Source organism: Lactuca saligna, chromosome 6 (genome assembly GCF_052625555.1).
Source record: "Lactuca saligna cultivar CGN05327 chromosome 6, ASM5262555v1, whole genome shotgun sequence".
Lineage (NCBI taxonomy): Eukaryota > Viridiplantae > Streptophyta > Magnoliopsida > Asterales > Asteraceae > Lactuca > Lactuca saligna.
In genome coordinates, this window is record NC_136422.1 from 175,220,467 (window position 1) to 175,292,555 (window position 72,089).

Below are 72,089 nucleotides of genomic sequence, written 5' to 3' on the forward strand. Positions count from 1 at the left end.
GAAAGTCGGGGGATTCGTATTGTCGAAGTCCCGATACTAAAAAACCCAACCCGGTCCAACACCTACAGTTGCAATGGTTGCGGAGGCTGCAACAGCAACAATTGCATATCTAACATCGAAGAAATCCATCATCGCGATCTTAATAGACCCAAATAACTTTGGTATCTGATCCCTAACAATATCCACAACCTCCTCACGTAGGATCTCCCTAATCCTGTCATCCAATGCGGCTAACCATCCTGGCAGCCTGCGCCCGATCCCGATGCAGATCCAATCTCAACTCGAAGCGCAGTCACCATACTAAAAATAAACCAAGAGGATGTCAGATAACACACATATAATAACGAGGATCCAACTCCCAACAAGCCCTAGGGGTTGTGATTTCTCTGTTATGCGTACAGGTCCTGTGCTTTCAGTATTTCGGGCCCATACTACCTTCCACACCTACCCGTAGTCATCTTAGAGGATCATCACAACAACCCTAAAAAGATACTTCCCTCTAGCATACTCATGCACTCTATTCTCACTTCCTAGAGGAAGGCTACACATATCGACTGGCCGATTGATCCCACATAACTAATCCTACCACTAACTGCCACACGACCCTCCATTTGTGCCAGATAACTATCATATGAACACTATCACATATTGCATAACTTAAACAATGTTAAGTTAAAAGATTCAATCCCACAACGGTTGGACTCATACAAGAGATATGTAGCAGGACCATGCATTCATTCAATAATTATTTCACAAACTAAAGAGTCATACAATAATCAATAGGGTACTCCACAAGAGATAAGGCATCAAATATAAAACAATTATATCATACGATTCCTGAGGATCCCTATCATATCACTAGCATGCCTTTCTAATCATAACATAACATAATCTCAACTAATTGGTGTGGTAATTTGGGGTTGCTTATTGGTTCCGTCCGATCATACACCTTGCATCACATGAGTGTCCCTCCAATTCACGCAAACCAAGGCTCTGATACCAACTTGTAACATTCATATATTTTCATAAAAATTTAAACTTTTTCAACCCAACCAAAATCATAATTGTTTACATTATAGTTTTCAAAACACATTTAACATCATACTTTTTCCCAAAATCACAAAACATAATATGAGGAGGTGCACGATCAAGCTTTTGCCTTCCCACGATCAATTGAGGTACCTGAAACACAACCCAAAACCATAAGTCTAACGCTTAGTGAGTTTCCCTAAAATATCACCATAACACATAATCATAGATACTTCAGCAACAACATGCATATAGAACCTTCAGCATGTCTGGACCGCCGCACCAGGCCGTCAGTCTATCTGGACCATTCTCTGGGCCTTCGGCCTAACCGGTCCGCCTCACAGGCCTTCAGTCTATCCGGGTTGCCATGGGTATGTTGGCCTTCTACACACAGCAGGACTGCCTCAACCCAACCAACCATCACATATCCACATATAACATAATCAAACATAGCTAGCATATACATGTAGTCACACAAGTCCAGCATATCACTATAGCATAGCAAGCATACCCGAGAGTACAGTGAGGACAACTCACCTCGCACTGATGAATCGCACTAAAAACATCCAGCTGATGGCTCACTAAAATCCTGAACTATCACAACAAATAAACATCAAATTAATAATCGGATAACCATCTTTGTATAAGAACCCATACCTAGGGTAAATGGACACTTTACCCTTTCCCTAATTAAACCAAGCCCCAGACCCAATTCTTGATACAAAAGCCCAAGGTTATTCAAGACCCATAATTAGCCTAATTTTCTAAATTGGTCCCAACTCCTTTTTGGGCCTTATCCTAAGGTACAATCCTTAACTTGGCCCAAAACAATCATACTCAAATATACCAACAAGGGCCCAAGCATTTAAGCCCAAAAGGTGGCCCAAAACTTGAAGCCCAAACTCCAAAATCCAACAAAAGGCGTATGCAGGGTGTACTCTTGCGGTACGCAGGGCGTACACCGAGCCTCGCATTGACCCACATCGGGGTAGCTGACCGAGTATGCGGGGCGTACTACCCCTTACACGAGGCGTACCCTGGTAGATCCAAAAGTCTCATTTTGTGCTTAATAGCTTAAGAACATAAGCCCAAACTACATATCCATGGTCCAAATGCACCCTAGAGTCACAAAGTCTCCAACTTTATGACTTTCCGCATCCAAAAGTTCTTAATACAACGTCTTAATCCATTAAAACCCTTCTACTGAATGCATGGGACACTTCTAGCCATTAGGACCTCATTTTTGTGACTAAGGAACCCTTCAAGGGTCTGAAAGGATGACTCAAAACATCTAGGGCATGCCATGCTCAAGATGGAGCATTTGGGACCAAAAAGAAACATAAAAAGACCCAAACATGAGATCTATCAAACAAGTCATAAAGTGTGACAACTGCCAATTTTGGGTCAAACAAAATCAACTCGACTAGTATTAGGATTTTAGGAAAGCGTTATGTTTCCTAATGTACAATATACAATCATAATACAAAGTATCTCTCTGAAATTGTCATTTATGAAATATAAACCCTAATTAGGGTTATAAACGTGAAATTCGATAATTAAGTATATATTATTTTGGTATAAATAATATTCATTACATAATGTGCTAATGCCTTTGACGATATTGATACTTTTATAAAAATTTAAATTGTTATGATTTAAATTAAGAAATTACATATTATTTACCATATTTTTTTTTATAAAATACCACTCTTTTATAAAAATGCCAACATTTTTATAGAAATAAAAAGAGTTGACTTTGCTTTTAATAAAATGCCATGGGAGAAAAGTTATCTTACCTTTTCCCCACAAAATCTATCACCTGACATCTAACCTAGCACACCCCATCCCTACCCTCCTACCCCCCCCCCCCCACCCACCCACCCTTATTTCCCTCTCTCTTTTTACTCCCGTCTGAAAGGCCTTTTCCCTTCACCATTTTTCTCCATTTTGTTCTTCTTCTCCAAGAAAAGCTCTCAACTTTCAGTCCTAATTTCTTCCAAGTTAGTTCTTCAACTTTTGGTAAGTACTTCCTTCATCTTCTAGTGATTCTACAAACATTCATACTAGTTTCAATCCATTTACACGCATTATCATGTGTTACTATTCATAGGATCTTAAAATCTTTAAAGTATTCTTCAAGTGTTCTTGACTTGAAACTTTCCATCTACAACCATTCATTCATCAAGAAAACACATATAAGATGAGTTTATACCCTTTCATTTTCGAGATTTCTAAGTTTTTGGTGGAGAATACAAGTAAGCTTGTATAAATATACAAGTTGTTATGCATGCTTGCTTACATGTAGTGTAAAAGTGCTAAATACATGAAATAATGTTATTACCAAGCTTTATGAACATTTATATGTGAAAGTACGTTTAAAATACAAAACTATGAAAAACAAGTATAAACATGCTATATGTTCTTATGAAAAAGTTATAAACACAAAAATAAAAAATAAAAACTATGGTTTTTATGAGCATAATATGATTATTCTAGCAAAAATGGTTATAACCAAGTTATTACACCATTTTTGTAGAACATAAACCAAAATGTGTTATTTTGGACATATATCTTGAAACTAATCAAAAATACAAAAGATTTAGTTTTACAAAAAGAATACTTCAAATATATCATTTTATATATGCAAAAAAAGGTTTTCTAACAAAAATTGTCATAACTAGGTTATGACATCATTTTTCTGGGTTTGACCAAAAATATGTTGTTTAAAATATATAAAGTTAACTTGACCAAAAAATCACAAAAATGTAAAAAAAAAACAATATATATATATATATATATATATATATATATATATATATATATATATATATATATATATATATATATATTTACATAACTATATTTCATTGTTTTTCGTTTGTGACGTTAAAAGTCAAAAACTAGAAAAATGAACATTTTCATACTAAGGGCTCATTTATTTGTGCTAGATGTAAAAATTTGTTATTTATAAATATCTAAGCATGCTAGCATCTATATATATATATATATATATATATATATATATATATATATATATATATATATATATATATGTGTGTGTGTGTGTGTGTGTGTGTGTATATATATATATATATATATACAAAAATTAAATATTATAATAAACTATATAAGTATAGTTATGGATCATTAACACTATTGTAACATGTGGAACATAGTGGATAATTATATATATATATATATATATATATATATATATATATATATATATATATAATTATTTTATACTATTTTATTATCATGAAAAAGTGATAATTACACATACAAAGGTTTTCATTACAACAAAACGTAAGCTCATTGAATAAAATTTTGTGAGTCAAAATCTTCATCGTACCTATCAATGTACCTACAAAAGTCATGTATTATAACCAGAATCTCTCGTAAGAGAGTGTGATACTTGTGTATAGATCTATACGTGACTGGTAATCCCGCACCTAAGCTGCTTGCAACAACTATACCGACAGGTCTAGGGTGACAAATGTCGAACATTCTGACGCTTAAAGAACGTCGTAACAAGTCATCTATCTCTTTAGTACGGTTATAATAACTTACATGGGGAAACAACGATACATTTAGTTTATGGGGAAACATACATTCTAACGGTTTTATATAAATTAAAATTGTATATTAATATTTTAAGTATGAAAATACTTGTACATTTCGGTCTTAGGGTTTCTAAGACTACAATTCATTTTAAGGAAAATATTGGATTTTCTGGAAACGAACACTATCATTTTACAAGGAAATGATTATAATTCTTCATACAAACTCTTATAAACTCACCAACTTAATTGTTGACACTTTTAAAAATTACTTGTATTCTCAGGAAATCACTAAACATGTAACTACATGCTTTTGAGGATGGGACGCTAAGGCGTTAGACAAATCCTTTTATCATCATATTGTAATTGATTTTGAAACATGTAACTCTTACAACAATGTAACTTTTTAATTATATTTATGATGGTTGTGTTTGCTTTGATCACTTTTATACATTATGTTATGATACAATACAGGTAAGTCATTCACCCCCGGACATTTCCGTCATCTTGGTTTACGGTGTGACATTAAGGTATGAACTTTATAGCTTTAGCTGGTGGAAAGGAGAGCCAAACTTCCATATACAATCCTTTCTACAAGCTTCCAAGCTTCTTGATGCACTTCTCCTTCCTCTAAAACACCAAGAACACACTTTAGGGCTATTAATCTCACTCTAGGAAGCTAGGGTTTTGCAAAAACGACTCTAAGGCTTTGGAGGCTGAAAAGGTGGGGATAAATGAGTCATAAGGATGCTTAAATACCCCACAAACCCTAATATTTAGGGTTTCCTTCGGACACGAGTACGCTTACCCACGTGTACGCTTTGTGTACTCCTCTTGCTCCCAAAATTACAAATTTGCCACTAGGGCTTCCCATGATAGGGCCAAGATAACATACATTAAAAACCAAGGGATGAATTTAGAAATACCTGGATTCCCGAGATGTTACACAAAACCTCTTTAAGAACATCTCATGAAGTCTAGAGTAGACCATACTCAAGAACACCAAGCAAAAGGGACCAAAATACATGAAACTTAACCATAACAAGAACTAAGAGCAATATTCATCAAGGTCAGAGCTTTTTACCTAAATATGATCTCAAATGGTGGTGAGATTTTGGATCTAAGGTGCCCCACTCTTCAAAGGTGGTTTTCTCTTCTTCTTATTCCTTCTAAATCACCAAAAGTACCCACATAATCTCAAAAACACTCTCAAGGAGGATTAGGGTCCTAGATGGACGAAATAGCAAGTGGAGGCTAAATAGTGAATGAGAATGAGGAGTTAATGATGTTTATATATGGACAAAACCCTAAAAATTAGGGTTTGAGAATCCTTCGCGTACGCCCAACGTACTAAGCAAGGTTGTAGAACTCGCTACTCGGTACCTGCTCGGCCGATTGGGGAGTAGCGAGTACTCGGGGAGTACTCGGATTTGGTGATCATGTAGAAATATTTTTTGGAAAATTATATATGTCAAAATCATAAGTTAAAATCATAATTTGAGTGAAATATATAATCAAAATTAGATACATGTGAATACATAAAAACTGAAATATACATAATTGTCTGACTACGTGGATAATTACTGAAAATTTAAGATATATATGTAGTAATAATCACATGTTTGTGTTAAATAATAAATCATTAAGTGCATTATACTTATTAATCTTGAAATTCTTGATTTTTTTTCTCTTTTTATGACAATTTTGACCCTTTGACCGATTTTGATCGAGTTGGCCGAGTAGGCCCGAGTAAGACCAAGTAGGCCCGAGGTTGACCGAGTTTGTCCGAGTTTGATCGATTTTTGGCCGATTTTAACTAAATCCGAGTTTTTTGGCCGAGTTGACATTACTCGCCTCAGTGGAGGGCCGATTCCGAGTAATCGGCCGAATAGGCCGAGTTTTGCAACACTGGTACTAAGATCTGTCCTAGTACGCCCAGCATACTAAGTCCGACCAAAATTACAAAAATGTCACTATGGGCCAAAATGCAATCAATTGTCATACTAGAAGAGGGGGGGGGGGGGGGGGGGGGGGTTAATAGGTAAATAATTGAAAATTAAGATGTTACAAAAATTTATGTCAGTTGGGAGGGATATCATAGATGCGTTTTCATGTGTTGTAGAATGTGAGAGGTGGAAATGAGACAGAAAGATACAAACTAATATGAAAGTAAAATGACAAATAAGTTATGGACTTATGGTTTAGGTGGGAACAAATGTTGTTTACATGTATAAGATAAGATTGTATAATATATGATTACTAAGTATTTTCTTCAAATTATGAATTATTATGTAACAAGTAATATAAAAATCCAAGAGTACACTTATTTAAAATTTCAAAATATTTCCCTTAAATTTGGAAGGAATCAAAATCCCATATCTTTACGTATTACTCAAACATTGTTATAATTCCAAGACGAATGGATAATTATCACACTATAATATTCTGAAAGATATCCTTAATCATAATTTTTTACAAGTAGGTTATCACTTATAAGTTATTTCAATCAAACAAAAACATAAGGACTTTTTATTGTCACATAATTTACGGGAGGAAAACGGCACAACTGCACACATGGCATGATATAGCATGCATATGTAAGTCCTAAAAAAGATGGCAGGTTTTAAGGTTTTAAAGAAGAAAATGTGATTAAAAAAAAGTTCTTATTTTCCAGTAATATGTTTTCAATTCTTTAATTTAGATAACGGTTATTTAGTTAAGGAATAAAATAAATAAAAACCCTTACAATTTTAGGTTTTAAATATCCTTAAAAAGTAAAAATTAATATAAAATAACTTATCAGTTCAGATCAATGTTTTCTCATAGATAACAATTTATGTTTTAGAAGGTTATATAATATATATATAAATTTTACGGTGCTCTAAAATATAAATTGTTGTGTATTGTAAAAATTATTGTGTATAGATCACCTCGTGAACTAAATGTAAAACTCAATTATTATTTAGTTTTATTATCTCTAAATTACTAGTTTAGTTTTATAATTACTGTGTAATGATTTAAAAAATAAATACTATGATATTAAAATCAAATAAATTTTTTATAATTAATTTATACGAATGTGGGTGACAGAATGACCACAATATCTTTTTTAAAAGAATGTGTGGTATAATAAATAAATTAACGAATTAATAAATAAAGGAAGGCTAAATTTGGAGGATGAATGACGAGAGTGCTGAGTTCATGAAAAAAAATAACAAATCAAAATATAATTAAAATCTTTGATATCTTAGTTGTTTATAATCCCACGAACGTGATGTGTGTATCAAAAATATTAATAAATGTAAAAGTAGAACTATGAATAAGATAAGTTTGCCTTCGTGACTTCGTGTTATACACGAAATATTGTTTTTAAATTTTCAGATATATATATATATATATATATATATATATATATATATATATATATATATATATATATATATATATATATATATATATATATATATATATATATATATATATATATATATATATATATATATATATATATATATAGGGTTAGGTTCATTTGAGACTACCTATATTTTGTGAGACCGTGAGACGCATTTTCTTATTTTTTTTTATTTTTTTTTAAATTTTTTTTAGTTAATTCAAGTTCCGAAAATAATATTTAAAAAAAGAATTTTTTGATTTTTCCATTTATTTTGCATTTTAAAATTATTTTTAGAATATGTACAGTGTAATATTCTATTTAGAATATTTCACGTATTTTTCAAAAAAAAAATAGAATTTTTTTTTATTTTTTTTAGTTAATTCAAGTTCCGAAAATAATATTTAAAAAAAGAATTTTTAGATTTTTCCATTTATTTTGCATTTTAAAATTATTTTTTAGAATATGTCAGTGTAATATTCTATTTAGAATATTTCACGTATTTTTCAAAAAAAAAACGGAATTTTTTATATTTTTTTATATTATTTTTAGTTAATTCAAGTTCCGAAAATAATATTTAAAATTTTTTTTTTTGGATTTTTCCATTTATTTTGCATTTTAAAATTATTTTTAGATTTGGTCTCACGGTCTCACAAAATTAGAATGGTCTCAAATGAACCTGAACCTATATATATATATATATATATATATATATATATATATATATATATATATATATATATATATATATATATATATATATATATATATATATATATATATATATATATATATATTGATAATTATTATTATCATTTATTTATTTATTTAACCAATTAAGTTTATAAACAGTGGCAATATTAGGAAGAAGCTAATATCGCATACTTTCTCGTTTTTTAGTCCACAAAACCTGTTAACCTATAAACTTTTTGGTGTAATACAATAAACAAAATAATTTTCATATAAAAAAATTGTAATAATTTTGTAAAACTTAAATATTTTTCATATATGTTTGCTTTTAAGATTAGATATAATATTATCACATGTTATGTTGTGGGTCATTAATTAAGCAAACTAAAGATGATGGCTACATGTTTGTACATTTCCTAGTGGTGGATAGGATTGTTTTATCGTTATCACATGCTATTACTTATATTAGTCGGTCAAAAGATGGCCAATGAATACGTCAAACGCATAAGATCTAGTGTTTAATTAAAGGTATTATTGATACCACGTTATTTTTTAAGAAAAAATTTTGTTCAAAAGATCGGTATATAAATCCGGTTTGAGACTATTGTGTAAATTTAAAAACTGAATCGTGTAAGTTTGTCATTCAGAAAAAGTTTTTAAACAATATTATTATAAAAAAAAAGCTTCTAAATTATATATTTATACTTGATGAAATGAAAAATATTAATAATGATTTTCATTTACTTTCAATCAAATGCTCAATCTTATGGGAACTATTATGTCACTTCGCGCCGAACATGAAAAACCTTGTGGCTGACCCTGCATATGTTTACAACAGTTGACATATGTATAAGTAAACATTTTATAGTCAATATGTTTTTCTTTTCATTAAATTTGTAAGATCATCATTATTAGTGTCCCTTCTTAAGGGGTTGAGGATTAAGTCTTGTGGATGATCTTATAATATTTTTGAAGAACGAGAATGATGATCATAATGAGGAAGGTGCTCTAACATGGTGGAGTGTGTATGCAACATTGGCAAAGATGGCCATGGATGTACTTTCCATTCAAGGAACATGCAGGCCGGCTTGAGGCTTCTTTAGAAGCAAATAAGAAACAGTGGGTAAAGAAATTCAAAAACTCACATTTTTTTATGTTAATAGTATTTGTGAATTATGGAATATCAAAATAGATAAGTATTTCCTGTTGGATAAAAAATTTGGATATTTGACATTTCTTCTTTGGATAAATATGTACATGGATAATACTATGATGGACATTACTAGAAAAAAGGCTTTTTTGACAGACGAATTACGACATACAGCAGTTCTATGACAGGCACAAAAGTCTGTCAGAAAACTTATGTCATATAATGTAAAATTTCAATGATTCACGACAGACAGAAATGTCTGTCATTATTTTATGTCGTATTTTAAAGAGTAAATTAAATTGCATTTTATCCTTTAATATTACAAGAAAAAGTTAAAATTAAAAGGATACATAATGTAACTTAATAGAAAAAAAATTTTGAAAATTAAAATTCAATCCAAAAAAATCTAGGAATAATTAAAATTTTTAAGATAATATAGAATAATTTATTATATAGATATTATCTTAGATGTTATATAATTTTAATATAGGATATTTTTGATAAAGTTTGATAGAAGCTATATAGTCATTATTTTTTAAAAGATGCAAGGAAGAAAAAAAAAAGTTGTACTGTTAGGTGCTATTTGCGCACCTTTTTGCGCACCTTTTAGTCCCATTTTATGCATATATTTAGCACAATTGTTCTTCCTTTTCCTTGCATTTTATCATATTCATTTTAGTCTCTAGAACAACCTTATTTGCACACTTTTATATCTTTTTCAGGTAAACCGGAGGTTGGAACACGCTTTGGGAAGTGTCGGGAAGCATTGGTGAAGATTTTGGGACGATCGGGTGAAGAACAAAAAAGTTGGAAAAATCAAGTTTGGAATTGGAGTCAGAGAGGTACACGGGGCGTGTTGAATTTACACTGAAAAGTGAGCACGGGGCGTGTTTGACCAAAATATGAGCTGCTGACCATGCTGAACACGACCCGTGTCAGTTTAATGCAAATCAACACAGGGCGTGTTGCTGAACACGACCCGTGTCATTCTAGCCTATTCGAACACGGGCCGTGTTCGACCCAGAAACCAACTTTTGGCAGTTTTTCCTATCTTTCATATGACGAGTTAAGGGTCATTTTTAGAAGAGGGGGAACATATCAGAGCACCATTGGAGAGAAGAATTCGAAGCTTTTTGCAAGGGTTTGTCCGTTAATCATTTGGAAACATTAATTCTTGTTTTTGTAAGTTGTAATTACACTTAATTTCATCTTTTAGATGTGTGATCTTGTTCTAGCCATGTGTGGCTAGAACCCTAATTTCTCCAATTTCATGTTTTGACTTCTTGGTAGTGACTTCATTAATATGACATGATATTTGTTCTTAATTTCTATCTAATGAATTTGATTTTGCTTCAATCGAATGTTTGATTCTAATTATGATTCTTATTGGCCATTTGAATTAGGGTTAGGTCATTCAAGTTATCTCTTTTACAAAATTCGTAATTGTTTTGTGAAATTGAACAAGTAACAAGCATTAAATTGATCTCTATTGAATGAATTTAGTGTAAATCTTATTCATACACTTTTACATCCCGAGCTTATGAGGAGTATTGGGTGTTGTTGGGAACATTCACATCAAGCTTCATGCAATCTTATAATCTAATCCTAAGAGCTTGTTTAGATTAGGTTAATAAGGTTAGGATTAATCAAAGAGCTTGTTTTGGTTGATTAATATGGTGAATGGGAAGTGTTAGAGCTTATTAGCACTTTCAAGTACCAACTTAGATAGAAACGAATATTGTGTCATTTTTGAGTCACATTGCTAAATTATCATACATGGGGTTGGAGTCCTTACAAATTCTGAATTTAATTCACGCATTTAGTTGATTGCTTATGTTTTTAATTGTTTGTTTAATCATTACATTCTAAACCCCCTCTCTTTACTATTGGTGACCATAGTACCTTGTGCAAATAGGTATAGACCAATTGTCCTGTGTCTCTGTGGATCGACCCTGCTTGCCTTGTACTACCTTTTAGTGCAATATAGTGGGATTATTTTGGAGTATATCGTACCCCTTTATTTGTTGGGTTTGACATGTACATTTTAATTATAGTTGTCGGTGACTATCTTGACTATGTAAGGAGAATGCTACGAGTGGCATCCTATAGATAAAATGACTATCTATTTAAAATATGTAAAACGAAAAAAGGTACTATGAAAATGGAGGATGGTCCATAAGTTGTCTAAATTATATTGAAATCCTTTAATATATATCCAAAACAGTCAACTAAATAAAAAGTAACATTTTTTTACATGGAACCTATATTGATCCATTACTTAACTCTTTTAACAATGCACAAAGAAATGTTCCAAAAAAAGATATGACTTATAAAATAAAGGAGTAAACTTGGGTCACATGAAATTCACTATTGCAACTCATATTTCCATAGACTATATATCTTCCTTTGAAGAATATATCATATCTCAAGGGACTGAAAAGGGAATAAAAGAGAAATAAAAGGGTAGTATCGTACATTGTAAGATTGGTGGGGCTTCTTATTGTAACAATTCACTGGAAGGCTCAGACACGGTGATACCCTCAAATCTCGTATTACCATTCAAAATCACCTCACCATTCCTTCCACCGATTCGTGAATCACAAAGGCTTTTGCTTTACAGTTTGAGTAAGAATCGTAAGAAATGGAGGTCGGCGTACCTATTGTTGATGACGGGAAGGCTCGCAGTGATATCTTGCTTTTTAACCGCCGGACCTACGATGACGTTCAGGTTATCTTCTTAACCGATTAATTCAAATTCACCGTTATCAGTAGATGTTTGTTTGTGTAAAGTGTTTCAGTATCCGTGCTTCCAGTTAATTTCTTCAATGGTTGTGTGGAATTAAGCTCAATGTATTGTGATTCTAGCTCATGAACATCAATCTTGATCTGGTTGATTTAGAATAATATGTGAATTCTGTAAACAGGTTACTGATCTTTCTGTACTGCTACTACATCAAAGCACCCAATCTACATGCCTCACACAACTGGAAGGTCACACAACTGGAAGGTACCAAGCAAGGAGGTTCAGGAAGGCTCAATGCCCAATTGTGGAGCGATTAACCAACTCTCTCATGATTCATGGGAGAAACAATGATAAAAATCTCGTGGTTGTTCGCATATTCAAACATGCAATGGAAATCATCCATCTGTTAACCAATGCTAATCCCATTTAAATCATCGTAGATGCTATCATCAACAGGTACATAATCAATCACCGTCTATAGTTTCACTCTACTTCTTTTCAACCATCCTTACATTTCCAGTAGTATCTCGGCATGTGATAAAGCAATGGATAAATTTTCATCTCCTTAATTTTGTTAATATGGATATTAGTTACTACTAACACATACTTCATTTTGGTATATGCAATTAGTGTTTTTACTTATTAGCTTTCCTGATTTAATGCAACCTGACATTTGACATTTCTTACAGATTATGGATTTGGAGTAGTCAATTCAAAGGTGAAGATAATCCATGTGATTGGAGTAATGGATCCTTAGTTCCTTACAAATGGTCTAAATCAAAATGGAGATGCATCATGGTACTTCACATGTCAACCACATAACTAGTTTTATTATTTTATACTTTCATTCTTTAAATTTCAAACCCATTTCAACAGGTGATGTGGGATGAAGATGTTGGTAACAACAATAATGAATGAATCTCTCAATGAGAGATTGATCTTTTGGGTGTATCTCTCCTACTTTTAAGCATTCATCCTTCTCTAAGATTCAAAAAAACTCCGGTCCTCTGCAACTGACATAGGTCCTCTGCAACATTAAAACCAATATTAAAATTAGTGTAAACTGTTTTAATCATATTTATTATACTATTTGAAGAAGTAGGTTTTTGCAACTGACACAGGTTCTCTACAACATTCAAGTCTTTACAAAAGTGATGCCTTCTCTTTTTGCTCCAAATTTTGAAGACCTCTTTACAAACACTTCATATGCATATCAAGTCAAATCTCTAAAACTTGAGATCCTTTCTTCCATTGCTACATATGAATCAATCTCAATTATCTTCAAGAATTGCAGGTAGTTTCATTAATATATTTTTAAAAAAATATTGGATTGAATATAATTTGGGATCCGAAACCATTGAGTTGTGTTTGAATATTCTATAGTGCATGTGCATTGGAAACCTCAATTCTCACACTCTATTTTTGCCTTAATAGTTTCATATCCGACTCCATAATCCCTTATTCCTTCTTCTCCCTCTTAATTCTCAGTGCAGAAAAGAAAATAGTACTTGTTTGGTGGCACTGGGAATAGATGATGGTGAAGTCTTCACCATTAATGCCACTCCTACAGAGTTAAAATGGAAATCTTCTGGACATTATCATAGGTATGCTAGGAAAAATAATAAGATGATATGATCATAAATTTTCTGATTATTGATGGTTAAAATAACCAAATTTGGAGTAATACATGAAGCTCAGAACTTTTCCATGTGCAGTAGAATTGCTGCTCTTTCTTTTGCAAACAAAGGGCATAAAGTTTATGCTATTCGTACATATGGAACAACATGCAAAATGAACTTTGAAGCTGGTGAACTGTTAAAAGAAATGAAAATCTCAAATAAACTTATCTCTTCATCTGTATATATTTTTCTGGAGAGTCTTCCCAACACATGGTCCTTAAATTGTCTTAAACTTTTTCTTCTAACGTTTGTTTTCTTGTAATGATAGATGATAAAATATTAGCTGCATCAAATACCAAGATCAGAGTTCTCACCTTAGATGATGGAAAAGAACTACTTAAGTTTTCCACAGATGTTGTATGTTCCTACCTTTTGTATGCACATTTTTAAAGTGATTATTGCAGTTCTGATGATTTTTTTTTTTTGACTTTTCTTTAGGGTCCTGTGAATCATATGTTATATGTTGGATGATACAAACACCATAATTACATATGTATTTGGTGACAAGAATCTGCATGTGTGGAAAAATGGATAAAGTTAACAACCATTAGCTGCAGGAGACTATGCATCGAGTACAATTATTCCAGCTTGTAAAGTTGTGATTGACATATCAAATGTTGCAAAAGATTTGATTGATTTATCGAAATCCCGATAATACCCTTTACATGCTTCCATCAACCCCACAAGCAATGTTGGAGGCAATGGGTGGCTCTATTGGACCTAATGTTGTCATTGCTACAAAAAGAATGTTGCCCTTTTGACTGCACGAGACCCCTCTGCTATTCCTTCTATTTGTCATTTTTCTACTTCCCTTCAATATCTTGTAGGTGTGTGTGTGTGTTAGAGTGATGTGAAATTACTAAAATACCCTTGGTTAATTTTAGGGCTGGAAGGTTCGGATGTCGGCTTAGCATCGGTGTTGGAATCGATGGAATTCTATTTGAAGTTGCGGGGTTAAGAAGCTTGTGTTTTGGAGGACTTAGCCAAAGCTATCAATCTGGTGCATATCAGGAGGGATCTTGTGGAAAGTGGTCACGCGTTGCTAAAACATGCTTATCACAATCTACAAGAATACGAAAGGTATGAAGGTGGAACTAGAATCTGTGATTCTGATGGAATTAGAATATGTGATTCCATTCCAATGCCAAATAAACGGAGTTTAATTCTATCTGAAGGTGGAGCCAGAATCAGTGATTCTGATAGAATCGGAATCTGTGACTATGTTGGAATCAGAATCTATGATTCCATTCCACTGCCAAATCAACGGAATTTAATTATATCTGAAGGTGGAACTAGAATCAGCGATTACGACAGAATTGGAATCGGTGATTCTAACGAAACCAAAACCTTACAAAATTCAAATGAAAACCAAAATTGCAAGAGAACCTTTTGACATTATGGTTAGTGTAATGGAATGTATTTTTGTATATGTATGATATCTTGTTTTGCATTATTAGACATTAAATGTGTAATTTAGTTTGTTTAATATCTAGTACAAATTAAGAATATATATATATATATATATATATATATATATATATATATATATATAGCGCCATGACATACAAAATGTCGTAAAACTATGTCAAAAATCATGTCGTATAGAATGTCATAAATGTTTGTCATAATATAGCGCCATGACATACAAAATGTCGTAAAACTATGTCAAAAATCTTGTCGTATAGAATGTCATAAATGTTTGTCATAATTGCAAGAATGTTACAAATTACGACATACAGAGCCAATCATAAATGTATGTCGAAAACGTGTGTCTTGTATCTGTCGTAAAATTTATGACAGACCAAATGCCTGTCATTATCCTTTATGACATGGCTTTCAATGATAGACATTTGTCTGTCATGTATAGGCATTTACGACAGACACTGTCAAGGAAAGCCTTTTTTTCTAGTAGTGGGAGTGGATTTACAAAAAGGTTTTTATTAGATCTTTTAAAACAACTTCAATAATGAATATTTTTGTTTATTTTTAATATTCTTTTTTTAATTATTATTCATAATTATATAACTGAAAAATAAAGTCGCGAATGTAATAAACAAGATTGATGATATAGTACGATATTTTTTAGTTTTTACTTATTGTTAAACGTACCGTACAATTGAATAGATTTAGTGACATTCTCCACTAAGTGTTATTATTTTTTCATAACTTTTGATCAAAATTAAAACTTGATTATTATTTAATTATTTTTGTTGTGATGTTGAAAAATTATACAACTATTGAAAGATAACTTATAGTTTAATTTATTTATACACATAAATACAACAATTGAAGATATTTTCACTTATCTAAATAATAATAATAATAATAATAATAATAATAATAATAATAACAAGATTAATCAAATTTAAATTTATTCTAATAAATGAAAGTTTGTTTGTCACATGTTACACTCTTATTCAATTTGTTAAATATCATTTTGTGGTTATTTTGAATTTTTTTTTTCTAGATGTCATTTTATAAGATTTCTTATTTTATTAAATTTCACATAATATTTTAATATAATAATAATAATAATAATAAATATAGTAATAAATGGATATCAAATTCATTAATCGACTTACCTTCTAATTTTAAAATTCCCAAATTAAAGTTCATTAGTTTCTTTTGTTTATTTATTTAAATTTAAAAGATAAAAAAATATTTCAATTTTAATAATTCATTATTTTTTTTTATTTTCTTATAAATCCAAAGTTCTTAAATATTTAGACATTCATATTTAATCTTTTGTTTTAAATTAATCTATATAATACATGGGTCTCATAGCTAATTTCTTACTAATTTAAAATAAAAACATAAAAAATATATCCCATCTCTAATAAAAGAATCATGTTTAGGCCAAATGACACATTTCTACACAAGACACTTTTTTAAAGCCTCAACTAATGGTTTCCCGCTCATATATTTTTCTCTTTCTGTTGAGTATTTCAATTAGTCCCAGAAAATTAAGCATCTTCAAAACCATCAACTATATCTTTCTTCGAAATTATCAGTACCTTGAATCTCTTTAAAGAAATAAATTTACACTCAATGCCAATGCTCTCTAGATCCACCCTCTCTTGCCACTGCTGTACCTTCACCGTCATTTTATGCACAAACAAGTTGTTTAAGTAGACCTCTTTTTCTCTGTAAACCATTTTGATCTATTAGATGTACTATAAAATCTCACAATCAGGTCTTTCATCTTCCAGCCGAGAAATCAGTTACTGATAACAGATATTTTGGGATTGATTAGCAAGATTCATAATCACTTCCAAAATTTAATCTTTGTATAAATACAAGTCCACCACATTATTTTTTACTGATGGATCGTTGAAAGTTTTTAAGCCCTGGAGTTATTTGATCTAGAAGTAGTGAGTTATTTGATTTTTTAACCCTAACGTCGATCAAATTTCATCTTTGGTTTCATTTGAATTGGAATTTTTCGTGTATCTTTGCCCTATTCATCTCTTTCAATTGAATGTTTATGGTTCTATAGATGCTCCTTTGTCAATTTGTTCCAAGGAATGATTATTTTAGTGGTTAGGGTTCATTTTTCACTAATTTGTCAACTAATTTTGTTCTGTTAACATTGTTTCTAAACAAACATACCAAGTGTTCCACGAAATTCCTCAATGGTTACTTGAGGTATCTACACATTAATGGATAAGACCTCTATTATTATTTCAAATTTTGGTCAAAATCTGATATGTTTAGTTTTTAAACCTATGTTGACTTTTCTTAAAACTATTACTTTATTTGCAAGGCATTTGACTATACAATTTGTATAATTTTTCTGGAAAAAGAATCTAATCAGAAAGTATAGATTTTGAGAGTAATAATAAAGTTACCCACTTTCCATTAACTTTACTTGTCAATTTGACAATTATTGTATGTTGTTACTTGAAAATCAAAATTTTATTGGCTATTTGTTTGTTCAAAATTTTCAGAAAGTGAATTATCCATTGGAGTGGGATATTTTGATCTTTGTTAATATGATCTTCTCAAAATCTGCCTAAAGAGTATAAGACACATTCAATCCATTGTATCAATCTATTCTTAGATTCAGTTTGACATATATATTATTGCAAAACTAACATCATTGTGTTCAACAGCTCGAGATCAACATTTTAATGTGAAAGCTAAAAGAGAGTATTGCGGACCTCATAATCAAAGTTTACCATTTTCTTTATTGGGCAAGAATTTAACCGCAATTACTTTACTTGTTGCCTTAAAACAGAATTTGAAATTATCAATTTGATTTCATCCAGATTCTTTTCATTTATCATGGGATATAAAATAATCATTATTTACTTTGATCAGTGAAGTTGATAGAGAAATATTGGATAAGTTGCAACATGTAAAGTCATATAGATTATACAAATACCAAAGAACAATGTTGTAATAGAAAAAGATACGAGTGGGATGTTATTATGCACCAATATATCAAAGTAATTTGCTATTACTTGCATTTAGGCTTATACAAAACCCACAAATAACAATGTATTTTTTTTATCAATTTGTGTAACAAGCACTCCTAGATGCAAGTTTTTGTCTATATTCCATATTGGATATTATTATTAATGTAGATTGATTATGTCAAACTCAAACACTAAGAGTCCATTTGCAATAAATTTATTGTTAATGATAGTATTTTGCTTCATTTCTATAAATTTGGGAAGCTTAGGTATCTCTATTCATTAATTCATTAATGACCAACAGTAACCTCTAATAATTTTAAGTTTTTTTTTTCTAACTTTCATCTTATTTTGTATACTAATATTATTAATTTGATTACAAAGTTTTAGAATATTAAGGCAACATACTTGGGGCGAGTAGCTATTGCGAACTCATGGAAGCCTTAAGAGGGTCAACAAACAGTAAGACGACATATGTGCATAAGAGGTAATTAACCAGAGTTTAAAATAAAATTTTTAAATAAAATGATTTTTTTTTTTTTTTTATGAATTGTTTGTTCTTTTCATTACAACATTGTAATAGGAAGAGATCAATGTACTATGCTATAATATGTTTGAAAGTACAATGTTATAATCTATTTCTTCATTAAAGTAATACTTTTTTTTAACTTTTTTGAAATAGCAACATACATTTAGGATAATAGCTTTGCTAATATTGAAAATTTTAAAATTATAAGTTTATCAAAATTAGATATTATCAACTAAACACTATAAATTAGTAAAAAATAATTAAATCAGTAATTAATAACGAAACTTATCAAGGTTAAGCTAAAATATCTATTTGCAAACGTATTATTAATTATAAGTTCAATTTAAGAACTATTTTATTCTAGTATAACAATAATCAAAACATATTATACTTCTTTCCCAACAACCTCCCAAAACTCTATATACTTTATCACTCCGTCATGGTCTTTGGTCTAAGTAGGTCTTGGGTTCAAATCAAAACCCAATCTGTTAGGTTAATAATATATTGGGCCTAAAGTGGGCCAATCCTATATCGACCTTAACTTTCATTACTTCATACTTCATAGGAAATGGACAGCTCAATAAACAACACTAAATGAAAAAAAAAGGGACCCAAACGTCATATCATATGATTACAACATGTTTCTCTATTGATTGCTTAACCCAAAAAGTGTACCAAATAAAACCCAACATTCACCATGTCTTCTTAAATCTGAAACGATTTAGCAAAAATCCCGGAAAGAAACGATCCACAAGAGCAGTGATGAATGCACATATGAAAATTGAAGTAAATACATTTACATAAAGCTTCGGAAGCTATGCCAATATCTATCTTCATTCACCTTCATTATATGCAAACTAATCTTATTTTCTTTCCCCTTCATTCCTACATTTCACAACATCAAATTAGTAACGGATTCAACTGAAATTCAATATCAACTTTTGTTAAATAAAAATGGAGTATTTATTTATTACCTTGAAGCGCTTTGCGCGTGCGTTATTTTGCGAATAACGAGGTACATACGGCTGATATCTATTAGCTTCACTTCTATTATAATTCCCAGCTGCAACTTTAGGCGTTGACCTATTGTTGACTTCGCTTTGACTTGTAGTATTTCTAAATACGTCATCTTTGTCCCAATTCACCTCATAATCAGCCTTCAAACGAGATCCTTCCTGCAATCCAATCATAAATTCGTAATTTAAAAAAAAAAAAAAAAAAAAAATACATTTTCCATTTTAGTAGCGAGTGGAATAAAAGAAAACAATGTTTGTTACCTTTTGTAATGATCTTCCACATAACACCTTCAAGGCCTTACAAAACTCGTTATGGTTATCAAATCGAACCAAAATCTTACACTGGAGACCTGGAACTATGTCTTCATCATCTTCATCTGCATCTTTTCCTATACCATCATCTTCACCAACATCAAGATTCCTATTCAGAAAATTTGACAAAAGGAATTACTATAATATAAAGTAGATCAAAAAGAAATAAGTAGGAGAATGAAACTGATACTACAAAGGTGTATACTGTATACCTTATCTTTCCTAATGCAGAAAAAATAGTATGAGTGACCAAAATTGAAGGCTTAGATGAAACTCTTGTCTCAGCAAACCAACGTGATGGAACTCCTCTTAGCACAATTGTGTCGGGTTCTCGTTTTCTACCCTTATAATAGCCTGTTCATTTATACATAAAGTTCAATGTTTTATTGTTAATTTAAGGTTAACTGTTTCACTGATCCTGCTATTTTGCTAGATTACAGTTGATGATTGTTTAGTCGAAGATAAGTACATAACATCATTGATTCTTCATCAAAGTATATGTGTTAATGTTGATTAAACTTATGATTGCTTGGGAAATTATGAAACTGTAAGCATATATGTCTTCCCCTTATGTGAAGAGCACAGCTAGATCGAAAAATGATAATGGAAAATGGATACGAACCTCTATCTCCGCCACCAAAGGCAAAATTCTCCTCCCACTCTTTCCTCATTGCTTCAAAATCATCAGATTGCGGAATCTCAACAGTTAACCTAAACTTAACCCCAACAAGACTTAACTCAATTCCATCAATCTTCACAACAACCGACTTCTTCCACTCCGCAACCTTCTTTTCCTGATCGTCGGACGAGCTAGATAGAAAACCTAATTGACGAATGAAAAGCTTACCACGAGCGACGGGATCCTCACGTTTGCGTTTATTGATGTCTTTGAATTTACGAACATGGAGGTCTTCTTCGGGAACAATGACGGAGAATGAGGATTTGAGGAATTCGATTAAGGAGCGCTTGAGTTGCCATTCGTCGAGTGGTTTGACGGAGGCGTCGGCGCGGTGGACGGTGAGGTTAAGCTTGAAGCGGGGGACCAGGGAGAGGCCACTGTCTAGTTCTAGGGTTTCGGTGGGTAGGAGGGAGTCCGAAGATCGATTGTTGCTCATAGTGCGACTGTGTTTACTAGTTTCCTGTTCGTAGAATCAACGGAAGGAGACAAAGTCTACGGAGTTGCGATTTCAATGTTTCCCGATTCCAACTTCATAATCAAACACAGAAAAATGTGATAAAAAGTAGTACAACATTTTTATATAGTCAAGGGTTTAAAAGAATTATGTCAAATTCTCACTTGTAATTGATTTAAAATTTTAAAAATAGTAGTGTTACATAATTAAAAGTAGAAACAACAACCATCTTATGCTTACTAATGTGTATCTACACATTGCAAATCCGGCAAACATTTCTCTTATCGCCGTCCATGGTCTTACATACGTTATATTAAATCTTAGACCGAGTTACTTAATAAAAACACTCATAAATTATATTCTCTTTATGACATATACAAAGAAAAATATGAGGTTTTTAGCATTAAAGGAAGCGAAAAAAGAAGGGGATGAAGCAACGAACAGGTACGTGTTCAGCATGGGGCGTTTAAGAGCTTCTAGCTTCTAACTTTTGACAAAACGTTAATTTAAACAAAAAACTTTATTTGACAATACGAACGTTTAACTTTTAGTTTAAAAAAATTGCTCCAAATCTAAAAATTACTTCATGTAGGACGTGTTCGGCAAAACTACCTGGTGTAACGGGTAATAGTTAGCGAGCAGCAGTAACCGATAATGGGTAGCGGGTAACATTTGATTTTGGAGCGTTTTGTTCAAAGCTTCTCCATATAGCTTTTGATTTTAGGGTGTTTTGTTTATGCTAAAAGTGAAACGCTCCTATCACTGAACCTAGCTTTTTCTTTTTGACGAGCGTTTTCTTAAAAGCTAGAAGTCTGAAGCTTTCAAACACTATGTGTTGAACACGCCCGTAGTGTTTAAAAAAACACCACTGAGCTTTTTAAACAAATTTCCAAAATTGCCCTTAAAAGTATATTTATATATATTTTTAAAACAATTGTTCTTTTATCTAATTTTATATATTTCAAAAGTTTCCAGTTACTTTTGTCAAACACTCATATAACGAATAAAAGTTACAACTTTCAACTACCAGCTAATAACTACTTTTGTCAAACACGCCCTTAATGTTGAGGGATTTCATCATAAAGGTTGAAGCCATCATTAGATGGGGATGGAGGTAGTCACCGGAAATGAAGGGAAATGGGAAGGACAATGAATTCGTGAAGGAAGTGATAGTTAGGTTAAAAAGAAATGGATGGGGCTGTTTTATGGTTTTGGCTCACATAAACAAGTAAACAACTATTGATTAAAAAGTATAAGTTTATAGATCAAATATTAAACTTACACCTATGTAATAGAAAAAAAAAAAGATGTTAGAGACATACTTTATTCAAAGCAAATTAAAAGTAAATGGATGAAATCGGCAATAAAAATCTTTCAATAACATATTATACTTTGCATATAAGCTTGTGGGCAGTGGTAGTTGTCGATGTCAACAAATAAATACCTTAACTCTTGCATACTAAAATAACATATAATGATCAAATTCACGAGGATTTGTTCAATTTGTAATTGTATAAAAATCTATTTGTAAAAGTACTTGTAAAAAGACTATGAGAATACAAATGGGAATTTTAATCTTTTTGTTATAAATCTAATTTTAACTATTACAAGTGAAACACAAATTAAGCTAGTACAAGTTGATGTAAATCAATATGGATGGAATTGTTGATATTTGAATTTCATCAATAAATAATTAGAACTCAATGTGCAATACTTGTAATAAATTTTAAATTTGACTACAGTAATTCAATCCGCTTGAATTAGTTAGATTCTTTGTAATTAGTATAATGGGTAGATTAGTATAATGGGTAGAGAAGCTCATAACATATTTTATTAGTTAAAGTCACAAATCAATGAAGAATATGTAACATACACGTTTTGAAATCATGTTTTGTAATGAATAAAATTGTGAAATACTATGTGAAATTGAGTGTTGAGTTCTAACAAGATGGTTTTAACTAGAAATGAAGTAAAACTATATTTAGAATCACTCAGGAAATATTGAGAGTCTTATGAGATTCCAATTAAAAGCCAAATAATCAAATCTAGCGAAAATATAAAATTTTAAATAAGTAAAATTTTATTATTGAAAATTGTAAATAATCTCGTTAGAAACTTGTAGGCGAAAACCTCGTCGAAATCCGAGTTATAACGAAGAAGTTATGACCAATCGAAGATCCGCGATAAAACCGACACGGCGCCAAATGACGTAAAAAGTGAGTTTTTGATAAAATAATTTTTAGCCTTAGTGATCTAAATGAAAGTCGTGGTATTCGTTAAACCGAGAAGTTCGATAAAAAGAACGCCAAAATCTGACTTCGTATGAGGAAGTTATGATTTTTCGAAGTTTCAACATAGCAGTAGACAACTAAAAACTCGAATTTTAGATCGAGCGATATTTGACCGATACATCCTAAACGAGAATCGAAGGTCTCATCATTTGTAGTACAACGGTAAAAAGTCTGACGAAAATGGATGTCGGATGAAGAAGTTATGAATTTTTAACGGATTTTCCTGTCTCGGTCTGTTAAAAATAATAATATTAAAAATAAAGTTAAAATTAGCCGACGAAGTCTAAACGAAAGTTGTAGAGCGTAATTTTAGCTACGTGTGCATATAAAGAACGTAAAAAACGGAGCTTGTATGCGAAAGTTATGGATTTTAGAAGTTCGGGGCTCAAATTTCGAGAAATCTCGCATGAATAGTGCCAGGCCACGTCACCTCGCACGAAGCAGCAGCGTATCCAAGACGTGGCCCAAGTCCGAGACCAGCGCATGTCCTCTTCTGATTCGCCAAAGGCCGAGGTCCAGCAAGAACAAGACACGTCTCGCATCGGTGGCCAATCCGACGCGAGCCACGTCCCGCCTACCAGCCTCGCATCTGATGTCGCATCCGAGCCTTCGCGCCTGCCTCGTCACCCCTCCTGACCGAACCTCGTAGCTGCAACGTGGACTCTTCTCAGCCACAAGGACCGAACCCTTGGCCCTATATAAAGGGAGGCTGCGAGCCTTCCCGTGTAACTTTGAAATTTTAACACTTTTTCACCCTAATTCCATATATTCACTATTTTGACTTTCCCCGAAGCCCCGGTATCAATTTTAGCACCCGAAACACATTCCGAAGCTCCCGAGAAGCCCGAAAATTTTATCTTTTCGGTTTTGAAGCCCTACCTTTGCAGAGCCGGTTTTCAATTAAGCTCCCGGTTTTCAATTAAGCTCCCGGTTTTCAACATAGAAAGTCATATTTAAAGCCGAAGTGCTATCCAAATTACTTTTTTAACCCCCGGTTAATTTAATGTGAGTTTAATATATAGGAACAATTGTATGTTATGTGTTATATGTGCTATGTGCTTTTCAGTGTTATTATTCTGAGTTATTTTCTCATGTTATTTTTATTCGCTATTTTTAATAGCAAAGTTATACCTTTGACCATGTGATCAGTGAAAGGACTTAGATTCACGGTGGTACTGGAATGTAGCCTCTGGCCATGTAGAACATGTCTCGTAAGAGAATGACTTCTATTCTATGGCATTGGCAGAAGGTTAGATAGGAAGGGTATGTAGCCTCTGACCATGTAGAGCATGACTCCGTAAGAGAATGAACTTTATTCTATGGTATTGGCAAATGGTTAGATAGGGCTATAAGCCTGAAATCTACCAAAATGTTAATCAGAAATTATATGTCTTCTGTGCCATTTGGGCCAAAACTTTATTGATGCATATCAAGTATTGAAATCGTTATGTCTCATTGATCGTAAATCTTTGAATCAAATCTTGAGTTGATATTGAAAGTCTGACATATGATACGCATATGCTATTGTTGTTCTTGTTCCCTTTTGCTTTTGTCATATTGGTATATATAAGGCATAAGATTATATTGTATCTATTTATTGAATTCACTAAGCATTATCGTTTATCCCTCTCAATGTTTAACAATTGCAGGTGATGAGTATCCAATATAGTTTTATAGTGCTGAAAGATTTAGAATAGTTATTACTATTTCTCTGTATTTTAATGTTCATGTATGTATATGAATAGTAGATTCCTGGGTAGACATGAAATGTAATAAAACTTAGTCGGTTTGTATCCAATCTTTTGTATTCACTTTATCAATATAAAATATTGTTTTATAAATATGCATGTAGCATGTTTTGAGGAAGTAACTTAAGAATTTTTTTCTGAAATAGTATGAAAGTTTGGGTCTTTCATAAATACGAAAGTTGGGGTCTTTCAGAATATAATTTGAGAAAACCAACGAGCATTAAGGTTTAAGAGTCACCAAATCCAAAAGATAATCAACATGCTTTCATATGGAGGAAATTCTTCCTTGACTTAAGTGAAATGAACACAAACACATAAATCAATTGTTGCTTATTAATTTGAAGATATATTAATTAACCAAGAAATTAACCAACAAACATAATATTCATACACCTAAACTCATGATTAAAGATATGTAATAATAAAAAGAAGTTTTAATAAAAAAAAATACTTTCATAGAGATACAAACTCAAGTTCTTAAAATTCTTCAAAATAAACCAAACATCCAAGGATTACTTCCAAGTCAACCAAGATTAACTTAGCCTAACATGGCTAACCTTAAACAAAAGTAAAAATCTTTAAACATACCAAACATTAAGCAATGAAATGAGATGAAAAGATTTGAATCTTTAAGTGTTCTCCAAGCCTTCAAACTCTCCTAAAAACTCTAGAGAAAACTCCTAAAATATGTAACGACCCAAAAATCACGACTAAAAAAATTTCTTTTAAAACATTACTAAAACCATATTTATAAAACCGTATCATAAGTCATAACATAATTTTCGAGTATTAATTCAAAACATAATCTCATTATCAGAGTAAAACATTCCCAGGCTAACTAAGTATGGTGTGTGCACTGCAACCTCTCCGAGCTCCTCTTTTGAAAACTGAGTACCTAAAACCAAAACTGAAAACCGTAAGCACGAAGCTTAGTGAGCTCCCCCAAACTACCACATACCATACAATAACATACAATAACAATAGGGCACCAAACCCTATAAATGAGAGTTTGGACCAAAATGGTTGCCATATTGTGGCAAACAAACTGCCAGGTTGTTGTATCGCACAAATGCGTATTCTCTTTAGAAAATGTCACGTCATGGTCCACCCAATGCCACATTGTGACCATACAAAAATTCCATAACATTTATTAACTTATGAAAAGAATACCTGCAACTAGATGTTACAATTGGAGAATCTGATTTTTCACAGCCATAAATTAAGATCTAAAGTCGTTTGATTACTCAAAAATACCTAAAATTCATCAATCCTTAACACCCCGTTGATTTCTCAATAAATATTAACAAGTGCAACTGGCCTTAAATCCCTTTTGTATGTTCATATGGATCAACGATTTTCAAAACCCCCTCAACGATGATGATGATGGTTGGAACCCTTCTAGGGATAGAGGTTAGAAATTTGTGTTTCTCATACATGGAGGTTTTTGGCCTATCGACCGGTTGTGTGGGTAGAAAATGATGGTTTTAGTGGAATGTGGTGATGTAACATTCATAATTTAGGTAAATTACATTTCTAACCCTTATGTGTGAGAATTGTTTTCAAATTGGCCCATAGTGGCATTTTTGTAATTTTTGGGCAAAGGGGTGCATACGTTGGGTGTATATTGCGTACGCACGACGTACGTTGCAGGCTGCCAAACCCTATTTTTTAGGGTTTGGACCCTATTTAAACATCCTTAACTCTCAAGGCTTCTTTCTTTCACCAGCCTCCAAGCCCCCATTTCGACCTTTTGGGAACCCCAATCCATTTGAGAGCATATTTGAGCTTTATGCGTGTTTTTGGTGAACTTGAATAAAAAAGAAAGAAGAGGAGGCTATCTTAGAAGATTCATAAAAACAATAGCTTATGTCAGTCATGTCAGCTAGGCAAACATGTTCGTCTACCTTTTTCTTTATCTACTTTTGTTGCGTTATTTCTGTTTCACGTCATTCATTCTAATGTTTGGACCTCCCCTATGCAGAGTGTTAGTGGTATTACATACTATGTTATTTTTCTGGATGATCTCAGTCATTTTTTTGTGGGTTTATCCTTTATGCACTAAGTCTGAGGTGTTCTCTAAGTTTCTTAATTTGCGTTCATATGTTCAAATGCAATTCAAGGGTGATGTCCAATCTTTTCAATATGACAATGGTGGAGAATATGATAATTTTCAATTAAATTTTTTTTGTACCACTAATGGTATTCACATTCGTTTCTCTTGCCCTTACACATCCCAATAAAATGGAAAATTTGAGTGCATGTTACACACCATTAACACTGTCATTCGTACACTTCCTTTTCACGATCACCTTCCACCCACTTATTGGGTTGAAGCCCTTTACATGGCCACATGTCTCCTCAACATCCTTCCCTCCACTTCTATAAGGAGCGATACCCCTATCACAAACTCTTTAACCAAAACTCTACCTATACTCATTTATGTGTTTTTGGATGCATATGTTACCCTCACGCACCCTCCCCTCGCAAACTTGCCCCTCACACCACACCTTGCATCTTTCTTGGATATCCATCTTATCATCCTGGATATCATTGTCTCAATCTCACCAATATGCAAATTATAATTTATAGACATGTCGTTTTTTATGAGTCTATTTTTCCCTTTGGATCTATGACTCCCAAATGAATCTCCACATATGACTTCCTTGACATTCCTGTCACCTCGAATATTTTCTCCTCCAAATTTTAATGCTGCCTATCACTTCGATGAGCGCACTCAAATGGATTATCCTACTTCCATTAACAATGATGCTTCCCAATCCTTTTTAGATGCATCCTCTAATCCTCCACCCACTTCTCATCTTGTTCCTTGTTCATTGCATCCCATGAAATCTCGATCCAAAATCGATATTTATAAACCGATTCACAAGTTAAATCTCCATGTTGAGTCTGACTCCCCTCTTTCTCGTACCTACTCTTAAGCCTTCCAGGATCATAATTGGCTACATGCTATGCATGATGAATACAATGCGCTTGTCACTAATAAAACTTGGGTTCTTGTTTTGTGGCCTCGGGAGGCAAATATTATAAATTGTATTTGGTTATTTAAGAAGAAATACAAAGTCGATGGAACTCTATCTCGCTACAAAGATCTCCTAGTTGCAAATGGGCGCAGTTAACGATCGGGCATTAACTGTGAGGAAAGCTTCGATCCCGTTGTTAAGCCTACTATAATTCGTAAATTTATCGGTCTTGCTATTACTCAACAATGGGTCGTACGCCAGTTAGATGTCAAGAATGCCTTTTTACAATGTAATCTTGAAGAAACTATGTATACGAATCAACCTTCCGGTTTTAAAGATCCCACCAAAATGAATCATGTGTGTCTCTTGGAACGCTCTCTTTATGCTCTCAAACAGGAATCTCGAGCATGCTTTCATAGATTTTCCATGTTTATCGCTTACATGGGTTTTGTTCATAGTCGCTCTGACTCTTTGTTGTTTATATATTGACATGATTCTCAGATTGCTTACCTACTTCTCTATGTAGATGATATTATTTTTACAGGTTCATCTCAGGCTCTTATCTCTCAGATTATCACTGTTGGATTAGGTGTCTAAGCCCATAACTATAATTGGTATGTACTTGATTTAATAGTAACATGGTCCTTTTGAGTTGCCTTGACTCATGGAACTTGACATGATGACTTTTGGAGAGAGAGGTTGAATTTATTATTTGGAATAATAAATTGGAATAATTGATTTATTAATGTATTATGAAAATAATATATTAATTAGAAATCATATTATTAATTAGTGATCTGATCAAAAATTAATTTTGTGATTCAAGGAACTGATTAGTAATACAAGGGTTGTTTTGCAAAGCACTGATAGTTGTGAAACTGGGCTCTTGGACCCCTTGGATAGAAGTGGATGAAAAATATAGGGAGGCCTTATAGATTTTCGTCCAAGGGATTCTAAAGGAGGGGTCTGTGGTGTTGGATTTGTGTCTAAGCCCGTAACTATATTTGGTAAGTACTTGACCCGGTTGTGCATGATCCTTTTGGATTGCCTTCACCAAAGCAACTTAAAAGGGTGATTTATGAAGAGAGAGGTTATTATGGTTTATTAATATATTATATAAATAATATATTAAAGGATAAATCATATAGTTTAATTAATATTAAACAAAAATTAATTAAAAGTTAATTTTGTTACTAAAAGACATTAATTAAATAAAGGGGATTTCAACCGTCAAATGTGTGATATTTTTGAAACATATGACTACTATTATAATAAATCTAAACTATTTTTTTTGGTTACCAATCTTTGTAATATATTTTTTATGTTATTATATTAGGTTATAACTCGTGTATTACACGGCTGACAATGTAAAATAACATAAAAACTTGAAAAATCGTAATCAATAATCATAAAAGAACGCTCTCCAACATGCAAATTTCATCTCGGCAGTGTAAATACTACACAAACCAGACACAAAGTTTATAACTATAAGAAAATTACAAAAGAGAACTATTAGTTATTAAAATTCATTAAGCTTTTAGAAATCATAAATGGTATTATTTTATCATTCAAATACATGTGGAGTTATATAGAATGAATGAATCTACAAACTCGTTTAAATTATAATCCTTTCATCATGATCACAAACCAATTAGATTCAAAAGTTAAATCAGATTAAAAGCCACTTTACTTATACCAAAGAACCCTTAAAGAGAACTTTATGAGTAATTTACAAATAAATGGACCAAATAATCAGAAATCCACGTACCAAATGAAGCAAAAGTAGGTGATTGCCTGCATTATTTTTTTTTTAGCTAGTCTGAACAGCGGAAAATTATATGAAACAAAGTTATATGATTTTTCAAAAATGGGTGGGGTTGTCGATAAAACAAAGAGATATGATATCGATGCCATTAAATGTTTTACCTTTTGCTTCACATATCCGGATCAAGAATTTGATTGATTGCATCAATTTTATATAATCACACATCCGATTGTAGTTACTTTACATACACATGATCTACATTAGATTTTACACTCATGCACACACACAACGACCTACAAACTCGATGATTGACGATAAAACAAAACTAAAAATAAAATTTCAAGTGTAAGTGCTGAAAGTGAGATCGAGTTTTTTGAGGGATCTTTACCGACCTAACGTTCATCTTCTATATTAACCAAAAACAACCAATCTTGAGTTCCAATCTTGATGAGGTACCAAAAGAAACTGAAACAGGAAGACGAAGAAATTATAACAACTACCTAAAAATAGTGGGTAGAGCGGATGATTTTGAAGCATCGGTAGAGTACTGCAATGAAGTCAATGTGTAGAGGAGAATACGATGCGGCTATACTCTATACCCTATATATGATGTGTAAGATTGACCCTCTATTTTTAATTTAGAATGTATCACAATTCCTGATTTTTTGCTTTAACTTTAATTTAAATATGATATATGAAACGTTATTTGAGTGATTATGATTGCAATTAGTTAAATGATAAAATCTATCCATAAGTGAGAAATAGCAATAACGTAAAATCTTAATCTTAGGGGGTGTTTGGATAGGAAAAAAAGAGGTGCTTATTGCTTATTCCCACAATAAGCTAATTTTAGTGTTTGGATAAAATCCAACTTATTAGGCTAAATAAACTAATTTTAATAAGCATTCTTCCCCATGTTTATTGCTTATTGCTTATTCCCACTACAAATAAGCTATAAACAATAAATTAAAAATCTAATCCAAACACCCCCTTAATTGCCAATAATATCTTTATACATGGGCGGGAAAAAAATAAGAAGCTGCCATGGGGAAAATATAAGGTTGAGAAAGATGACACGTGTCAATTTGGGAGTCATTTAGAACTTGACACATGGCAGTAGGAGATTCAACCTATTTATTTATTAGAAAGGGAGATATTTTCAACAAAATTTACGGTGCCTCAAAGTCGGCTTCATAATTTATTTTTATACCAATACAAATTTACTCAAATATGACACCCTTTTTTATATGAAACAGTTTTGGATTACTGAAACGGAAACGTCAAATTCTACATGTATATTTGGTAGCGAACTTTTAACTGAGTTTGATAACTTTTAGTTTTAGTTTTTAGGGCTATGTGGTATCCTCACGGGTGGATTGTGTGTGAAAAGAATGACACGTAGATTTTTTACTATTCCACAACCAACCCCCCAGGCTATGGAAATGGTGTTCACCGGTGGGTTGGTGATGAAGAGGGAAAAAGAAGAGAGAGAATTAGAATAACCGATGTGAGAGAAAAATGAATGCACCAATTACAAGGCCCGTCTTCATCCGTCTTTCCATCCACAGACATCACTCCACACCCAAACCACCGGTACACGGGGCGGTGTTCACCGGTGAGTTGGTGTGCCACATAAGAAACTAACATGTGGATTTACATCCACTCTGGATAGCCTAAGTTTTGAGGTAAAACCCTAATCTAAAGAAAAAAGTTCGTTCAAAAGAACGAATTGAAACTTCTATTTAAAAAAAAGTTCAAAATCCAGAAAAAATACTTTAAATAAAACTTCTATATATTACAACAAAGTTACTAAATATCGTTAATAACCATTAGGGTTTTCTCTAAATAACCAACTTTAAAACATGTCGGTATTTTTTTTAACCAATAATATCTTTTTCATTATCAAACTGATAAGACAGATTTAATAAGAAAGATTTATCATTTTATTGAGTTAAAAACATATTATTTTATTTTATTATAAAATAAATATGAGTTGATTGTAGATACTAATCATATATCATAAATGTTTTAACGTAAGAAACATACGCAATTTCATTTATAAAGCGAAACGGCATTGGATTCATTTTCTCACTACGAAGCAAAGACCATCTCTTCCACCTACTCTGCATATTCATCTTTTTGCTTCTATACTATTAATGGAACTCGCTGTAGTCAGAAGCAATCACAGGTTATCTCCGGCGATTTCTACGCCAGAGATGGATCGCATAATCTGGCGCAAACTCCCCGTCGAACTCCTCGAACGTATACTCTCTTTCTTACCTTTCAAAACTTTCTTATACCTCCGATCAACCTGTAAACACTTCAGATCTCTCATCTTCTCTCCACTCTTCCTCTCGAAACACGCCAATTCGCTTTCTTCTTCACCTTTCTCTTCGTTCATGTTACTATCTCATCCTCAATCAAGCCACTACCTCCTGTACGACACCGTTCTCAACACGTGGCGCGACATCAACCTCCCGTTAACTGACTCCCTCACCTTCACACCTCTCCTTTGCACCGCTACCTGCCTACTCTGTTTCTCCGCCGTGCCGGATTCCTCCAATTCCGCCTTCCTCCTCTATAACCTCATCGCGACGTCTTCAATGATCGTAAAATTCCCCGAATACCCTTTCGCCTTTGAATTCCCAACCCTAATTACTAACTCCTCCGGTTACCACCTCTTTTGCCTGTCATCTGGTTCGTCATCATCTCACCTTTACGCTTACGTCTACGACTCAAGGGTTCGCCAGTGGACCCGATACGATGGGTTTCGGAGAACCCTAGGCGATAGTTATCATCAAAAAGGAGTCTTCCTGAATGGATCTCTGTATTTTGCGACTCGAGAGCCGTTTTCGGTGGCCAGTTTTGATCTGCATACCGGAAAATGGGAGACATTGGATGTAGATTTGCCTGGGGAACTGACGTTTGTCCGATTAACGGCAGGGAATGGTAACGGAGAGGGATCAAAGAAGCTGTTTATGTTTGGGGGAATCGGGAGGAATGGGATATCGAAGAGCATGAAGGTCTGGGAACTGGATGTAAAGGGAAGGAAATGGATGGAAATTCAAAGTGTTCCGGAGATGATGTGCAAGAAATTGGGGTCAGTTTGCTACCATCATTATGAACACATCTATTGCTTTTGGCATCAAGGTATGATCTGTGTATGTTGTTATACTTGGCCTGAAGTTTTGTATTATAAAGTGTCAAGAAAGACTTGGCATTGGTTGCCAAAATCCCCTTCTCTTCCTGAGAAATGGAGCTGTGGTTTTCAGTGGTTTTCCTTCGTTCCTGAGCTCCATGCTTTCGTTTAGCTGGTTCTAGTCCTTAATTTGTGCTTAGTTTCGTTTTTCTACTCCTTTCATTTTGCTTGTTTCAACAATTATTAGTGGATCAAATTGCGTTTTGTAAACAGTATGTGATGTTTGTATAACCAGTAAAATGAAGTATTTTTTCTGTTAGTGTAGGCCCATTGGGAACATTGAATTCTATGTGTTTGATCTTGAGAATAGTCAAAGGTTGGTTTGTAGTAGAAGATGGGGGTTAGGAATTGTGGATTGGTTTTGAAAAGGAAAATTCAACACCTTGTTTTGGGTCAAATTTAAACGAGGTTGATACTCTATTTAATTTAATCAAAATCAGAAAATTATATATCTTTTAAAGTTACAAATATTTATATCTACTAAAAAAAATTATAACAAGGATCAAGTTATTATTATTTTTACTAAACGAATATATGTACGTTGTGCAGAATTCAACATTATATTTGATATTAATATATGTTTTTTTTAAATATATATCAATAATGTTGTTGTTAGCTCTCATTATAAGTTGGTATAATATAAATATTTTTTTAAATATAATATATAATTTAATGATATTTATAGTTTTTTATGATTAATTAATTTTAAAAAGTTAATTTGTTTAAAAATTTAATTTTATCATTATAACTATTTTTAAAACAACAAATATTGTGTTTGTTGTTAAAGATAACAATATAATTTTTATATATAATGTTACTTTTAATTATTATTGTTGTAAGTTATTTAAAATTAAGTATCGAAAACTTTTAATTATTTTAATTTGGTTTTAGAAATTTAACTTTTTAAAAATTTATTTGATAAATGTTGTTAGTTTTTTTTATTGTAATTATTTATAACAACAAACATTGCTTTTGTTTTTAAAGATAACATTATAATTTTTTTATATATTACTCTTAACTATTCTTATTGTAAGTTATTTTTAATCTATTTATTTGAAAATTTTTAATGATTATAAAAATCATTTCATGCTTTTGTTTTGTTAAATTATGATTACAATTTACTTTTAAATCTATAATTTATAACTTTTAATTATTTATAAAATGGTTTCTTAATTTTTTTTTTCAAATTTAACTGAAATTTAGATTTAAATTAATCGTTCAACATTATATTAATATTAATAATTTAACTATTTTATATAAAATCATAAACTATACAAAACTTATGACTTTAAAATAATAATTTCTTACATACAACAATATATCCAAACTAATAAGTTAACTAGAATATGTTAAAAATTAAAGTCATAATTTAATAAATAGAAGTAAAATATAATATTTTAAGATTTTAGTTTAGTTAATTTATGATTAAAATTTAGTTTTTGCATTAGTTTAACATTATTAACTAATTTATAATAATTATTAGAACGAAATTGAAAAATCATGGAGGTTTCAAATACATGTCCGTGCGTTGCTCAGAAACACCTATATAATTGAATTATTTACAAATATATGTTTATATATATATATATATATATATATATATATATATATATATATATATATATATATATATATATATATATATATATATATAACGTTGTTAATTTTGATATAATAATTCATATACTAAATTGATATAATATATTGATTTATTTTGAATTATATGATAATATATACATCTATTATAACTGTATAATCTCAATCATTTGAATGATTTCTAATAACGAGTTAAGCATTTAATGTTATTTATAATTGTTGTTATTGTTAATTAATTTTTTAAATTTTATTTGCTTAATATTTTAATTCCTATCATTATAATTATTTAAAACATCAAACATTGTTTTTTGATTTTAAAGGTAACAATATAATCATTTATATAGAGTTATTTTTAACTATTATTATTGTAAGTTATTTTAAACTACTTATATGAATTTTTTTAACAATTATAGAAATATCTTTAGGAAATATTTTTGTTAAATTGAAATTACAATTTAGTTTTTGCATTTATCACTACAATTTATTACTTTAAATTATTTACAAAATACTCCTTGGGTTTTTCAGTTGATCTGAAATTTATATTTAACTTGACACTGTAATCTTTAGGTTAACCTAGACTATTACATCAACATTAATGACAAGCCCAGAAACACAAGCGTTACAGATTAACATTTTGATAGATTTCAGGCTTATAGTCTTGTCTAACCTTCTGCCAATACCATATAATAGAAATAATTCTCTTACGGAGACATGTTCTACATGGCCAGAGGCTACATACTAGTACCAACGTGAATCTAAGTCATTTCACTGATCACATGGTCAAAGGTATTTCTTTGCTATTAAAAATAGCGAATAAAAATAACCTGAAATAATAACACTAAAAAGCACATATCACATATAACACATAACATACAACTGTTCCTATATATTAAACTCGCCGTGAAATAATCGGGGGCTAAAATATTAATTTGGGCATTACTTCGGCTATAAATATGACTTTCGTCGTTGAAAACCGGGAGTTTTCTTGAAAACCGGGCTCTGCGAAGGTAGAGCTTCAAAACCAGAAAGATAAATTTTTCGGGCTTCTCGGGTACTTCGTAGCGTATTCCGGAGGTTATAATTGATATCGGGGATTCGGGGAATGTTAAGATGAAGAAAATATGGAAAAGGGGTAAAAGATGGCAAATTTCCAAATGTATCCGAGAAGGCTCGCAAGCCCTCTATTTATAGGGAAGATCCGAAGGTCGGCCGAGAGGAGGAGTCAGCAGCAAAGCAGCTCGGTGGCAGCGAGGGAGAGAGACACGCGAAGGGGAAGGGCGAGTCAGCAGCAAAGGGCACGCGACAACAGCGGAGCGAAGCAAGTGGCGTGCATGCAAGGGGCTAGGTGCGAGGCTCCGAAATGCCACACGAGGCGAGGCGCGTCGGACGCGCATTGGGCTGAAGATCTGGGCGAACCGGACTGCGATGTATGCTGGACACGAGGCGTGATCTCGTGAGGTGACGTGGCTAGCACTATTCATGCGAATTTTCTGGAAAATCGAACCAAAATCTTCCGAAATTCATAACTTTCGCATACGGGCTCCGTTTTTGACGTTCTTTATACGCACACGCAGCTAAAATTATGCTCTACAACTTATTTTAGACTTCGTCTACTAATTTTGACTTTAATTTTAATATTATTATTTTTAACAGACCGGGATAGGAAAATTCGTTAAAAATTCATAATTTCTTCGTCCGACGTCCGTTTTTGTCATACTTTTTACCGTTGTACTACAAATGAAGAGACCTTCATTTCTCGTTTAGGTTGTGTCAGCTAAAAAATAATCGATCTAAAATTCGAATTTTTAGTTGTCTACTGCTAAGCTGAAACTTCGAAAAATCATAACTTCCTCATACGCAGTCAGATTTCGACGTTCTTTTTATCGAACTTCTCGGTTTAACAAATACTACGAATTTCATTTAGATTACTGAGGCTAAAAAGTAGTTTATCAAAAACTCACTTTTTATGTTATTTGGCGTCGTGCCAGTTTTGTCGCGGATATTCAATTGGTCATAACGTCTTCGTTATAACTCGAATTTCGATGAGGTTTTCGCCTACATGTTTCTAACGAGATTATCTACAATTTTCAATAATAAAATTTTACTTATTTCAAATTTTATATTGTCGCTATATTTCACTATTTGACTTTTAATTGGAATCTCATAAGACTTCCAATATTTTATGAGTGATTCTAAACATAGTTTTACTTCATTTCTAGTAAAAGCTATCTGTTAGAACTCAACATTCAAATTCACATAATATTTCATAATATTATTTACTTAAAACACGATTTCAAAACGTGTATGTAACAAATACCTCCTCCTGTTGAGGATTTCGTCCCCGAAATTACATCGATTAAAATAAAAGGGGGTATTTTGCTTTTATCTCATTCTTATTTTCCCAAGTATAATTTGGGCCTCGATGGTGTTTCCACTTGACAAACACCAACTCCACTTCTTTATTACGTAGACTAGTTGTTCTTTCATTCACGATCTCTTCCGGATCTTCTACATATCTTAACTTAGTATCCAATTTCAATTCGGATAATGGAACTATCTCATCATTGATGCTCAAGCATTTGCGCAGATAACTTACATGAAACACATCATGAATACCTTCCAAATCTTCGGGCAATTCTAAGTGGTATGATTGCTTTCTAATTCTCTGGATGATTTTGAAAGGACCAACAAATCTAGGGCGTAGTTTTCCTTTCTTCCCAAATCTCATAAGGCCTTTCCATGGGGATACCTTCAGCATTACAAAATCACCCACTTGAAATTCTATGGGTCGCCTCCTCTTTTCTGTATAGGATTTCTGTCGATCCTGGGCCGCTTTCATTCTTTCTCGTACAATTTGAATCTTTTCGGTGGTGTCTTGAATCATTTCAGGGCCTCCAAGGATCTTTTGTCCTATGTCTCGCCAACATAATGGAGTACGACACTTGCGACTATATAATGCTTCATATGGTGACATTTTGATTGAAGCGTGGTAACTATTATTATACGAGAATTCGACAAGAGATAAGTATTTATCTTAGTTACCACCAAACTCCAAGACACATGCACGAAACATATCTTCTACTGTTTGGATTGTTCTCTCTGTCTGACCATCTGTATGGGGATGATAAGTTGTGCTGAGAGTAACTCGAGATCCTAATCCACGTTGCATACTCGCCCAAAAGTGAGAAGTGAAGCGAGTATCACGATCGAAAATGATCTTTAGTGGCACACCGTGTCTTGCAACAATTTCATCCAAGTATACTTGTGCGTATTTCTCCATTGGAGTTGTTTCACGCATTGGAAGAAAATGAGCGCTTTTAGTCAGGCGGTCGACGATTACCCAAATGCTATCATGCTATCTAGCAGTCTTTGGCAATTTGGTAATGAAACCCATGGATAGTTCTTCCTATTTCCATACAGGAACACTAAGACTTTCTAGGGTTCCATAAGGCTTTTGGTGCTCTGCTTTGACTTGTAAGCGTACTAAGCATTCATGTATATATCTTCCAATGTCTCTCTTTAATCCAGGCCACTAATAATCAGCTCTTACATCATAGTACATTTTACTTGTACCAAGATGGATTGATAGTTTAGATTTATGGGCTTCATCTAAAATCTTCTATCTCAATCCACCAATCTTCGGAATCCACAACCGATTCTTGAATACTTTTAATCCTCGCGGATCATCAAGTAAAGCATCATTATAATGTATCATCCCTTCTTTCTTCACATTTTCTGGCTTTAGGGCCCCTTCTTGCCATTTCTCTAATTCATCTAAAATAGTGAATTTTACTGTAGTATGAGTAATAGCATAACACATACTATTGCAATAAACCTTTCTGTTAAGTGCATCGACAACTACGTTGGCTTTTCCATGATGATATAGGATTTCACAATCATAATCTTTGATCAGCTCCATGGCTCGTTGTTGTCTCATATTCAAAGTTTGTTGACTGAATATGTACTTGGGACTTTTGTGGTCGGTAAAGAATTGGCATTTTGTACCAATAAGATAATGCATCCAAAGTTTTAGGGAAAATACCACTGTAGCGAGTTCGAGATCATGAGTGAGATAATTCTTTTCATAATCTTTCAGTTGTCTTGAGGCATAGGCTATCACTTTGCCACGTTGCATCAACACACAACCAAGTCCCAATCTTGAAGCATCGCTATATACGGAGAAATCATCATCACCTTCTGGGAGTGATAAGATTGGAGCATGAGTCAAAAGATCTTTTAGGGTTGATAAAGCTTTTTCTTGGGCTTCACCCCATTTGAACTTCACTTCATTCCGTGTAAGACTCGTGAGAGGTATGGATATACGAGAAAAGTCTTTAATGAATCTCCGGTAATATCCCGCAAGACCCAAGAAACTATGAATTTCCGAACATTACGGGGCACTTCCCAATTTTGAATGGCTTCGATTTTGATAGGATCTATGGATACACCATCACTAGAAATAACATGGCCGAGAAATTGAACTTGGCGAAGCCAAAATTCACATTTCGATAATTTAGCATATTGTTTCTCCTTTCGAAAAAGTTCTAATACCGCACGAAGATGAATGGCATTATCAGCTTCAGACTTGGAATAGATTAGAATATCGTCAATGAATACGATGACTGATTTATCGAGCATTGGGCGGCATACCCGATTCATCATATCCATGAATATAGCAGGAGCATTTGTTAAACCAAATGACATAACAAGGAATTCATAATGCCCATATCGAGTACGAAAAGCAGTCTTCGGTACATCCTGCTCGTGAACTTTCAACTGATGATAGCCAGATCTTAGATCAATCTTTGAGAAATAGCTAACACCCTGAAGTTGATCGAACAAATCGTCGATGCGAGGTAGTGGGTACTTGTTCTTGATAGTCAACTTATTCAACTCACGATAATCAATGCATATCCGCATCGATCTATCCTTCTTCTTGACAAACAGTACCGGAGCACCCAGGGAGAGGTACTCGGTCGAATGAAACCCTTGGAAAGTAGTTCCTGTAGTTGGATCATCATTTCTTTCATCTCATCTGGCGCAAGACAATAAGGAGTCTTTGCAATCGGAGCAGCACTAGGTACAAGGTCAATTCGGAATTCTACTTGCCTATCCGGAGGAAGGCTAGACAAGTCATTGGGGAAAACATCAGGATATTCGTTAACAACGAGAACATCATTAACAATTTTCTTCTCCTCTTTTTGAGACATCAACTGTGTAGGCCAGATAGATAGAACACCCTTTCAATATGAATTTACGAGCTTTAAGGAAAGAGATTATTTTTAATAGTCTTTGTTCACCGTAGACATAGACAGGATTCTCCCCTTCAATAGGAATGCATACTATCTTTTCATAGCACAAGAGTTCTGTGTGGTTCTTTAATAACCAATCCATGCCGAGAATAATATCAAAGTTGGGCAAGGAGATAGGGATCAGGTTAGCAAGAAAACTACAGCCTTCAATTTCTATAACACAATCCCTATAGACTTTATCAGCAAGTAATGATATAGACTTTATCAACAAGTAATGATATACTTCCTGCAGTATCTACGTGAAATGGTTGCGCGAGTACAAAGCAAGCAATTTGAAAGGAATGCGCAAATTCATAAGACACAAAAGAATCTGAGGCACCAGAATCAAATAAGATGTGAGCAGGTCTAGAGTTGACAAGTAATGATATAGACTTTATCAACAAGTAATGATATACTTCCTGCAGTATCTATGTGAAATGGTTGCGCGAGTACAAAGCAAGCAATTTGAAAGGAATGCGCAAATTCATAAGACACAAAAGAATCTGAGGCACCAGAATCAAATAAGATGTGAGCAGGTCTAGAGTTGACAAGAAATGTACCCGTCACAACATTCGGGTCCTCGTGTGCTTCCTCTGAGGTAATCTAGAATGCACGACCCTTAGCTTTTGGCACTGCCTCATTTTTTAATTGGAGTACCATTTGATTGTTGAACAGGGACTTAACTTCTCGTTGGTTGTTGAACAGAAGCTTGACTTCCCGTTATCTGATTAGTAAAAGTAGGGCAAAAACGCTTCTTGTGGCCAGTAATACCACATGCATAGCAAGTAACATCCTTTCTTGGGAAAGCTGGCTTTATATGACCCTTTTCTCCACATCCATAACAGACAATGGATTCCTTGTCTATTTTGCATTGGCCCAGATGATTCCTTCCACAAATACGACATGAAGGCGATTGCATAGAAAAATATTGTGATCTCCCGCGTCCACGAGAGGCATTTTGAGTTTGAACTTGATTACCAGGTTCAGTCCAAACGGATTGAGCTGGTAGAAAAGAAGGAACAGGAACATTTCTTTCAGTATGTGGATGCTTCAGAGCAGTAAAAGTGGAACCACGTATTTCTAAGTCATGTTCACGTCTTCGAGCATATTCAACGGCTTTATCGAATGACAGAACTTCTTGATTGGCAACGAAATCATGGATTTCGTGTCGTAGTCCCTCAATGAATAACTAAATTTTCTCGTCTTCAGTTGGAATATACTTTGTAGCAAAGCTTGCTCTTTGATTAAACTGAGTTTCATAATCATTCACAGTCATTCCTCCTTATTTAAGCTCGAGGAATTCCTTCTCCAATCTCCTCCTCATGTCTAGAGGACAATATTTCTCTAGCACACGAGTTTTAAACATTTCCCAGGCTAAATTCTCCTAGTCAAACCCATTGAGAGCTTCATATGTTGCTTCCCACCAGACCAAGGCTTCTCCGATGAGCATTGAAGAATAATAATTAGCCTTATCTTCATTATCCACATGAGAAATACAAAACACTTTCTCTGTGTTCTGGATCCAAGTAAGAACAATAATGGGATTGAGAACGCTGGAAAACTCTATAGCACCGCTACTCTTGAAATCTTTGAATGAGGGACGCTTCACCTCTCTTTTTGAAGATTCTCCAGTGGCTTTCTCTTTTTCCTTATCACCATTCTTTTTGTGTTCTTCGAGAGTCTATCCAATAACACCGGTAAGTTTACCCAAGAGTCGCTCCTCACGAGGAGATACTGGAGTATTCACTTCCTCGGGTTGAGGACCTCCACCAACCTCGGGGTATGGCTACTAACCTGTTCAGCCATTGCTCTACAATACGGGGTAACATTGTATTTTAGAATATTAGGGTTTATTATTACCTACTACTTTTACTTATATATATTTCCTATGGTTTGTATCCCTATACTTACAATGATTAAGTTCATATATCAAACTTCCAATAGTTTAAGTCTAAATACCAATCCGTGGAATTTAGTTCACTCAAACTACTGCTCTGATACCATGGTTGAAAGACCCTAGCTTTCGTATTTATGAAAGACCCATACTTTCATACTTAACAATATAGTTACCCCAAAACATGCTACTTGCATATTCATAAAACAATATTTTACATTGATAAAGAGGTTACAAACTACTGGATACAAACCGACTATTTTAAAGTGTTATATATTACATTACTTCCCATGATTCTATAGTTTTATAGATATGGGAGTGCAAAATACAATAATTTCAAACTATTCATAAGCTTCTATCGATACAATAGTTTCAAACTATTCAAAAATCTTCTACCAGTATATAACTATACTGGATGCTTATCTCCTGCAATTTGTTAAACATTGAGAGGGTAAGCGGTGACGATTAGTGAGTTCAATAATAGATACAATATAACGTTATGCCATATATATACTTCAATATGGCAGAAACAAAGAGTAACAAGGAACAACAAGGGCATATGTGAATCATGTGACAGGCATTCCATATCAATCATTGATTTGATTTAAAGATATACAATCAATGAGACATAATTTCCATGCTTGATATACATCAATAAAGCTTTGGCCCAAACGGCACAGAAGACATAGAAGTTCAGATTAACATTTTGGTAGATTTCAGGCTTATAGCCTTGTCTAACCTTCTGTCAATACCATAGAATAGAAATCATTCTCTTATAGAGACATGTTCTACATGGCCAGGGGATACATACTAGTACTAACGTGAATCTAAGTCTTTTAAATGATCACATGGTCAAAGGTATTTCTTTGCTATTAAAAATAGCGAATAAAAATAACCCGGGAAAATGACCAGAAATAATAACACTGAAAAGCACATAGCATATATAACACATAACATACAATTGTTCCTCTATATTAAACTCACCGTGAAATAATCGGGGGCTAAAATATTAATTTGGGCAGTACTTCGGCTCTAAATATGACTTTCGTCGTTGAAAACCGGGAGTTTTCTTGAAAATCGGGCTCTGCGAAGCTAGAGCTTCAAAACCGAAAAGATAAATTTTTCAGGCTTCTTGGGCACTTCGTGGCATATTCCAGGGGTTATAATCGATACCGGGGGTTTCAAGGAATGTTAAGATGAAGAAAATATGGAAAAAGGGGTAAAAGACGACAAATTTCCAAATGTATCCGAGAAGGCTCGCAAGCCCTCTATTTATAGGGAAGATCCGAAGGTTGGCCGAGAGGAGGAGTCAGAAACAAAGCAACTCGGTGGCTGCAAGGGAGAGAGACACGCGAAGGGGAAGGGCGAGTCAGCAGCGAAGGACATGCGACAACAGCGGAGCGAAGCAGGTGGCGCGCATGCAAGGGGCCGGGTGCGAGGCTCCGAAGAGCTACACGAGGCGAGGCGCGTCGGACGCGCATTGGGCCGAAGATCTGAGGGAACTGAACTACGATGCGTGTCGGACACGAGGCGTGATCTCGTGAGGTGACTTGGCTGGCACTATTCATGCGAATTTTTCTCGGAAATTGAACCAAAATTTTCTGAAATTCATAACTTTCGCATACGGGCTCCGTTTTTGACGCTCTTTATATGCACGCGTAGGTAAAACTATGCTCTACGACTTTCGTTTAGACTTTGTCTGCTAAATTTTACTTTAATTTTAATATTATTCTTTTTAACAGATTGGGACAGGAAAATCCGTTAAAAATTCATAACTTCTTCATCCGACGTCCGTTTTTGTCAGACTTTTTACCGTTGTACTAGAAATGACGAGGCCTTCAATTCTATTTTAGGTTGTGTCGGCTAAAAAATCACTCGATCTAAAATTCGAGTTTTTAGCTGTCTACTGCTAAGCTGAAACTTCGAAAAATCATAACTTTCTCATACGAAGTCAGATTTTGGCGTTCTTTGTATCGAACTTCTCAGTTTAACGAATAATACGACTTTCATTTATATTAATAAGGCTAAAAATTAGTTTATCAAAAACTCACTTTTTACGTCATTCGGCGCCGTGCCGGTTTTGTTGCGGATCTTCGATTGGTCATAACTTTTTCGTTATAACTCGGATTTCGATGAGGTTTTTGCCTACATGTTTCTAACGAGATTATCTACAATTTTCAATAATAAAATTTTACTTATTTCAAATTTTATATTTTCGCTATATTTCACTATTTAGCTTTTAATTGGAATCTCATAAGACTTCCTATATTTTATGAGTGATTCTAAACATAGTTTTACTTCATTTCTAGTAAAAACTATCTGTTAGAACTCAACATTCAAATTCACATAATATTTCATAATATTATTTACTTAAAACACGATTTTAAAACGTGTATGTTACACACACTAGATGTGTGTCTGCGCAAAGCGGCGATGGTGAATGATTTTTTTGCCAATAGTTTCTTACGGAGAAAAGAGTCGGCAAAAGAGTTACGCCGATAGGAGGCGTTCAGACTTCGAATTTCAGGTGGGCGACATGGTTCTCCTGAAGGTATCACGCTGGAAGGGGGTTATCGGGTTCCGGAAGCGGGGCAAGCTGGGCCCCAGGTTTGTTGGTCCCTTTAGGGTTTTGGCTCGGGTGGGTCGGGTTGCTTATCGATTGGATCTCCCAGCAGAGCTTAGCCAGATCCACAACACTTTCCATGTTTCTCAGTTGAGGAAGTGTTTGGTGGACGAGTTAGCAGTTGTACCCTTGGAGGATATTCAGGTTGATAACAGCCTGAATTATATCGAGAGACCAGTTACGATCTTAGATCGGAAGATGAATACCTGGAGGAACAAGGTGGTTCAGTTAGTGAAGGTGGAGTGGCAGCACCGAAAGGGTTCAGAGTGGACATGGGAGACCAAGCGGGAGATAAGGGAGCATTATCCAGAGTTATTTTCATATTCAAAAGCAGCAGACTTCGAGGACGAAGTCTAAGATAAGTGGGGGAGAGTTGTAACGCCCCATTTCTGGTATGTGATTTAAATAAAGTGTTTTTCATTTCTTAAGGGGTACTCGACGAGTCGGTAGCCTGACTCGTCGAGTAGAGACGGGTTGTTCATGCTATTTAAGTTGGCTACTCGATGAGTCCATATGCTGGGACTCGACGAGTCTGACTGTCTGGATGAAGCCATAATTTCAAGGGTTTGCACCCTATTTAAACAACTTTTTCGCCCCAATCCAGCCTCCATGACACTCAGAGCCTTCCTTATCAAACCCTAGCCTCCTTGAAGTGTGTGTGAGTGATTTTTGCCTTGTGAAGGAATTTTTGGTGCATTTTGGAGCAAGAAGAAGAAAGAGAAGGTTGAAGAGCTCAAGGAAGAAGAAGTAGATCCATAATACCCTCCTTTTCGGTCATCTTTTCTGGTAATAAAGTTTCCATCTTGCTTAATTAGCTAATAGATCTAGTTTGTCCCCAAATTGTTGGTTTTAACCTCAAAAACCCCAAATCATTTGTGATAAAGCCTTATGACCGAGTCATATCTTAGATTTAGCCTCTCTTGAGATCTAGAAGCTCAAGGAGATCCTTATAGCAGCCATGGCTTTGTTTTGGCTTATTAACCCCCATAATAGTAAAGTTTGAGTGTTATTGCTTCATTTCTTCTTGGTTACGCGTAAAGTTAGCAACTTTACGTGTTCAAATAGTCCCAGGAGCTTAGATCTACGAGTTGGATGCACTGAAATGGATTGGAATCGACTGTATGGAATCTGCATGCTTAGGACTCGACGAGTTGTTCTTAGGACTCGACGAGTTGAGTCGCGAGTCCCTGTTTTTCCCCGATTTGAGAGTTTAGGGTGAATCAGTGAGTGCGGAAGGGACTCTGTGAGTTAGAGTCAGATCTGGTGATGGAGGGACTCGACAAGTCTACGCCCTGACTCGGCGAGTCCGGTCAACTGAAAGTTGACTTTGACCAGAATGTTGACTTTTACCAAGGGTAAAATAGTCATTTTACCCTAAGGGCATTTATCAGTACCTGATCTAGTGTTTTTGGGAATTGTAGCCGAAGAGTTCCGGAGCAGTAGTCGGCTAGTTTTAGAGTTAGCATCTTAGCAGCCAGCGTTACGAGGTGAGTTTTTCCTTCCAGTAGGAACGGGTCTCTGACCACAATGTCGGCCCGTTTAGTTAGCCATAGCTACAGACCTCAGTCCGATGCAGTAGTTAGAGTGCTTGATGTCTTTGTGATTCAAGCATGTTTTGTGTTATGTGTTCCGGACTCTGGTCCGATGCAGTATGCAGTATATGTGTTCATGCTAGTTGATATGTTTATACTATGCTATGTCCAGACAGTTTCCGGATACTAAGCATGACAAGGAGAGGATAGCTAGACTTTCAAAGACAGTAGCAATGGCAAGGAGACTAACTTTGGTCCGACGCAAGGGACAAGGTCCCAGTCAATTTCGGACTTCGGTCCGATGCAGAGGGCAAGACCCTGGTTAGTTCCGAACTTCAGTCCGATGCAGTTTCCGGACTTTGGTCCAATGCAGAGGGCAAGGCCCTGGTTAGTTCCGGACTTCGGTCTGATGCAGTGGGGCAAGACCCAATAGTTGTTTTTATGTTATTGTATGGTATGCGGTAGTTTGGGGGAGCTCACTAAGCTTTGTACTTACAGTTTCAGTTTGGGTTTCAGGTACTTCCGCTAGCAAGGGGAAGAACTCGGGTTGACGGCATCGCACACACCACAGCTCCAGTTTTATCCTGGGAGTTTTATTCAGATATTTTGATATGATTGATACAGTTTTTGTTTGGACACAGTTACTATGACTTTTGAGTTACTCATTCCATGGTTTTTATTATATATGACATTCGATGATGTGATTTTTAGTAATATTAAAACAAAAATTTTTGGGTTGTATTTTGGGTCGTTACAAGTTGGTATCAGAGCCTTGGTTTGAGGGATTCATGCACACTTGCAGATGTGATTGGACTCAAACTAAGGAAAAGGTTAAAATATTTTCAAAAGAAAAATGTTTTCGAAAGAATTTTTGAATAAGAAACTTAAAAAGAAAAGAGTTTTGAAAACGAGAAAAAGGTGTGGTGCATGCGATCAACCGAACTCAACTAAGTACTCCCAAAATACCCATACACTTTTATGTTATGATTATCAGTTTCAGTTTCAGTAGAACAACATGCTAGAATAGGACTAAGGATCTAGGAATAATGCCTTATGTGCTTGCTTTATGTGTTTCAGCTTTATGAGAATTGCATGCTAGTATTGAGTATACAGTAATAGGATAGCCTGTTTAGATTATGCCTGATAGTATGAGCTTAGCATTGTATGCTAGTACAGTTTCTCGTTATGAGAATAGATTTGCTTGAGTAGTTCCTGTGTCCGAATGCTGCTTGCTTTGTGCTCTGTGGGACTCTGAGTGATGGGAGTTAGCCATTAGGTGAATACGTCACGTCACATGTGATCAGGGTTGAATAATCTCAGAGTGATGGATTTGGCCCTACTGCGCAGCTCTTGTCTGAGTCTAACCGTCATGGGGACGAGTCTTTTACTCGAAGGATTATCTGAGTCTCGTCACATGTGATGGTATTCAGGTGATGGCTAATTGGCATTACAAGGAGGCCTTCAGCAGCTGAGGACTGGGTTGAGTCGGAGATATCCCTAGGGTAAGCCTAGGATGAAAGTAGTAGAGATCAGTAGCAGTAGTAGTGACTTGGTGAAGTCGAGGCGGTTCTTGAGGAAAGTACAAATAGACGTGGAAGGTAGTATGAGCCCGTACTATTGAAAGCAGGGGATCCGTACTTGAATCAAGGAAGGCCGAGGCAAGACTAGGAAATATGTAGTGGTAGCGATCCCTCGAGATATATCAGTGTTTCTGATGTTTAAATTGATGTGTTTTCAGAATGGTGATTTTACGCCCTAGACCAATAGACGACAATTCAGGTGCCGGTGAGGGATCAGGATGAGGCTTGGGGGCCGAACATCAAAATTATTAGTAAGAGTGTTCTTTCTATAAATACATATTTTCTATAAGACGTAAATCTATTCAACTTATTTATCGTTTACATATTTGCTTAAAGAATCTTTCCTTTACGACAACTTTGATTTCATTACACCAAATTTTATGTTTTAAAACAAATTTTTGATGTGGAATCTGTAATTAATATTTTAAATGTTTATAAGTTTTGGTACGAGAATAGGCAAGAATATTAAATAAACGGCGTCGGAGATGAGGTGATAAGGATGGTCGTATTTGTTTAAGTTGACGATGGAAGTTGAGTTGGGTTAGATGAGATGGATCCATCCATCATCCTTGTTGGAGCATTTCTTAATACTTATCCATGAATTGAAATCAGAACTCAATAATATTCTTTTGGATTCTATCATAAACACTTTATTTAGTTCCATAACAATTATATATATATATATATATATATATATATATATATATATATATATATATATATATATATATATATATATATATATATATATATATATATATATATTAGTATTCAAAGTTTTTATATAGTCTAATAAAACAATTAGCTATAGTATAAAATGTCTTAGAATTATGTTAAAAAATGTCCAATGGTGCTAATCATAGATGTTACCAAAGATGGGATTATGGGAAGCAATATCACAAAGCAATAGTCTATTATTATTATTATTATTATTATTATTATTATTATTATTATTATTATTATTATTCATAATTTTCTTCTGTAAAATGTTTTATCCAATAGTTCCACTACAAAAATAAAACGTAAATCCATGTTTTTTAATCTCGTAAAAATAAAGATATTGTTGAGAAAATAGTTCGCGAAAAAGGTTATAATTTTGTAACATTAACTTATTTTTATTAATATCTTTGAGAAAATGATTAAAATAGTCACTTTTATCAAGAAATACCCAAAAGTTTAACTTAGACCCCGTTTGATAGTTACTGATTGAGAAAGTGCTGACTGAGAAGTGTCTGTCTGAGTAAAAAATTCTGACTGATTAAGAAATCATGATGTTTGATTGTATATCTGACTGAACATACTGACTAATGCAAAACGACTATTTTACCCTGATGTGCTATTCATTTCTATGCAATATAATAATAATAATAATAATAATAATAATAATAATAATAATAATAATAATAATGAAGATAATAATAATAAAGATAATAATAATAATAATAATAATAATAATAATAATAATAATAATAACAACAACAACAACAAAAGATAATAATAAAAATAATAATAACAATAATAATAACCAACATTACACATTAGTTACAATATTTAAGCAAATATAACAAAAAAAAACCTTCTAGTATAGTGGAAAAGATGTGGCTTTATGAATGTAATAAAATACAATGTATACCTCAAAGTAAAATTGTGTTGGACACAAGTGAGTATATAAGCTAACTTATCAACAAGTTATTTCAAATAACTTTTAAGAAAAATAGAGCTGACAATGAGTCGATTGTCAGAAAATGGGATAATAATAACCTTGGAAATTTTGAGATTTGTGATTTCACTATCAAATCAAAATATTGGATGGTACTCCCTAATCTTTGATTGGATTAGACTCAGAAGAGAAAAGAACAGAGAATGAGATATATGAATTTAGTGAGTCCAGAAAAAACTGACCAAAATTGGTTAAATACCTCATTTGTCTGAAAACTGTCATAAAACAGTTTGGCAACAGTCAAAAAACTGTCATAAATCAGGGTATTTTATATTGATTAATACCAAGCCAAAAAACGGGTCAAATATTCTAAATTTGGATTTCTAAACGGGCTAAAAGACAGCTCGATCCCAGCCAGGGGCTCTACCCTTTGGACCCCGCTTCCAGGGGCGTTGCCCCCGGACCCCCGTTCTTTCAGGGGCGTCGCCCCTAAATGACAATATACTTTTAATATTGAATAAATTTAAACAAGTGTGCACTCCATACCTTCCTTACTTGTTTAATATTTATCAAGACCATTTTTGGTCACACAAAGTAATCCCATTACACTTAAATCACATTAGTGAAACAAATTATCAACATCGATTTTGGTTGGTTCCGGGTTCAACCCATTTATTAATTGGATTGAAAATTTTAACCCAACCCAACCCGTTTATTTAAATAGATTGATATTTTCAACCCAACCCAACATTTCAGATAAATGGGGTGTTACCGGATTGACCCGTTTATATAGTCCCCAAGCCAATCTATTAAATAAATTGGTTAAATTTGGGTTGATCCATTTAAAATAAAAATACATTAATTAATTAACTAAAGATTACACAAGTTAAATTAGTTATAAACTTAAATAAAATTCCAAAGTATGACAAAAGCGCAATCTCAATTCACATATACAAAGAAATTATTCAAATAACATTAAAGACATGTAATTTCTAAATGATTTTTGTAGAACGACTAATATTGTCGGTGCCAAGAAAAAGTAAGAATTATGATTCTATTTTTTAAAACATAACTAATAATATGAGCATTGTAATTTATAAATTAATATTTAGATTAATACATGGTAATATTTAAATAATTATTAAATTAAATACAAATTAAAGTTAAATGGGTTGGTGGATTGAAAACGGGTTGATAATTTTTACCCGATTCAACGTATTTAATTAAATGAGTTAGACGGATTGATCAATTTAATTTAAATGAGTTGAACATCTCAACCCAACTTGCTAACTTTGGGTTGGGTTGGGATTGAATTTGTGGGTTGGATCGATTTTTGCTAGCTCTAAAGAAAACCAATTTATAAGATATTTTAGAGTTGTTGGCTAAAAATTAGAATGTTTGTGTTAAACCATTAAGAGGTCAGAGTCATTCAGAATTGCTTGGTAATGTATCGAAGAAAATTACAATTTTAACCTTCTAGCATAATCTCAAATTAATATATTCAACCACAAATAAGCATATTAACCAAAATCAAAATTTATCATTTTCCAAAATTACTAACTACATTATGAAAATCATCAATTGCATAAATATACGTACATGTAATAATGAAACTTCACAACTTTATAGAAAACAAAGTCAATCAGAACATACATAAAATAAACACATAGAACAACTTTATAGACATTAATATGAAACCTCGCAACTTTATAGACAACAAAATTGATCAACACCACCTTTTGCTTTTCGTCTTCAATCATTTTTCACAAACTCAACCAAATGCAAGATTAATTATCCAAAAATATTGATGGGGAGCACAAGTTTGTGAATCACATGCGAAAATGTCAGAAAAACTAACAAATAAGTTTCAACAATTCAGAAAGCATTTACGACAAAACTTCATAAATTGTCTATGTGATTTTCTAAAATTTGGGATATACCTCTAACTTTAAAAATCTTCATAGAAGGTCTATGTGTTTTTCAATTTTTATTGTAGTTGGTCCCTCATCCAAATAAAAAGATTTATATACCATTTTTATTTCTTTTTATAATTAATTTGAACTAAACTTATTTAAAAAAACAAAATCTATAATCTCTCTCTCTCTCTCTCTCTCTCTCTCTCTCTCTCTCTCTAACGTCCTAAAAATTCACGAAAAAATTTTCATTTTAAAAACAATAAACCATACAAATGAATTGTTCCAAAACCAATCAAAGTGATTATATCATTTAAACATCAAATTAAATATAATAAAATGTCAATACGGAAAAACTATGAGGGATGATGTGCAGTCATGTTGGGCCCTTCCCTTTCGTACCAGAAATACTTGAAACCATAAACATTAAACCGTAAACACAAAGCTTAGTGGATTCACTAAAATACCACATACCGTACATGCAATAGAGATTTTTATGTGTCATCCATAGTCTTACAATTTCCATTTTGCCATGAGTCATATCATGGTCTTTCCTTGCCAAGCCGGGGGCCAAAACTCGGGTCTTACAGACAAGTGCCAAGAGCCACCTCATGATCTTCCATGCATGTATCACAAAGACAACTAGTACTCTACATATAACTGCCAAGATCCAAACCCTGGTCTTGCATACAATGTGTCGGGAGCCATATTAAGGTCTTTCATGCAATTGCCATGTGCCACAACCTGGTTTTTCTATATAAAATAATCCAGTGGGTCGACATTGGTGCTTTCGATCCACAAGTACAATGAGGAGACTCGCCTGAAACCTGAAGATAGCCAAATCTCACACACACATTGCTGCTACGAAATCTCCTTATACCGAACATATCAAAACCAATCCTAATCAACAAATAGAGTGATACCCATCATGAAGGTTCATTTCTTATTATCTTCCATTAAGTATAAACGACCATTTTATCCTTCTAAGTCTAAACCCACCCATCTTGGCCCACAGCCCAAAAAAGGCCCAAGTACACATATTAGAGTACGCCATGCGTACTACATCCTTACACCTTACATACGATCGATCGTATAAAAGGAAACGGGTCGAAACCCGTTACACGCTGCATACCAAAGGGTTACACCATGCATACTCAAGTAGCTTTCCAACCTTCTTATTAAGCTCTTAATAACTTGAAACTAAACACCCAACACCCAGATCTGACTCTTATGAACGTATTAAGTCATAAAGTTCCTAACTTTATGACTTTGCATGACTTAATAGGCTCCAAAACTCAAACCCTTGATCCATAACACACCTTAATAACCTCAAACTCTTGCATGAGTGAGAAATAGCAACAAAGACTCCATTTTATCACCTAAGATCCTCAGAAAGGTCGTAAAGTGAAAAACTTGAGCTCTAAAGTAGCTTTTACTCACGGGGATCAAACCATGAGACAAATAACATGCAAATATCAAGGTTAGTCTAGATCTAAGCAATAGGACCATCAAGGTTCAATCTTGATACCTTCTAAGGCTTACAAAAGGGAAGGAAGTTCTGGATCTTCAAGCTCTAATCTCACCAATGCTTTATTAATGGATTCCTTCTTCATAAAACACCCAAAACTCACTCAAAATGCTTGATATCTTCACAAAGAAGCTAGGGTTTTTAAATGCATGCTTTAGGGAGAGTGGAGGCTGAATATGAAGAGGCCTCAAGGGACTTAAGGTGTTTAAATAGGGTCTTAACCCTAAAATTTAGGGTTTTCGAATAAGAATGAGTACGCCTTGCATACTCCTTATGTACATCTAACGTACTCAATGAAGTCCCTGCCATTTTTAATGAATTACTTCTTGTGTACACATTGTGTACACCCTGCACACTCTCTCTTTTTTGGAACAACCATCACATTTCCATATCGGAACACCCATCCAATGAGTACCCTCGTTCACATATGATCCCTCATTTGCATCTGGATACTTCCTTTGCATCCGATCACTCACATTCACATTCGGATACCCTTTTCGCATCTAATCACTCACATTCACATCCATAGCATCCAATCTCTTCCATTCGCATCAGGGGCCAATTTTTCATAAAGAACTTTAACCGATTGCGACTTGTTGCGATTGATCTCATCTAATCGCAGTTGAACAACAATCTTCACGTGGTGACACTGGATCTTTTCCAAATATCAAACTTTTGATTCCTTAACATACCAGATCAATCAATCTTAGAAAACGAGTGTTACACCCTCTCCCTCTCCCTATCCATCTATATAAAAACACTTACAAAATGTTCGAAAATTTGTGCTTGTTGTGTGTACCACCTCGTTCCTCACAACCAACAACATGAGCCTGTTGGTAGTTGGACACCATGACCCCAATAAATTTAGAAAAACCAAGTATTATTCATCGTCTTTACACCCCCTCCATGTTCCTCTATTTTTTTTCAAATTTCTTTATTTGTCTAGATCAAGACATGTAAATTATTGTTCATCGTATTCACTAATATCTTCAACCATTATAAGTCCATCGTCATTACTGTCCCTCCACCTTCATTTTCACATAACCTATGTTGTGATCATCATCTACAACTTGTTATCTTCTCACACAACCTTTCATCATATTCTCTATGTCACATCTATTTTCCATATTAGGATCACCATCTCTATTCCCTATTATTTATTAGCTCCAAACCCCACCAACATTTTCACGAGCAACAACCATCATAACCCTCAACCACTGCCATTTGTAACATCCCAAAATTCAAAGCCAAATTTTTTTTTTCTTTAGAAGATTATATCATAAAAATCATCGATATAAAAACGTTATTAATGATATCTCATGTCACAATCAATATGCCAATAATCCAAAACATATCACCATAAAAAAATCATTTTGTCCAAAAGTAAAATAATTCAAAGTAGAATCCCAGGAAGCTCCATGCGGAAAACATGTGTGTGTGATGCGCAGCTACACCGCCGACTCCTTCCCCTTAGACGAAGAGGTACCTAGAACCAAAACTGAAACTGTAACCATGAAGCTTAGTGAGTTCCCCCACCATACCTATAGCACATAGTCATCGATATCTTTGAACCGGTAACCGGGAGATACCCTCCCCTTCGGTATCTTTCAACCGGTAGCTTGGAGCTACCCTCCCCTTCGGTATCTTTCAACCGGTAACCGGGAACTATCCTGTCCTTCAGTATCTTTCAATCGGTAACCGGGAGCTAATCTCCCCTTCGGTATCTTTCAAGCGCTATCCAGGAACTAACCTCCCCTTCGATATCTTTCAACCGGTAACTGGGGACTATTTCACCCCTACCCCTATCACATATTACATGTCATAACATATTGGTTTCCTGATAACATACATAGGCATATTGAGTCACATAACGGCATATCATAAGCATACAACTATACATGCATGGGTTTGTCCACCCCTTCGGTATCTTTCAACCGGTAACCATCTTCGGTATCTTTCAACCGGTAACCAGGGGCTAGCGTGCCCTACTACTACTAACACATAATCAACACAAATATAGCAACGAGAAAATTATCACAAAGATAACCATCTCACCCATAATCTCCTACAGGTGGGCTGGCATTGGTGCCGTAGACCCACCCCTACTGGAAGGTTACTCACCTCGTAAGGTTGACTGCTGAAAAGCTGATCGACAAATGTCTGACTGCTGATCCTCCGGCTATAATTCCCATAAAACACTTAGTCAGACATTCATAACTGTTCTTAGGGTAAAATGACTATTTTACCCCTGACCAAGTCAAAGTCAAAGTTAAAGTCAACTTCCATTGACCTGACTCGCCGAGTTGGGACTCCAACTAGTAGAGTCCCTACCCTTCATATGTCCTTCTTCACGCTTCTACTCGTCAAGTTTAGCAATGACTTGACGAGTTCTCCTTCTGAAACAACCTCGAATGAACCTTCATCCGACTCGCCGAGTTGTATGAACAACTCGTAGAGTTCATCCTTTTCCTTCAAACAGTCCTGACCTTGACTCGCCGAGTTGTATGAACAACTCGTGAGTTCATCTTTAAAAGTTGGGAGATTTCCTTGGACTCGCCGAGTCTGCTCATGCACTCATCGAGTCCTATGAACTCCAGGTCTCTGGCAAAGTCCAATGTGTTGGTTCACTCCCCCTGACCCTTCTAAGACTGTAACATCCGAAAAATACAACCGATTTAAATTTTTCAAAACAACCTGATTTTCATTAAAATGTTTACAAAAAGGTTTTCAATACAAGTCATTAGAGTATTCCCAGAATCACATTGCTACAAAATCATGAGGAGCGGTACGATCGCGCCTTCGCCTTGCCACAGTCTCCTGAAGAACCTGAAAAACATTAAACCACAACTGTAAGCCCGAAAGCTTAGTGAGATACCCCCAAAATACCAACCACGTATACGCCCTTCCAGGCTACGACCTTCCGGTCCAAAACATATAAAACATACATAACATAACAGAACAGAACATAGAACAACCATGCATATCGGGTCTACCGTGTGACTGGTCCGCCGTATCGGGCCTTCAGTCCAATGGATCCATCCTCCAGGTCTAGTCATGTCCTTCGAGTCTACAGTGGGGTTGGTCCGCCCGCATCAGGCCTTCAACCCTCCTGGTCCACTCTCAAAGTCTACAGTGTGACTGGTCCGCCCGCATCGGGCCTTCAGTCGGCCTGGTCCACTCTCCGAGCCTCGGCACGTCTGGTCCGCCCTCGTGGGGCCTACAGCCTATCCGGACCGCTCGCTGGGCCTTCGGAACAACCGGTCCGCCCTGGGTATCTTGGCCTACAGCACAAAGCAGGACCCGCCTCAACCCATCTCCATTCCAAACAACCATGTGCACAAAACATACATTCGTATAACAGTCATAGTCAACAAACCGAGCAAGCAGATCACATAGCATATCATTACCCTAACCGGGTTACCGACCTAACCGGTCACTAGCATAGCATCACTCTGTATATCGGGAACACTGACCTTAGCAAGGCCTCCTAGCATGTACCATCCTAGCTACCAGGATGCAGACACATCAAACAATAACATAATAACCATAACCGAATCTCAATACAATAAAGGGCCGGCCTTGGTGCCTTAGACCCTGTTGATATAGTGAGGATAACTCACCTCGAAACTGCCGGCTGAAAAGATAAGACCCCGCTGCTCCGAACTCTGGCACGAACTCCTCCACTCCAAAAGGTGCCTCAATAGCAGCCAAACTCGAATCCAAGCAAAGCCCTTTGGTCCAAGCCACTTCTCCTTCAAGATCTCTTCAAACAACACCTCTCCAAGCTCTAATTTGCTCCACAAATGATCTCTCCACGAATTTAGGGTTTCTGGAACTCAAGGGGGGAATAGGGGAGGCTGTGGAGGAGTATAATGCTCTTTATATAGGGCTCAACCCCGAAAATTAGGGTTTTCTCCATACAGCACCTACTCGCCGAGTCCATCTAGGGACTCGCCGAGTAGGCCACTTGACACGCGACCATGACCGCGACCTGACTCGCCGAGTCATCCATGGACTCGCCGAGTCATCCTCTAAAACTTACACTTTCAGCCCTTCAACTCTACTCTTGCGATTCCGGGATGTTACAATTCTTCCCTACTTAAATTAGGCTTCGTCCTCGAAGCCTTCGGCATCTCATCTTCAAATTACTTCCCACGACGCACCACTTGACCTTGACCGAACCAAGTCCCTCAAGGTACAACCATAGAACTAGAAGCTCACTTTCTCCTTCCATACGGTGTCCCCACCACCTACTCAAACCGGGCACCAACTGTACCCTCCGATAACCACACTCAACAACCGAGAATTACCCATGATGCCTTACTGCTCCAATTCTCATTCTTCACTTGACTCGTATGGCTATAAAGCCACGGACCATCGGATTCCCGATCCGAATTCCACTCTATCCAACCCATGACGACCGAAAGACCCATTCTTCCATTTCGGAGCAACTCCCCCGAGTTCTCCTCTCGCAATCACACACTCATGCTGATCTAGCTCTAGCACCCTCAGGTTTGGAAAAACTGATACACTGATGATATCCTCGAACATCCTTCCAGGATGAACCGCTAAAACGTAGCCAAAACCCTGATCAGAATCACACTGAGAGTCCAAGACTCTTTCTCTGTATCCCTTCCGAATCCCTCTCCCTGGCTCTACATCGCGGTATTCCCTCCGCGCCCAAAGCAACATATCAAGTCGAAAGAGCTTTTATTCCACCGCCGCAACACACTACTCAAGGACCATCGACGGACCACTCCAATCATAACTCTACACTGCCGCTTTCACTTCCGTGAATTTGCATTCCCTTTTGGGATTTCATTCCTCCCTCTTTCCTTACCAAGGAACCGCTTGTCCGCCCAGTCACCATGACAGGCACCATGGTGCTCATCCCACGCTATATTACCTCTTTAAAGCGTACCCAACATCTATGCATCACCACTACTCTGACTCTCATCACAGGGACTCTCAAGCCCGTGCACTACCTTCACTGCTCAAGATTGCTACCCGGGGCCAGACCTCCCAATGTAATCACACTGCAACATACGCAACCCATAACCTTAATCCGATCCAACAATACTCGCAGAGTCTTCAGCATGACTGGACCGCCTCCCCAGGCCTTCAGCCAATCTGGACCACTCTCAAAACCTTCAGCCCATCTGACTGGACCGTCCTCCAAGCCTTCGGTCTGACTGATACGCCTACCGGCTTACAGTCTATCCGGACCGCTCAACTAGCATTCATCACTCCGAACCATCCCTTCGGGAAATCCTCCCGTGCATACCGTTCTAGCCCTCTAGGGGTTCCGAACTCTATCTCCATCATACATGCTCGATCCCGGCCTGCTCCCATGCCTTCCTCAATCAACTGCTCTAGGTCTGTATTCCGCCCCGCACGCCTGTTACTCACTCATACGAGCCTGCTCTCGACTAATAGAAATACCGCTGAATTTCCCCAAGCAGCTAAACAACCTCTCAGGCCCAACGATCATCCGGAGAATTTCCAATTCTCCCTCACTTAAGACTCTGACAGATAGTCACCGGTTGCCATCACCGATCTCCCCAAGCAACCAGCACCAACAACTTTCATACAATCATGTTCCCATGCTGCACAACCTGCTCGAAAGGAACCCAATCTTCAACTATCAACTCCTCAGACTACATAATCTAACTGGCCTTCAAACCAACGCCGCATCCGTCACCAATCCTCACTAAGATAATCAATGATAGCTCGAAGTACAAATTCATAACCATAACGATCCTTCAGGGAACAAAAGATACTAGAACGAAATCTCGATCACAACTCGCCAAACCCTCAAGGAACAACGGATACCACACGAAAACCCGAAACGCAATTCCACGAAACCCACAGATAACAATACTCCACAACAATCATAAATAATCGAACATCAGAAAGAAATATACCCGCAGCAGCAAGCTGAAAAACACGACCCTAAGCCCTTGGGGGCTCAGCTCCACCCTGATCTCCACCTGTGATCCTCAACGTAGCCGGTGCTGGAGCCTGCACCGGTCCTGTAGCAAGCCGTGGACAGTTGACCTTCAAATGTCCAACCTGATGACAATGATAGCATATCCTCAAATCCCGAGCCGGCACTGACTGCCGACAATCCCTCGCATAGTGTCCCTCCTTTCCGCACTTGCGGCACGCTCCACCGGACCGACAAACCCCGGCGTGACCCCTTCCACACTTTCCACAGACGTGGCTACCCTGATCTCCCATCCTGGAATCAACGGTCTTAGACCGTTTCGTCGCCGGCTGCGACTGAACTGGAGCTTGTCTCAGCTCACGCATTTGTAACTCTATCTCTAACTCACACCGCCTGGCGGCCTCCTGCAACTCCAACAAAGTCTCGCACCTCTGCGTAGACACAAACTGTCTGATGTCTCTCTTTAGCATACTCAGATATCAGGACATCTGAGCCTGCTCCGAAGCGAACTCAGGGCAAAACATCACCCTCTCAGTAAACATCCTGGTGATTTCCGTTACCGATTCCGAATCCTGTTTCAGCTCCAAAAACTCCTGAGCCAACCTCTCCCTCTCGACCTGCGGAACATAACGAGTGCGGAACATCTCCCTGAACCGATCCCATGAAATCGCAGCCCTCTGCGCATCCGAGTAGGACCCTGTGGTCAGTCTCCACCAATCCTTTGCTCCGAGCCTTAACAGGTTCAAAGCACACCTCACCCTCTGATCAGCAGGGCATGAACACGTGAAGAAACATCCCTCCACATCTGATAACCATCTCATAGCAACGATCGGATCCTGAACTCCATCAAAAGTGGGAGGCTTCGTATTATCGAAGTCCCGATACTGAAAACCTCTACTGGCTCCTCCCCCTGCCGCTGCTACTGCTGCGGTAGCCGCCGCGGCAGCCGCCTCCGTGAGAGCCGCATAGCGCTCATCAAAATACTCCACCATGGCGGTCTTGGTCAACCCAAACAACTCTGGCAGCTCGGCCCGAAACAATGCAGCAACCTCATCATGCAAGATCTCGCGAATCCTCGCATCCAACTCATGCGTACTCATCTGGCTGACAACCTCGGGTTGTACAGACCCACCCGGAACTCCCTCTCCGGCTCCTGATCCTGACCCGGATGCACTCCCAGCGTGCCCTGAAATCTCCATACTGAAAATAAAACACCAAATCTCAGACATATTCCACTATCCCGGGAACCGGCTCTCATCCCAACCCTAGAGGTCATGGTTTCCCTGATACGCGTATGAGTCCGTGCTTTCAGTAGTACGGGCCCATACTACCTTCCACACCAACCCATATTTGTATGAAGTACTCCCACAACACCCTAGCGACACACATAACATCGCTCTATCCTCACAACTAGAGGAACACTAGAAATCTCTCACAAGGAACCCTAGGCTAGCAGGCATCATAAATCAGGCAACTCATCAATAAATCCTGAAGATCCCTAGCCTAGCTCTAGCATGCTATTCTATTAAAGCTCAATAAAACAATTGTCATGTATGGTATTTTGGGGTTACTTACTGGCTCCGGCTAATCGTACCTCCGCGTCCTCCTTTACTTATTTTGAAAACCATTTTAAATTCTCTTTTTGAAAGCTCTCCTCGATTTGAGACTGGAGTCACACAAGTGTTCCTCCAATTCACTCAAACCAAGGCTCTGATACCAACTTGTAACATCCTCCTCTGACACGTATCACAATATTGTCCGCTTTGGGCCACTTGGCACGAGGACTTCCCAGGGGGTCACCCATCCCGGTACTACTCCCGCCCGAGCACGCTTAACTGCAGAGTTCTTATGGGATCTGCTGCCCTCACGGCTTTAAAACGCGTTGTGACAAGGAAGGTATCCACACCCCTTATAAGGAGATGTTTCGTTCTCCTTCCAAGCCGATGTAGGATCAGGTGCAACCCACCTTCACCCCCCATTATAGGGTTCGACGTCCCTGTCGAACACATCGACCCGTGCCCTAGCTCTGATACCAACTTGTAACATCCGAAAAATACAACCGATTTAAATTTTTCAAAACAACCTGATTTTCATTAAAATATTTACAAAAAGGTTTTCAATACAAGTCATTAGAGTATTCGCAGAATCACATTGCTACAAAATCATGAGGAGCGGTACGATCGCGCCTTCGCCTTGCCACAGTCTCCTGAAGAACCTGAAAAACATTAAACCACAACTGTAAGCCCGAAAGCTTAGTGAGATACCCCCAAAATACCAACCACGTATACGCCCTTCCAGGCTACGACCTTCCGGTCCAAAACATATAAAACATACATAACATAACAGAACAGAACATAGAACAACCATGCATATCGGGTCTACCGTGTGACTGGTCCGCCGTATCGGGCCTTCAGTCCAACGGATCCATCCTCCAGGTCTAGTCATGTCCCGAGTCTACAGTGGGGTTGGTCCGCCCGCATCGGGCCTTCAACCCTCCTGGTCCACTCTCCAAGTCTACAGTGTGACTGGTCCTCCCGCATCGGGCCTTCAGTCGGCCTGGTCCACTCTCCGAGCCTCGGCACGTTTGGTCCGCCCTCGTGGGGCCTACAGCCTATCCGGACCGCTCGCTGGGCCTTCGGAACAACTGGTCCGCCCTGGGTATCTTGGCCTACAGCACAAAGCAGGACCCGCCTCAAACCATCTCCAGTCCAAACAACCATGTGCACAAAACATACATTCGTATAACAGTCATAGTCAACAAACCGAGCAAGCAGATCACATAGCATATCATTACCCTAACCGGGTTACCGACCTAACCGGTCACTAGCATAGCATCACTCTGTATATCGGGAACACTGACCTTAGCAAGGCCTCCTAGCATGTACCATCCTAGCTACCAGGATGCAGACACATCAAACAATAACATAATAACCATAACCGAATCTCAACACAATAAAGGGCCGGCCTTGGTGCCTTAGACCCTGTTGATATAGTGATGATAACTCACCTCGAAACTGCCGGCTGAAAAGATAAGACCCCGCTGCTCCGAACTCTGGCACGAACTCCTCCACTCCAAAAGGTGCCTCAATAGCAGCCAAACTCGAATCCAAGCAAAGCCCTTTGGTCCAAGCCACTTCTCCTTCAAGATCTCTTCAAACAACACCTCTCCAAGCTCTAATTTGCTCCACAAATGATCTCTCCACGAATTTAGGGTTTCTGGAACTCAAGGGGGGAATAGGGGAGGCTGTGGAGGAGTATGATGCTCTTTATATAGGGCTCAACCCCGAAAATTAGGGTTTTCTCCATACAGCACCTACTCGCCGAGTCCATCTAGGGACTCGCCGAGTAGGCCACTTGACACGCGACCATGACCGCGACCTGACTCGCCGAGTCATCCATGGACTCGCCGAGTCATCCTCTAAAACTTACACTTTCAGCCCTTCAACTCTACTCTTGCGATTCCGGGATGTTACAATTCTCCCCTACTTAAATTAGGCTTCGTCCTCGAAGCCTTCGGCATCTCATCTTCAAATTACTTCCCACGACGCACCACTTGACCTTGACCGAACCAAGTCCCTCAAGGTACAACCATAGAACTAGAAGCTCACTTTCTCCTTCCATACGGTGTCCCCACCACCTACTCAAACCGAGCACCAACTGTACCCTCCGATAACCACACTCAACAACCGAGAATTACCCATGATGCCTTACTGCTCCAATTCTCATTCTTCACTTGACTCGTATGGCTATAAAGCCACGGACCATCGGATTCCCGATCCGAATTCCACTCTATCCAACCCATGACGACCTTCTATGTAGTTTTTTAATGTTAGAAACTATATCCCATATTTTGAGATACCATAAACGCCATTTATGAAGTTTTGTCTGTTAGTAATTTCATAAACACAAACATTTTAGAAATAAATTTCTTATCACAAATTTCATGATACAAACATTTCAGAAACAATATGACAAATTTCCAACGATTTCGACATAAAAACGAAGAAAAAACCATATTAAGATTTCAAAGAAAAATAGAAAAAACAATAATTCAAAAACGATTTCAACAAATTCCAAAGATTTTAACAATTTCTAATATTTCAGAAACGATTTCTAACAATTATCAATGCTTTCAGAATAAATTCCACGATAAAAAGGAAACAACTTCTTCAGAGAAAAAGTGACATCATTTTTGTAATGCCTTGTTTAGAGACAACTTCAGTAAACAAAGAAGGTGACGACGACAGTGACGAGTAAGGAAGATGGTGATGGTGGGTTCGATTTTAGGAGAAAGATGCAACCCCGATGAGTGGATAAAAACTAATGGTGACTTTTAAGAAAAAACAAATAATTGTTTTTAGGGTCAAGGGTAATAAGGTTGGGTATCCTCCCTCGCCGCCATGAAAATCCACATCGTGGGGTGTGTTTTGTATGGCAAGAGCCACAACATGAAGCAATCTCTCTCTCTCTCTCTCTCTCTCTCTCTCTCTCAGGTAAATGGAAAGTAGAGGAAAATGATGTGATCTTAAGTTGGTAAAAAAAACGTGAAGGGAGTAAACCCCCATCCTAAGGGTATACTTCTACAAAAGAATGGCTCCGATTCAAATTTTAGCTGAATGATTTAGATGCATATAATCAATTTAACGGTTAAAATATGGCAAATCAGACGCTTTTAATGGCTGAACCATCCAGAGCAATCTAAAGGTTCCATTAAGAGGTTACCAAACATGACCTAAATTTCAATACAATTATATAAATAAGCTAGTTTATGCACAACAAACACAATCTAAGTCTTTTTCTTTAATGTTTTCATGGATGAATTAAAAAATGGCAATGCTTATAAAGTTTTCTATCCAACTTCATTTTGGAATCTTGCATAATATAAAGCGAAACAGTTTAAAGAAATTGCCACTACCATAGTCCAAAGAATACAATGCATATTGAACTCAAATCGAAAGGTGATAGAATAAAATTATATATATATATATATATATATATATATATATATATATATATTAAAGAGTAATTTCTTTTTGAATATGCTTACACTTGCTTCCCATTTCTTTTAGGTAGAACTTTGGAGATGTGTGAGATTTTATGTTGAAGCAAATCTAAAAAATCATCTTCCTTATATTTTTTCGAAAATATAGAGAAATTTTCATTCTTGCAATGAGTTTTATACCAAAATATAGTTATTTAAAATAACATTTACTAGCTACTTGTGGTTTGAAATATAATTACTAAAATATTGTAGAACTATTTTCATAGTAAATTTTTTTATATGGAATAAAACTAAAACCAATTAGTGTACCATTATCTTTCCCCTCTCTCGTCTTCTCTCATGAGCTTTGTGTCCTGGGTTGGAGACATCATGTGATGACAAGCTCCATAATTTGGGTTGACAATCTCTTCGTCTTCTTCTATCTGAAGCTTATTGCTGCTTTGCCTTTTATTGGTCAGAGATTTTGCCTTGCTTCACATTAAAAATCGAATTACATACTCGACGATGGCATAAAATTGATATTACCATATAAAATTAATTTTAAAAGAGATCCAACACTTTTAACCAATAAAATCAAGTATAGTTTCAGTATTAAGGATGCAGAAAGAAAAGAGTATGGGTGAACATATGGGTCGAGTTAGGTCGGTTTGTTTGACTGTTATTACCGTTAATATACTTAGAAGTGTATTTTAATCTTTTCTACTATATTTTGTTATGGGAAGTTAGTTTGCTAGCTTAGTCTATTACGTTTCTTTTCATGTATATATGATAGAATGATTAGAGAAGTAAATTAATGAAGAAAGTCATTTTTTTCATATTCCATTATTATTCTTCCATTGCAACTCTAAAATTAACATGGTATCAGATTAGGGTTTCTTTATTTTTCATATCTATTCATCTCTGTTCATCATGCCTCAATCAACATCTAATTCCACAAATACAATGGATTCTTATGGTCCTTTTACATCAGTACATCTGATAAACCTGGTTCAGTTCTTGTAACCAGTACATCTACCGGTGTTGGATTTGCTTTATGGAAGTGATCTATGACAATTTTGTTATCAGCTAAGAACAAAATCAGTTTTATTGATGGTTCAATTGTTATTCCCACAATCACTTCTTCATATTATTTGTCTTGACATCGTACTAATTCTATCGTAGTTAGATGGATTCTCAATTCCTTATCCAAGAACATTGCTGATAGCATTCACTTCTTGTTTACTTCTCATGAGATCTGGAAATAATTATCTCAACATTATGAACAATCCGATGGAGCTTTGATATATCAAATTCGTCAACAACTCTATTCTCTATCATAAGGATCTGATGATTTCTGTTCTTACTTCACAAAATTAACACGAATTTGGGATGAATTAAGCATGGTTTAATCAATTATTGTTTGCTCTTGTGGAGCTTCAACTTCTATTAGCAAATATTTTGAAGTACATAAGGTAATTCAACTACTCATGGGACTTGATGATTCTTATAAAATTGTTCTTGGATAGATACTAATAATGAAGCCTCTCCCTACTATTTCAAATACATATTCACTCATTCTTCAAGAAGAGCGCCAAAGAGGTATCACTATCAATTCTAGTATAAAATCTGAATCAATTGCCATGCATATGTCAGCTGATCAATCTGCTCTTAAGAAGTCTCTTGTATGAAATCACTATGAGAAACCGCGACATACAAAGACTGAATGATATCGTCTTAATGGATTTCTTGCTAATTTCAAGTTTACATAATCCACAAAGGACGACTCCAAGACCGTTGGCTCTTCTTCTAGTAGAAGTTCTAATGCTTCTATTTCTCAAGATCAATATCATCATTTGCTTCAACTGTTGAACAACAATCATATCAGTTCTTCATCAACTAGTGAAGCAAATAATGTCAATCTTACTGATGACTCAATGAATCCCGAAGATACTTTCTCATTCAAGAAATTCACAACTAATGTCTATAAGTCTGATAACTCTTTACACACTAATTTTTCATGGATTGTGAACTCAGGATCTACAAATCATGTGTGCTCCAATAAGACTTTTTTCTCCTTGTTGACTAAATTATCTCAACCACAGTTTATTGGATTACCAAATGGAAATGATGCTTCTGTATCTTTTATTGGTACTATCAAACTTCATGATTCCATTGTTCTTGAAGGAGTATTATACGTTCCTTGTTTTAAGTATAATCTCATTTCCATCCCAAAACTCACTTCTCAGTTAAACACCTTTGTTATGTTTACTGATCACAATTGTATGTTGTGGGACCCTTTGTCAAATAATAAACTCAATCTTGGTGTTTTTGGAAAAATATTTCATGATTTGTATGTCTTTGATCATAGATCTATTCAGCAAAGTCTATTTTTTTTTTTCTATTGTTAAACATTTTTTCAATAATCAAGGGTCTGTAATTGATAAAGTTTCACTCTTTATGTTATCGCATAGGAGATTTGGTCACATTCCTTTGTATAAACTTTCTCAATTGTCTTTGGTTAATTAAAACTCATGATGCTTCAATATAATTTTGTTACATGCTTCAAAGCTAAACATCATCGTTTACCCTTTCCTACTAGTGTGTCATCTTTTATAGAAAACTTTGATTTGGTTCATATTGATGTTTGGGGACCATACAAACATATTTCTTATGATGGGTATGAATTTTTTTTGACCATTGTTGATGATTTTAGCAAACATACTTGGGTTTACATGATTACACACAAAGGATATGCTCTTGCTGTCATAAAATAGTTTATGATCTTCGTCAAAACTCAATTTCATAAAGTGATCAAGATTATAAGAACATATAATGCTTATGAAATGGGGCTAAGTACAGAAGACATTATTTTTTATCAATCAATGTGGATAATTCATAAAAATTCAACACCATTTACCCCTCAACAAAGTGGATTTGTTGAGAGGAAACACAGGCACATCCTTGAAGTTTCAAGAGCTTTATACTTTCAATCTGGTATGGGCAATAATTATTGGATTGAATGTGTCAGGAATGCAGTCTATCCTATCAATAGAATGCCTTCACAAAATCTACACAACACAACACCTTTTGAGTTGTTGAATAATAAGGTTGTTAATTTGTCTCATCTCAAAGCTTTTGGTTGCTTGTGCTTTGTTACCACTTTAATTGTTCACAGAGATAAATTTAGGGCATGTGCTCATCCTAGCATTCTTACACTCTCTTTCAAATTCACCAATTTCAAATATGAAATCTCATTTTCAACTTAGCTCTCAAGATACATCTACTTCTTTTGTAGAAAATAACCCGAATCCATCTTATTCTTCATAGAATGACAATATTACCCCTGTTCCCTATCCACTAGTTATTAATGATTATGTTCCTACTTTTCGTCCTTCAAGGACTAGGCAGCCTCCTTCACACTTAAAAGATTATATATGAAATGTTGTTGATGCTTCATCTCATGTTTGTTGACACATAATAAGCGATCTCTTCATTCCTCACAATTCAGTTGATCAACCTCTTCTCAATTCAAAACATCCCATTCAAGTCTTCAATGTTACAAAATCAATATTTTAACCTCCCTTCTATCATGAAGCTAAAGGCCATCCTAATTGGGAGGATGCTATGCAACAAGAATTGGTTGCTCTTTATGCTAATAGAAAATGGGATATTGTCAAATTACCCAATGGAAAGAAACCAATTTCTTGTAGATGGGTCTACAAACTTAAATACAAGTCTAATGCTTCTATTGACATGTATAAAGCCCGACTTGTTACTAAAGGCTTTACTAAAAAACCAGAGATAGATTATCACAAGACTTTTTTTTCCAGTCATCAATTTCAACACCATCAAATGTCTTGTTTCTTTGGCTGTTAAAAGAGGGTGGGGCATTCAACAACTTGATGTTAAAAATTCTTTCCTTCATGGATATTTACACAAAGATGTTTATATGAAGATGCCACACGGTCATTCCATCACAAAACCCAATCTTGTTTGCAAACCTCGTAAGTCTCTATACGGTTTGAAACAAGCATCACGACAATGGTATGAAAAATTATCTCAAGCTTTACAAGTTCAAGGATTTGTCTCATCTTTCAATGACTACTATCTCTTTTTAAAGAAGACTCAAGATTCAATTGTTATAGTTGTTGTCTATGTTGATGACATAGTAGTTACCCGTTATAATCCTCAAGAAATTTCAACTCTTAAATCATTCCTTCATGATCAATTTTGCATTAAATATTTGGGGCCATTCATTATTTTATTGGTTTAAAATTTGATAAGGTTGATCAAGGAATAGTTATACATGACCAGAAATACATTCAAGATTTGTTACATTTATATTCTATAGTTGATGCTTCTTCAGTATCTACACCATTGCCACATAATACTAAATTTGCTACCACAAAAAAACTCACTGATCCTACAAGTTATTGACAATTGGTTGGAAAGTTGAATTTGATTTTACTCACAAGACCAGAACTTTCATTTGTAGTACAATTCCTGAGTCAACACAACCAATATCCAACTATAGAGCATTACAATGCTGCATAACATGTGTTATGCTATCTGAAAGGAACTCTTAGTCAAAGTCTTTTATTCAACAGCAGTTCTAGTTATGCCCTTGAAGCGTATTGTGATTCTGATTAGGCTTCATGTCATATTACTCGAAGATCAGTGAATAGTTTCTTCATCTTATTTGGAGGCAGTCTAATTTCTTGGAATTCCAAGAAACAAGCTACCATTTCACTATCTTCAGCAGAATGTCACGCGATGACTCTTATGACTAGTCTATCTTGTGTTCCACTTAGTTTTCTTTCGACTAAGTAAGGCTACTTCAACGATATTATATGTATTAACAAAATTGGAAAGCAAGAGATTAACAATTCAATAATGCAAAGGGTATTTGTATTAAGAGAACTCAAGAGACTACAAATTCTCGATGGTCTCTACAAATGAGACCTCCTTCCTATTTATAGGGACATTATACCTCCTCATAGGAAATTTCTAGGTCTTGTATATTCTTGCCTATTCTAGAGTGTTCTATCAATATCTACATTATCTTTACAAGACTCTATGTTATGCTACAATATTCTATGACGTTCTAGATATCTCTAGGATGTTATTATATTATCCAAGTTATTCTTGCATGACCTAGCATATCCTAAATTGTTCTTGAGTCTTCTAAGTCATTCTAGTTTCGCCTAGTTTCATCTTGATTATTAAGGACATCAAGAATGTTCTAGCGTCTTCTAGGTTTTGTAAAGTATTCATGATCTATCTAGAGACTCCTTGGGTATTCTTTATCATTCCAACGTTCTATAGATTATCTATGAGACTTCTAAAAACTTTTTCTGTGACAAGAAGCTGAATTTCGCTCAATGAGACGTGTTTATGCTGAATTAGCATGGTTATCTAGACCTCTCACTGATTTTGATGTAGAGGATATAACTCTTATACCTTTAAAATATGATAATATGGCTACAATCTACATTGCATAAAATCCAGTTTTTTCATGAACAGACATAGCGCATTGAGTTGGATTGTCCTTTCGTTCAGGAGAAATTACAAAAGGGGTTGATTTCCTTATCAGATGTTCATACTTCTCTTCAAAAAGGTGACATCTTTACTAAATCCCTTCAACCAAATTTGATTTTGGAAGTTGTTTCCAAGTTGGGATTTGTTCCTCATCCTCCAACTTGATAGGGAGGGGGGGGGGGGGGGTTAGATTGTTATTACCGTTAATATAGTTAGAAGGGTATTTTAGTATTTTCCACTATATTTTGTTATGAGAAGTTAGTTTGTTAGCTTAGTCTGTTACGTTTCTTTTCATGTATATATAATAGAATGATTAGAGAAGTAAATTAATGAAGAAAGGCATTTTTTTTTCATATTCCATTGTTATTCTTCCATTGCAACTCTAAAATTTAATACAGTTTTGGGAATTTTAGAACTTAATGGGTTTGGTTTCCAACCTGGGTCCATTTCTTGGTTTCTCGATTCAACCCATTGGTTCATGGTTTTGGGTTAAAACCTATTCTTCAAAAGATGTAAATAAACCCATTTTTCATATGAGAGGTTGTCACACCCCAAAACCAAGAACGGTGGAAACGTTACGGGGTGGAGGACGTCATGTACAGTATCACAACAGTGTAAAGTAGTAAATAAGCAACAACATCATCCATTGCATTATAAGTAAAGTTTTAATTACATATGTGTTCTTTCATTGTAATAAGACACCAAAATATACAATCAAAATAAAAGACGAGACTTGTCTGTGCTCCGTCTTCTCAAAACCTGGCCATCGTACCTGTCTACTGGTGACCTGAGAGTACAAGTTATTTTGAAAGAGAGTATCAGCTTTAAAGCTGGTGAATTCATAAGTATTTAAGTGTCATTATCTTGTTTTGACAATGTGTTGTGAATGTCATGTAAACCTTTAAGTAAGATAGTTGATATAAGTATGAAAACCCTAAGAAATCCCTTATTTCCTACTAGTATGAAATGTAGTCTTCTACCAAGACTCGAACGTTTTGTTATGACAATGTAGTCTTCTACCAAGACCCGAATGTTTTGTTATGACAATGTAGTCTTCTACCAAGACCCGAATGTTTTGTTATGACAATGTAGTCTTCTACCAACACCCGAATGTTTTGTTATGACAAAGGGTGTCTTCTACCAACACCTGAATGTTTTTGTAAGTAAAAATGATAGCTTTTCCTTTCTATTGACTAGTACTAAAAGTACTTAGTCTAACTCCTCGTTTATGTGAATGTATCACAAAATAAAGTAAATAGGAAAATGTACTAATGTAAGTGTTATCACTGGGTACTAGGATTAACACAACATCGCTATAAGCGAAATATATAACCTAATGAACATCCGAAGATTGTCCAATTGTCCTCTGTAGCAGCAGCAGGGGGCAGGAAGGGTTAGTCCCAAAATCAATCTACCTAGTATAAGTATTAACCTTAGACCTCCGTAGATGGTCATCAACCACTGGTGCTAATCAGATGGGATTCGGAATGGTTAGTCCCGCCTAGATATCCCGTTGAACTGGGATAGAAAAGACAATTTACATAGACAGTACTAATAAATTATCCTAGCAATCCGAGATACAAGTATTCATGTAAGCGTGTTCATGCATCATGTAAGCATATGTAAAAGTACTCATGTATCAGGTAAGTATATGTTTATGTACTCATGTATCAGGTAATGTACTGGTATAGACTCATGAATGAACTGACTCTTGTGTGATTCCTTCTAATAGGAATAATGTTTTGTTTCTTCTAACTATCCCTATGATAATTAACTAGAAGGTAATTGGTTGTTCAAGAAGGTAAAGGTAATGGTTTTTGCAAGATATCTAAGAGTTTTGAATAATAATTAAGAGTGACTTGATGTCATGTTAATAAACATTTCAAAACTAATACTTTTTTTATCAAGGTATTTTAAGATAGAAAACCATTTCATGCATCACATTTTGTAGTATGTGAAATTTGCTGGATGAAAACACAGTTATAAAATACATATGAGTGATTTAATAACATGTTGTTTTCTACTTGTATTCCCCCCCCCCCTAAAGCATTTAAAAACATTTAAAACATTGATTAAGGGGTATGAACTCACCTGTAGAGGGTGGTTTGGATGAACTGAACGGAGTAGGATTGTTAGGTGTCAAGTGAGGACTTGTACACACACTACAGTCCTAATGAGCATATAAGCATACATATATGCACTCAATTAGTCTTAAATTACTAATTGATAATGTTAAGACATCCTAGAACATAATAAACACTTTATATAAGTGTTATAAGCCCTAAGGATTTCATCTAAGCTATTGTGGGACAAGGCACTTGGGTTTAGGGTTCCAAAGGACCTTATACTTGAGTTTACTCTTCCATGGCCATCAC

At 35.3% G+C, this 72,089-nt stretch overlaps 2 protein-coding genes across 2 annotated transcripts; one reads left to right on the top strand and one right to left on the bottom strand.

Moving 5' to 3' along the window:
* Nucleotides 1–19,814: 19,814 nt before the first annotated feature.
* Nucleotides 19,815–21,741, bottom strand: ZCW7. The gene is made up of 5 exons (XM_078962417.1): nt 21,137–21,741; nt 20,727–20,868; nt 20,464–20,623; nt 20,161–20,361; nt 19,815–20,071 (listed from the first exon to the last, which is right to left on the bottom strand). Exons 1-5 carry the CDS (start codon nt 21,627–21,629, stop codon nt 20,066–20,068), a joined length of 1,002 nt encoding a protein of 333 aa, XP_078818543.1. The 5' UTR covers nt 21,630–21,741; the 3' UTR covers nt 19,815–20,065.
* Nucleotides 21,742–32,485: 10,744 nt separating this feature from the next.
* On the top strand, nt 32,486–33,890 carry LOC145000362 (Galactose oxidase/kelch repeat superfamily protein). Its single transcript, XM_078959572.1, has one exon. It carries the CDS (start codon nt 32,589–32,591, stop codon nt 33,741–33,743), a length of 1,155 nt encoding a protein of 384 aa, XP_078815698.1. The 5' UTR covers nt 32,486–32,588; the 3' UTR covers nt 33,744–33,890.
* The last annotated feature ends 38,199 nt before the right edge of the window (nt 33,891–72,089 follow it).

What these genes read in the sequence shown, in the direction of transcription:
- ZCW7 (XM_078962417.1), bottom strand. Translation starts at nt 21,629, where the DNA reads ATGAGCAACAATCGATCTTCGGACTCCCTCCTACCCACCGAAACCCTA. An exon ending in TCTGCATTAGGAAAGATAAG is followed by an intron (nt 20,624 to 20,726) that starts GTATACAGTATA and finishes TTTTCTGAATAG; the next exon opens with GAATCTTGATGTTGGTGAAG. An exon ending in GTGGAAGATCATTACAAAAG is followed by an intron (nt 20,362 to 20,463) that starts GTAACAAACATT and finishes ATTGGATTGCAG; the next exon opens with GAAGGATCTCGTTTGAAGGC.
- LOC145000362 (XM_078959572.1), top strand. Translation starts at nt 32,589, where the DNA reads ATGGAACTCGCTGTAGTCAGAAGCAATCACAGGTTATCTCCGGCGATT.